We start from the raw sequence: 72089 nt of genomic DNA, 5'->3' as shown, positions 1-72089 counted from the left end.
AAGTTATACTTATTTTCTGCATCCTTAATCTTTGTAGTCATATATTAACTCAGTGCTGTCAAAATCCCTGCAGTAAAGCTGTGAGATACACCTGTAGCTACTTTGAGATCTTATTCAGAGGTGCCTTGGAATAAAATAACTGTTTTGGTTTTGAGATAAAGAGGATATTCTTTAGTGCGTCCACCAGTTAAAGCAATAAAACATCCCGTGAGACACTAGTATTTTGTCGGAACACAGTGAAGTGTTACATATTAATTACTTTCATGTATTGCTCCTAATTATCTGTAATGGCCAAAGGTAACCAAACTGAAAATAAACAAAGCATATGCAGAAACTGTCTTGACCAAATACATGCCACAGAATTTTGATATGGCTCCAGAGGGGCTTATTATGTGGTGAAAGTACTGAAATTTGCCTGGTGTTTAGGCATAAAACTTTTCAAACATGGCTGCACTCTGTTAGTTTGTTGACAGACTCATTCCACACAGTTGTCAGCCCCCTAGTACATATTATAGAGGGGTCATTAGTTCTGGGAAAATGGAGTATTTGTCATCACTGCAGCAGAAGTGTGTACATATCATAAATGGAGCCTGAAGGGATTTAGTTCCAGGTTATTAAGTGTTCATTTGAGATGGTGGATAATAACTGCTGTTTCTGATATTTTAGATTAGACTACCCTTACTGCTTGTAGGGCTTATTTTCAGTAACTGTTAGTCTTGTTAGTACAAATACATATTTAATGATTGAGGCAGCATCAACAAAACCAGTAAACTTGTGTACTGTCCAAATGCTGCAAAGTATCAATTCATTAGTTAGCACTTTTTTAACTAAGCTCTGATAAGAACTCTGCTGCAACAATATCCAGTAATTAATGAGACAGCATTGTTATTTGGAACTTTTTACATGTAAAAATGAACAGTTGTGTGGGTTTGTTCACTTATTAGAATACATATAAAAGCACCGATACAAATATTACAGAATAAATTTCTGTAAGAGAAGCTGCAGTGCAATCAACATCACCCTGAAAAAACTAAAATTAAGATATCAGGGAAAACACAGGTACTTTTTCAAAAGGTTTTTCTGAAATAACACTGTTGGCCACTCCAGTAATGCTGTGGTTTTTCTTGCCTAACAATAGTGATGCAATTGTTGACTAGAATAGCATGTTAGGGGGAGAAAAATAACATTAAACTATAGCAAAATCTCTTTGAAAACATAATTTTCTGTTACTTACTTGCAATTAGACTATACAGACTAAGCTTTTTCTATCAGTGTTTTGCAAATACGATTTCTCTGTGTTAGATACTAAATCTAATAAAATCAAGAACTTTTCACTATTAAGTCTATTGTTTGAACTGTTCCCTATGGTTGAACGGTCAAAATATATTGAGAAGTTGCAGTTCTGATCAAACAGCATGAACGTTCATGTTGGATATGCAGTGCAATCATAGTGGAAACCAAACACAAATGGGCTGTTCTTTAAAGAATTGGCCAACATAGCTAAACTAAGTATTATCTTTCAGGTTTGCTACTGTATGTTTTTTCCCCTTTGATTTTTTCAGATGATTATTTTATTACTGCAGTTTGAAATTATAACTCTCCCTGATGCTCCTGCTGTTTGCTATGGAAAAAATAGTGACCCTGATTGTGAGTAGACCCACTGAGGCTGGAAACTGGCACTGACTACCAGGTAAAGAGTAGGCCAGTAGTCTCTCACATTTCAATAGTCACTAGTAGGAAATTATTACTTCATTTAAGGAATGGCATTTGAGACCAGTACACTTAATTATGGAGGTAGCACATAGCAACTTATTGTTAAGTTTGGCTTCCCTGGTAAGATAACCCCTTTTCAACCTATTTTTCAGATTGTCATTTGGGGGGCTGGAATTTTCCCTGCTTTGCGTTCACCTTAGCTTGAAACATGTTTAAAGCTCTGGCCCCTAAATAACACCCAGATAAACACACACAGCTGAAAGAGATGGGGAATAGGAGAAATAAGTATATTTTTGTATTGTCAGTTCTGACTACTGAATTTTTTTGTGTGCAATTTTGTCTCAAATGCATAACACCATGGATAACTCCTGTCTTTCTCTGTAAGAAGTAAGTAGTACAGTAATGCTTAATTCATGAAGGGAAGCGTCCTCAGGAAGTATAAGATTTTCTAGAGCTACTCTTTGTTTCATCTTCATTTATCTGTAGATGCCCTTTTCAATCCACGAGTATTTTTTATGTGATTTACTATTCCTTATTCACACTGTGGCAGCGAAGCCCCAGTCAAGTGCTGTTTAATAGACAAGGTAGAGAACAGCATCCCTCAGGACACAGCCAGTTTGTAATTAGGAGGAACATTTGGGCTAGGAAATTGGTAATTATCCTCATATTCCTATCATTTAACTGTAGAACTGAACCACACATAGCTGTTTCATGGTTCCAGAAGCCAGATCTATGCTAAGTTTTATTGCGGTGTGGGTAGACTCAGTTCCAACACAGGCAGCTCTAGCAGGTCAGTTGACCAAGCTGTGCATAGTTATGCATGCTAGCACATCTGCATGGCTGTATAATTAAATTATCATTCCTAAGCTCAGTTGTTGTACCTGCTAAAGTCCACCTTTAGACCTACATGAAACGTATTAATGTGCTTTGATCCCATCTCTATTGTTCTGGTTGGGTTATACTCATCTACATTAGCAAGTGACTCAGCACATTACCAGCAGCTCAGTAGATCAAAGTGGCTTCTGCTGAGGTCCCTACATTAGACTAAGCATGGTTCAGGGGTTTACGTCAAACTCAATCTAATTTGGTTAGTTGGACCAAATCTCCTCACCATTCAGGTGTCAAAACTGTCTGAAGAGCTAGTGCTTGTCTCAGATCCTTAGAGGCTGGGGTCCTTTGGTGTGACTTGGAGCATGGCTTCTGGTCTGGTTTAGTTTCCTCTGAAAGAAATCTGGTTTGCATGCCTTAAATTTGCTCTGTGATCCAAACCAGTGTGTGGTAAGTGCAGACAATCAAGGGTTTCACTTAAAAAAGGCTCTCCTGTGCTGAATTTAACTGCTAATTCAAGTGTAGCAGCTGGCAGGTGTTGAGTTGCTGCTTAAACATGTCCAATCTGTAACTGATTGTGTGAGTGCTTCTGGATGGTGTCTGAATGAAGTCAGACTGCAGCTCAATGTAGTTTATATTCACTCTTTTGACTGCCTTGATTTGAGTAAGCCAGACTTCAGCAACTGGCCACAGCTCGGTGACAGTTTAAGCAAGCAATTCTTGCTGTCTCTCAAGCATTAGTCACTGGTTCCTGGATGAGGGGCAGCACTTAAGAGTAACCATGTGAATGAGTGTAGTATGTGCTCACGTTATCTGCCATGCACATAAATTTTGGCCGTGCTAAGTGGGTGTTCTGCAGCTGATATCAGTATCCCAGCTTAAGTGCATTACCTCATAGATATGATCCACACCTATTACATCATATATCATACAGTTAAAGTCCCATGACCAAAACCACAAGTCTCTGACCCATCCTGTACAATTTTAGTTGTTCTTCCGTGGCTTAGGCAGGTGCTGAACTGGCTTATATGCTGATGTAAGACATGGTAACTTCTTGCTAGTGGAGGCTCGGGGTGGTACTGGTTATGCAGACTAACTGATACTCAATTCAAATTCTTTTTCTATTAGGCAAATTAATAAACTCCAAGGAAAAAAGCATCTGGGTAATTAATTTTTCTTCTCAAATAGCTAGTCCAACTTTCTTGATATAGCTATTGTAATCTAAATTTTTGTTTAAATCTTTTTTTTTTTCCATTGGAAAGGGAGAGGAAGTAGGGACTAGGGATGAAAAAAACGCTGTGTTCAGCTGAAGGGACCTTCTCTCCCACCAGCTTATGCTCACTGGTTATCCTGTTTTACCAATGGAGGCTGTGTATATGAATGAGGCAGATGTTTTTTAATATAACAATTCAACTTGAAGTGACTTTTGCTTGCTTGCTTTTTTTCATGAAAGCCAGGTTTGACATTTTCAGGCATGTCTGAAATGCCTAAAATCAGGCTTAAATTTCACCAATTCAGTAACTAAAGCAAAAGGACAAAATGCTATCCTGTCACCTTACTGTCCGCCTTCAGCTTTGCAGTTTGCAAGCTGCATATCTGGCTACATCTGGCTCCTAGACTTTATTATTTCTAGTACTTGATTCCTTTCTCAGTCTGGTTGTAAGTGCAGTAGCAGTGAAAAGTGGATGAACATCCACATTTGGGAACAGAAAGCATCTGGTATTCAATAACGTGGAGGTGTGAGGATACTGCTGTCTGTAAAATATGTGTTAGAGTAGGTAAGCATGACTAATGCATCTGCACATGAGCAACTCACAAAGGGCTGGTTTTGACTGAGAGTGGGAGGATTTTAGTCTTTCACACTTGTGATATACAGACTCTGTGCTGCAGTGGATATATCAGAAACCCACTCACGACTGAAATGGGTGCCACGTACTTCCCAAGATAAACAATTCCTGCAATACTCCTCTGGCGTGTAGTCAATGTGATGCCGCCTGCTTGTAGTGGAAGTGATTTCACACATACCTCGACCTCAGAGCTCCTGATGGAAAAGCTACTGCTTGGGGACCTAAGCTGGTTTTCGGGTACTCTCTGGGGAGTGCTGAAAATTGCTGTGTGTGGATCACATCTACTTGTGTGGTCTTTTTCCTGTATCTTATAACTGCATAAACAGATATACTGTCATAAAAGTGCTCCTAATAATTAAAAGCATTGACATTAAATGTAAAAGAACCGTAAATGCTTGTTGGGCCAGCTTTTCTTGGATCTTCTCCTGTCACGCTGGCATAGAGTAGGGGTAAGCTGCACTGATGTTGGTGGCATTACAACACCATAAAGCAGTAGTTAAGCTAGCAAATCTAGTAGACCTTGTTTTCAGAAGTGGGGAATCTGGCATTTCTCCATTTCAGTAGGCCCTGTCTGTGTCCTTTAGCTACGCTACAGAACAGTGAACTACTCTGTTTTTTATGTAAGTAGCAGAAGGTTCAGGTCCTGTCTGATCTTCTTCAGCAGAGATAATGTTTATCTTCGGTGGCAGCAAAATAACTTTTTAGATAATAGTGGGAAATAAACGAACACAAGAAAGAGACCATTCTGCAAAGGCAAAAGCAACTACAACTTTATTATTTTTCAACATTGCTTTTCTAATAGAAAAAAAACACTGGAAAAAACAATTGCTTTTTGGGTTGGGTTATATGAAAAGAGACTGATTCTACATTCCCTTCAGTTTTGAATAACCAAAGAACAATTTAAAAGTTTTTAATTGTTTTAATCCTTTGTGGAATAGCAACATTTTTGTGATAACATGTTTTTTAATGTGGGAGAATGTCACTATGTAACATTCTGTAGCTATGTAACATTCTGTAAAACTGTGGGTTTTTTTAATGAAATGCTGTTTTGAAAGGATAAAAAAAGCATTTCTGTGAGGTCAAAATGGTTTAATTTTTGTTTTATTTTGAAATTTATCAAATGTATTCCTATCCACTTCTTCAGTGTAAACAAAGATGCAAAGTAACACTCCATCTGGCTCAATATTGTTAGAGAAAAATAGTTGTTTAAACTTATGACTTTTCTCTTGCATATCAAAGATATTAATTGAAGAGATAACAAGTAAATATTTTCATCCAAAACATATTTAGATACACAGACATATAGGTAAACAGAACACACTATTAATACCCTGTGTTTAGTTATTCCTCCCTTCACCTGACCTAGAAGAAGATGAAACACAACAAGTGTTTGGATTAGTGCACACCAGGTATGGCACGTGATACCTTGCAAAGCATTCCTGTGCTGTTATGATGAACTGATTCGCTGCCTTCTATTTCAAACTGTCCTTCATACTCACTTGCTCTGACATTTCTCAGACTGGTTCGTAATAACCTCAGTAGTCTTTTTCTTACCTATCCCATGAAAGTCAAAATCCTTTCCTTTGTTCATTTAATGATTAAGATCTGTAAATTTTCTTATATGTTGATCAGAAAAGCTCATTCTTTTTTTTCCTGATTCCATTAAAGAATATATTTCTCCTTCTGTCCAGCTGATCAGACTAATCCTTAACTCCCTTCACTGTGGCTCATCAAGACAGGCAGAACAGCTTGTATCTGCATTAAGCCCTGTAAATGGAGCTCTGTAAATGGAAATGTGCAATTTTGCATGCAGCTGTTTGAATGTATTATTCCTATTAATCAAGCCATCCTCTTTCCTAGAAATATGTTGTTGTCACTGGGAAATGCAGAGTTACATAAGAAAGTCCTGCTGCATCGCAGTAATAATATATCATGGAGAATTAAAGGTATCTGTTTCTCAACTATCCCTTTGCATATATTTTTTTTTGAGATTACCCACTGTGACTTTATTCTTGCACTAAATTTCAGTAGGACTTTATTAGTAGCGCTAGTAAGTAATCTGGAAAAGGGCCAGATTCTGATCTTTTGCTTCTTCAGCAGTGTAACTGCTGGTTTATATGTGCATGCAGAAGGTCAGAGTCAGGCCCAAAGATTTCTGTGTTTTCCCAGTAACTTTAAGCAACAGTTTTATCTGGTGAGGGAAGAGCCTCAATGGACAGCAGCGTCATCTGTTCTTTCTGTCTTTTCGCATGTGCCTGGACCTGCCTTGCTCGGCCTTCCAGCCGCAGAGTCCATTCGTGGCGGAGTCTGCAAAGAGAGGAGAAGTGCTTAACAAGTACTGAGCCAAATCCTTCAAATGTATCCAGGGCTCTTCAGTGGAGTCTCTCTTTCATCACCATAGCACTTGTCCCATATTTATTTACCATCTACACATCTCTGTAGCTTGCTAGATTGGGAAGGCAGGGGAGAAAGGGATAGTGCTGATGCTATCAGTGGTTGACATTGCTGGATTCCTAATGAGTCAAACAACTGCTGAAATACTGTCAGTGTGAAGAGCTCTGTTTTTTCCTCTGGGGTATTCTCAAAGCCACACAGAAGTACTGTCTAACCAGTAAGGTCATTCAATGTGTAGATTAAAAAATACAATTACACCCCCTGACCCCACAAGTTTACTGTAAAATGCTGTGGAGAAGAGCAAGCGGAATGTTAAATATGTCCATTTTGGTTTACTCTGAAGAAAAAAAAAAGAAAAATAAAGTAACCATTTTGTACCCTAAATCTCTGCAGACCTTGTATGTGTTTAATGAAAGGAATTGATGTCACATACGAGAGGAGTCACATAGCTTCAAGATGCAAGTATAGTACAGACAGAAGAGAAGATCATTAGGGACCACTGCAAGATATTTTTGGCTGGGTCATTTTCCAAAGAAAATGGTGTTATGAAACACCTGACCCAGCAATGCTATAGGATTAGATATCATATGGTAATGCCAAATGCATCATGGAATTTATGGGTTTTTATATTACATTTGGTGTGTTAAAAAGAAAGGCAGCCAATGATTTAATCTGAGAATAACTTAGCAGTAGCTGTTTCACATGGGTGCTTGTGCTGGTTTGGCTTCCGAGTTTGATTTCAGATTGTGTTTTAAAATTCTCTCATTTGGCCTACTCTGTCTTGGCTTCACTATTCTCTTGTGTGTATAGTTAAGCCTCAAAAAATTGGTGCAATTAGTTAGTAAAAATTTGCCATTGAAAGCACTGGTGTTCCTTGTCAACTAGTGTCCTGGGTGTCACAGAGGGAGCACTTGCCTACATCTAATTCTCCCAGGTGCCACTTACATGAGGTAGTGGACCTGTAGATTTTGTAATGACAGTGTCTATTACCTCCTGAAAGTATATTTTTTTTCAAATTAGAGAACACTTTGTGAACAACTTGGGCTTTGGTCAAGTGACCTTAAAGGAACTTGCTTGGGTCTGTTTCAGTTGTGACCAGTCAGTTAAGACATACTGAATATGTAAGTTAAGACATATTCAAAGTTCTTTTGCTGCATTTTTTTTCTATTCAGGGAAGAACTTATAAAAGCTTTTAGCATTTTTAACTTTGTGAAGTTACAAATCTTATCTACACCCCTAATTGCAATTGGTTTGCAATGTCTTCTTGTGGTAGTTTTTTGTGAAGCTAGAGTGACAAAGGTTTCCAGTGCAGCTGAACACTTTCCTGGGTTTTATTACACATTTTCTCTCCACCAACTTGGTGATTTGGGAATATTACTGACTAGCTGGAGTAGGATACTGGGAGCAGGATTCTACATCTGACTCTGCCGGGACACAAGGCCTGCCCAGGTCTTGATTTCCTCGTCTTTAAAATGACAATAAAGGGCACACCCTCCTTGGGCATGAGGGTTAGATTACCCGGAACTTTTTTGAAAGAAACAGCCCTTTACCAGCACATTCCAGCTTGCTGGAGTCAAACTAATTTATGTGAATGATCCAGTTTTGAGGAAAGTGTGCAAGAAAACCTTTGTCAACTTCAGGAGGAAAGCCCATCAGAAAAACACAAGAGGCACAAGTATTTCTTATCCTCTTTCTCCATCTGTTATTAGTCAGGGGATTCACTTAGTGTGTGGGAGACCCTGGTTCAAACTCCTGAGGTGCAACAGGGTGAGCAAGTATTTGAAGCAGTCTACCACACTTGTGCAGAGTATCTATACCACAGTCACAGCTCTTTCTAGGCGGTGCCTGTTGTTTTAAATTGTTTTGGGAAAAAAAAAAAAAATTGAATAGCCTTATTTTTTATCTGTTGTATATCAGGAATGCTTATGAAATGTGTTTCATGGGGCAGGAAAATCTTTTTGTACTCTTTCTACCTTTTGGCTTATATGATGCAAAGGGCTGTTGAACATGATAAAGGTGCTATGGTTTTGTTTATGCTACACATTAAATGAGTGGTTTGCCTATCTCTTTAATGTAATACTATTTTATTTTTCTGTGTAGCTGTACCAGTTCCAGGTAAAAATCCTGATATTTTCTGTCTGTCACAAGCCATAGTGCCAAAGTGCTTTATTTTTATGTGGCTACTCTCCAAGGCCTTTGAAGAATGCTCATGAGGTTCAGGAGAGAGGGGTGTCTGAGTTTCCATGCAGAAGAGCCATGGAAATATGAGACAAACAGCTGTGAGAGGAAAAGTGCCAAAGATCCAGAACACAATCTGTGCTATGAATAAAGCAGTACAATAACAGGTTACCTTATTTTAAAGCATGTGATGACATGCCTTGCTGTCTTGTGCAAAAGAAAAAAATACCACTTACTTGTTCAGGGCGCTTTTACTCAACCTAGACTCTTCACCTTCTCGTTGCTTAGTTTGCTCTTGGATGACTTTTTCCCAGAAGTTCTTCAGCCCCTCTGCATCATGACCACCCATCTTGTAGTGTCTAAAGTTGGTATGCTTGCTCATTTTCTGAAAAGCAATTTGGAGGTCAGAGCAGTCAGGGGCCTAACCTGAGGCAGATACTGTGTTGCTTAGCCTCTTTTAATTTCTTTCTCTTGAAGTGCTATTAAAGTATGTCACCTGAGAAGAATAGGTAACTGATGCTTACTCTGCCTTGAAGCAAAATATAAGGCATTGAAACAGGCCTTGGGTGATAGTTAAATCGTATACCTATATTTTTGTTTCTGAGTAATGACTACGCATGGCACAGTTCACTGAAATATTGTGGAGGCCTCAGTATGTGTGAGATTTTAAGTGGTTTTGGAAGAACTTGGGAAAAATACGCTTAGATATAATGCCATCGTCACTGAAGTTCAGATGAGATGTTGTGAAGGTGTTGTGTTCCCTTCCCCTGTGGTTGTAAAAGGGATCATAGATGGTTATCCAAGGGAAATACATTGCTCTTAAATGATTCCTTTTACTACTCCAAATGATATCAAGCACAAAATATGCAGGCAAATTATGAATCTAAAGTTGAAGCACACAGAGTGCAAAGCCCTGGGGAGCTTATTATGGCCTTGTTCTTTAATTTATCAAAATTCAGTCTTAAATACTGTTAAAAGTAGGGCTTGTTAAAATATAGAGATGAGTTCCAATAAATGAGAAGAAGGACAGAAATGAGGTGAATATCTCATTGCTAAATGCATAGTATTCAAACATATAGGGTTTTAAAATTCTCAGCATGTCTGAGGCGCTTGCTGATATTACCAGATATGCATTGGTTATCAGATCTAAATGGTACTTTGAAAAGTTAAGTTCTGTTGTTTATTCCCAAAGGAAATAATCAGAAAAAATTCATCATGTACTATATTTGTTGCTGGCCAAATACTGCTTTGCTATGACATTAAATAAGGTACCAACAACCTGTTATACTTCTGCCCCAACTGTGAAGCAGGATTTCCTGCGTCAGTTTCCTCCACTAAGCCCTTCCAGCAAGTGGAAGGATGCAAGAAAGAAAAAAAACCACCAAACCCGTGTGCCTGAGTTTTCTACGACTAGATCAGCACATAATTTCAGTTCCTATGAAATCCCTTTACTTCCTTGTGTTCATCTATATTCTTTTGCCAACTTTTGCCAACTGACAACTCTGGAATGCTGATGAATTAATGCCTCATAGACCCCGATATGTACTTGTGAGTCTGCTTCATAGACAATGTTATACTTTATGAGTTATCTTTGATAAATACTATGAAGACTATGCTAATGTAGGCCAATCTGAGGAAACCTTTCATTTGTGCAATGCTGTAAGCGGAAGATCAGAGAAAAAGAAAAGGACAGTCAGATGCAACACAGTGAAGGCAGACTTGTGTAAGGTCTTCCTATCAAATACTGTATTTTAAACTCCTGCAGCTTTAAAAGGGCACCTAAGTAAGATCTTGGCATCTTCCTAGATTAAATATTTTAGATTTGGCATCATTTTCACAAACCTGGTTTTTAGAAAGATCAGTAATAACAAATAATTTTGCCAAACTTGGTGCTAAGTCTGATTGGACTGAAAAACATGCTTAACAAAAAGAAAAATCTCTGCCACTTCCAGATGCAGTATTTTTTCACAGACAAGTCCAGTTGCTTAAAGACCATCACAGTCCATGTAATATAATCACTTAAGGGACAGAGTATCAGACATGCTTGAGTGGTTAGGATACTGGTCCTCTTCACAGCAAGGTCAGCAGGAGCTGCAATATTACCAAAACAATCAGATATTTTCCTCTGAGGCAAACAGCAGTTTTCTGCTGTTTCTCTTGCTGTGGATCGGGGATGCTGTAGCGGTAGCACAGCAGGATACAGCAGGAGTTGTTATGTCAGTGCGGGTACAGCAGTTCTACTACCACCTTTTGCTAAATGTGCTTTGTTTATCAATGATGTGGTCTAAATGGGAATACGGGTAATCTTTTGATAATCTTTTGTCTCACTCTGAGGTCCTAAAATAACAGTATTATTTAAGGCTTCATCTTGCAAAAAGGTATGCATGTCATGGACACACTGGAACATGCCCTGTCTGTACCTTAATTCTATAGGCTTTCAGCAGTGTTAGAATAAATGCTCTGGTAACAGCTTGTTACAGTGAGTGATGGAATATGATTATTTTATCATTCCTAGACCAGCAGGTCACCTGGGTCTTTGCACCATTTAAAGGCTCTTCTATCAGTTGCAGCTGCCCACTTGACACTCTTCAGATAATTATCCTGTTGCCTCAGAAGCCAAGTGCACGCTGCTGACAAACTGTCTGAGTAGGTTTGCCCTCGAAACCCTATTATACTTTGCCTCATGTAAGAGTCTGCCATAACACATTAACCTTTCATTAGAGATTAAGTTTTTGTGATTATTAAACTTCTAGTAGATGTCATTATTAAACTTTTAGTAGATGTTCTTCAAGTGGTACAAAGAGGGCCTCCAGTCTTTATTTGAGGTATAAATTGGTTAGATTTTTTGGGGGTGCATGAGGATTTTGGCTGCCTTAAATCTTGGCTGCTCCACTTAGAGGAACAAGCTGTGGCCAGACAGGTACCCCAAAGATGGAGGTACTTCTGCAAATGTTAGTCTGGTATGTCTATGGGACTTTTTGCAAGCCAAGAACATCTGACTTGATAATAGTTCCTAGGAATGTCAGTGACAGTGACTATTACATGTGGTCCTTGCTAAGACAGATTCTTGATGTAAGATACTTGAAGATGGTGCTGTCTGGCATTATTAGGCAGCATCTCTCATACTATGATGTGTGAAAGCATCCTTTCTTTGAGTCTGGCATTACAACATCCGTGTATAGAGATTAGAGTTCATGTATACTGTGTAATACCTTCTTTTTTTCTAATTGAAAGGTTCTACTCAGGAGCTTGGTTTAGATTTCTGAGTAATTATCTAGGTTTGTTTTCTTTGTGTCAAAAAAATTCTTTATTATTGCACTAGAAAACATCTTTTGTTGTTGTTGAGTGATTTTCTGCTTTCTTTTTAGATGTCCCAATAACATAAATTGGAGTTACACTGACAATTGGACTTAATTCTGGCAAACTTGTTCTTGATTCCTTCAATCACATACCCCAGGGTTCGGAAACTAGCAGGAGAGTTAGATTTTCTCTGTAAGTAAAAACCACACATTCTTAGAGTGACTCCACCAGTTCTGCCTGGGTGGAAAGTGAGCAAGGAAAAGAGGTTCTTTATCATCTTTATTTTCATTTTGGATAGCCAGGTATTATTCCAGAGAAATTAAAGGAAAGTCAAGGAGGAGTCTTTCTGGCTACTAACGGCAGGTTGTTTTAACATGTTTTCTCACTGATATGAAAGTAAAATAAGAAACAACACTTCCATAGGTTCAAAATGATTCATTCAGGAGACTTGAATCAGTGTAAGTATGGTTTGTGAACTGAAAATTTACATTGTGAAACTTTCTGCAGTACATTTCCTATGACGGACTACTAAAATATGCATAACACTGGTGAAAGGCAGAGTCCTTTACTAAATCTTCAACTAACGGATGGTTAAGGAGTGACTATTTTTATATGGGTTGTGCAGTCCTACCTGCCCATTTGAAGTATAGTCGGCTGCTTTTTTGGGGAGCCAAGCTGATAAAATAAAGTTTATATAAAGGTAAATCTAGATCTTGGCTAAAATAAAATTTATATAAAGGTAAAACTAGATCTTGGCTAAAGTAGCTTATGTATTTGGTAGCTCTGAAACTCAACTGTCAGAATTATGTGTATGTGTGTATGAAAGAGTTTTTTATGGCATTTGTCATTTATGGGAATTAATCTATGTGTTAACAAATTATTAATTTATAAAGAATGTCCATAAGAAGAAGCAATAGTAAATAAAATTAATGACGCTGTAAAGGAAAAATCTCCTGCATTTATAATAAAACCATAAATCACATGGCCATGCAGCAATCTGTAAGACAGCCAATCACTCATGAAACACAGATAGCATCTATATACAATACATTGGTTTAAACTCTTTAGGCTGCTGTCCCAGAGCATGTTTAAAGGGGGTTCAAAGTGTGAATGATGAATAGTTTTCCCTCAACAGATCTCTCCAGTGAAAGGGAGAAGAAATTTTGCTTCTAGCTGGAAGTTATTATATGCACAACTTTTATTCACTGACACAAAATTAATACAGAAACAGCCAGTGGTACAACCTTCTGTCTTTTAATCTGATCTGCAGACTGAATGTGCTTTGGAAAGGTGTTAAATTAGTATGTTTCCAAATGCTCTGGTCTTAGCCCTTTCCTGGTCTGCACATTTTGAATTACTGTGATCTCAGACAACTTCCACTGAGGTACAAAAAGGAGTATGAACAAATATCTAACACAAAGAATTTCTCCTCTACCCACTTTGTAATTGTATTTCTACTTTGGACTCTTGCCAGAAAAATTTTGGAGTTGGAAATGGCTCTTGATGTTTTGAACAAAAGTGCTATTTTTAGTAACCTTTATCTAAAACAAACAAGCAAAAGAAGAACATCTTGTCTGAAAATTCGGGAGGCATTTTTTACCCCTTTTCAGTCTTTCAATTTAATACATGTCTTGAGCTAGCCATTGTCTTCAAAATTCCGGATTTTATATATAGAGAAAATACTTATGCATACAATGAGATTCTCTGAAAATCTTTTACTTTTTAACGAGAAGTATTTTAATCCATTCAGTAAAGCTGTTAACCAAACATATTTTGAGAAAAATGGCAAAGTAATTTTTAATCTAAATGGTGCATAATTAAAAAAAATCAGTTGGTTTGTCTAATAAAAAGAAACCAACCTTATTTTTTTTTTTCTTATTGGAAAATATTTTAGCCAGCAAGATAAAATAATGTTTGAACTTTTCTAAATTTTATTTCAAAAATGTTTGCTGAAAGAACAAAGTCTTCAACAAGAATGATTGGGGTTTTATATCTTAAAAAAATGTTTCTTTTCTAAAAGGTGGAGATAGGGCTAATTTTAACACTTTTAATGAATTTGAGGATTCAGCCAATTTTAATGTTGAACACGAGCATGTTTCTGAAAGAATTTCCACAGTCACTTCAGAGTTTTTTGAAGACCATTGTAAACAATGGAAAGGTTATCTTTGACTTCAACTGGACTCAGTCCCTTGGGTCATATCATGACCATGAGCTATTTTATCTTTGTCAGGCCACTAATTAGTCTCCTATTCCTTTTGCCCTTCACTGGGTTTTGTCTGCCTAAGCATAGAACATTTTCCAGCATCATAGAATTATTACAGTACAGTATACAAGTTGAAAGCCTGTTTATGGTGTTTTTAAAAAGAAAAAAATAAGCTTTTTGTTCTAAAAAGTTTTAAATTATGTTCATAGAATGAATCATTAGGATGAATATCCCCTTACATCTTCATTTTGTGGTGGTTTTCCTGTCAGCTGAAGTATGTGTAATACAGAAGTTCTAGTAATACCAAAACGAGACATAGGAACAAATAACAGGTTAATAATTGAAGTTAAGATTAGAGTAAAACAAAGTAGAGGCAGGATATCTCTGATATATTATTAGTCAGACAGGATGAGATTATCTTCCAATAAAGTATAGCATAATACACAGAATTCAAGGTCATGGAGGGAAGAAGAAGAAAGCATAATTCAAATTCACATGATTTAACAGAAAGTAAAACAAATGTATATGCATGTATATCTAGGCGTGTTTAATAATCAAGATAGGAAAAGAAAATCTTATTTTGGCCAAAACACAAGAATATAAGTGCTTACTTTGATGGTATAGTAGCTTCCTCTTCTGTCAAAGTATGGATTTCTTGAGTGATTACTGAATTGTGTCAGTTTTACCTCTGGGTTCCCCTTTTCAAGAGGACTCCAACTGCCAGGAATAACTGATTAAATCTTTTCATCTGTCACTCATTTTTATTTGGGAGTGATGACATCTGCTGTTATGAATTAGTTTAATGGCAGGGGGGGGAAAAAACCCAAACCCACAGTCTCATTTTGTGAAGTCTGCAACACACCAAGCAGAATGACCAGAGAGTTACAGGGCACAAACTCTGAATGCCACATTTGATCTGTGCTATAATTTATGGCAGGTGCCACCGATGTCATAACTTGGCTCTGGAGAAACAGTTATTCTTTGACAAGTGCAGATCACTGGAACATAACTTCCATATCACTTGCAGGAATTCAGTACCCTCCCCTCCAAGAAAATGGATAGATCTGAACAGAACATGTTGAATAACACAGCTTGTCTCAGGACTGTGCTACTGAGTGACTGACAGATAAACAGATTTCTTTTTCACCCCTTTTGAAGTGTTGGTCTATAAGAGCACCTGGTAGGCTACATGACAGGATTCCAGCTAAGCTGTTAATACTCTGAATAGCGCAGGAATCTGAACTCAGCCAGCTGCGAGCTGGAATCATAGCGTATATAATTTGTTACAGAATTTAGCACTTCCACTTCTTGGACAGATTCTTCCTCCCTGCACTGGTACCACTGGGTAAACAGAAAAACACAGGGAAGTAAGGTGCTACTTACTCTGACAAAGGAAGAGAAGACTGAGAGGGACCTCCTGCTCTCATCTATTATTGGCAACCTGACTGCGTAACTCCTCTGACAATTTGGCAAGTTCCATCTTGAAATGATGGAAGGTATTTCCAGTGAAAAGTTGCTCCAGAACTCTTCTGTGCAAAGTACTGTAAGTTTTCTTCTAGTTTGCAACCTGAATTTATTCAAGAGACAAGCTACCCTTCCCTTGGCTCCATGGTATGTACGGCAGAAATCACCTCCCCTCTCCTTCCTTGTTTTGAAGATAAATCAGTCAAGGACTTTGGACTCTTCTCATACACATTCTCTAGATAAGTCTTATGGCCTTTCTCTGCAGTCTCACTGAATGCAGGCAATGAGAACTGTATGTCATATTCCAGCTGAGTACTAATACCTTATATGCTTCCTTATTTTGTTTGGATATAACCATCTGAATCTAGAATCACATTTATGTTTTCCAGAAATGTACCATGCTCATAAACACTCTCTAATCGATTAATGCACCCACCTAGTTCTCCTGTTATTTTTTCCAACTGATAAGCTCCAGCTTACAATAGAAATTTTAATTAGATCCTAAGTTCATGACCTGCCTTTTGTGCCACTTTCTCTATTTCAGTCCTTCAGGTCATCTGTTTCTTTTGTCTTTGAAATTCAGTCCCCTGTGCTGATCACAACCTTTGTGTCCTCTGGAAAATTTCTTTAACTCACTGCTCCATTTTGTGCCAAATGTCACCACTCAAAACAGTAGTAAGACTGCTTCTAAGACAGCTCTGGAGGAATTCTTTTTTTAACCTTCATGCAGGTAGGGAGCTTTCACTAAAAGATGTTATATGATTTTAGCCCCTCCTTATCCACTTAAATGTCTTGTATGAGTTGTTTTTGGTTTTTTTTTCCCCCACCTTATTGAATGTTTTTCCTGTGGCACTATGTTAAATATTTTACAGAGCTTCACAGTTTAGCTGGTCCACATGCATCTGCCCACATTTATCTTGGTCGAAGAGAAGCACTGAAGTAATGTGCCATGGCTGACCTTTGGCAAACCCACTTTGTATTTATTTCATTTTCCTTCAGGTCTTCAATTATTAAATCCTCTGAAGTTTGTCTGAAAGCCTTAAATGGTGTAAAGTCAGAACAATATCTCTATTTGAAAAGTGACAGCATATGGCTCCACCTATAACACAGTAGGTTGTATTCCAGTTCTCTGTCAATGCCTGAAGTTTGGATGAGATTCATATGTGGAGGTAATATCTTTTCTTAGATCAGCTAGTATAAACTGGGAAAAATGCACAAGGTCTGAAATAGAAGCAGCAAACTTCAAGGCTAAATATCAGTTAGGAACAATTGTTCTAAGTTTAAATAGATAAACCTCAGTGAGACCATCAGGGAGAAAAGTTGGTTCCTCTGTAGGAAATAGAAGAGGAGAGGTAATATAAGTTCACCTTATCTCTTACCATAAAGAGAAACAGGTTATCTGTCACTTGCTGGATGTGGTTAGCAGATGGGGAGAAAGGAAGAGAGAGGGAGATTGTAATCTGTCATTAAGTATCCTTACTGAGTTCATGGTTACTTTAGATTAACAGCAAAATTAATTTTTCCAATAATCATTCAATAAGACACTCAGCACCACTACTGTTAGTGGAAGGCAGCCATGAAATGTAACATAAGGTCGGTAATTCACTGCTCCAGGACAGACTGCTCTGTCTGATGGCTGATCCTGGACTCTAGGCAAATGCCCAAGTCACTGATGATGGTGTCAGACTCTTACAGTTTCTCTTCTTGGAGCTGCTCCACTTTATATAAATAATGCAATACTCTGGGCTTGAAAGACAGAGTCAACAGCATGCTTGTTTAATCTCCTGTATGACTCAGAGGGGTGTTTTGCGCTTTCCCACATATTGGATAGATTGCGTTACATTTTGGCTACCAGGTATTCTAAGGCATGTTTTTTTCATGCCAAGGGAGTTACTTGGAATTTATTTTGAAAAAATTTTGATTTCACTGCAGCCCTGACATAAAACAGATCTCAAAATCCTGCCCTTGTGTTTGAAACTGCCCAAGTTCAAAAAGTCTGAGAACTCACCCACAGTTCTGCTGTGTAATTTCAGTGGTGCCTAGTGGCAAGAAAGCGTAAGAAACTCTATGCAGAGGACTAGGCCACTACAAGGCATACAGAGGAATAATCAGAGCTCTTTGATCTTTGTAATTAAAGTGGATGAGACTTGGCATGCAAGACTCAGTCTGATACTACATAGAGATCAACAATATAGTCTAATCCAGCCTTCTGGTAGTACAGAGTCAATTGCATGAATATTATGTGACTTTAGAAGTTGCACAGATTTACTCTATAGACTTGCCAGACAAATCAATATTTTGAGTAAATGATTTTAACTTTAAAAAGCACGTAGATACCACTACACATTTGGAGGTTTATAGCCTGACCTGACAGTTTCACCTAAGAAGTTGACAAGTCTACAGTGTACCTCTCCTGGTATGGCTCTGACAGTTGCTTTTGCTCATTTGAAATGATTTAGAGCTGTTAATAGGTCTCACATAGTGTTGTCTTGCACTGACATAAGCTTTGGTATAACTGATCATGTTTCGGATGTTGTATTGTAGTAATTTACTTTGTTACCCTATCATCACCTTGTATTTTTTTGCTAGTTGGTACAGAAATCCCCATTTATATGGGGCTTTTTTTGCTTTATGTGAGCAATTGCATAATATGGCTGTGAACTGTGGTGTTTGTGACAGTGTATTTTGGGGTGTTTCTTTACTGTATTACTGTCAGGGTCTGGAGGACCTCAACAGGCCTTCACAGACCTGCCCAGTCTCACCTGGGACCCACACCCCTGCCCAGGCACCCCATCTCAGCTCAGACTCAGGAATCTGGTTCCTGCCTGAGCTTTGCTAGACAAATTCCCATCTCCAGCCCTGTCTTTCACCCTGTCCCCGGACAGACCTCAGACCTACATCATAGAGCAGAGTCATAGGTATCTTGTCTCTTGACCTGTATGCTGGATGTGCCTTAGACCTGTTTCATCCCCTCACCATTCTTGGGGCTGCTGATGGATGCTGTTACCAGCACCTGATGTAGGAACCTGCTTGGCCTGCCATTCTGAGATCCCACAGGAGGATGACTTCTTGGCGAAGGCATTGCCTGTGCTAGGGTCACACTTGGCTCCTGGTTCATTCCCCTGTCATGGGGCAGCCATACTTTTTTTTCTATCTGACCATTACTGTGGATGCAACTTCATGGGTGATAGCAATATAAGTGCATCAAAGATGGTAGAATACCACCATTAAAACCAGGAAAGAGTGTGTAAGAAAAGACTGCCTTGCCTACAGTTGGGGTCTCACTAATCTCTGCGCAATTTTGTAAAAAATGCTCAAAAATACTAGTGTTGGCAGTACTACATTCTACTTGTTGATGTGGAGTCTGTGCTACTAATACCTACAGACGGTCACTAAATCATCTCCCACACTGAGAAACCATGAACCGTCTCCCATGGCTGTCATTGGTGTTTGAGATGTCCTTAGATAAGTGGCTCAGAACAGTTTTGTTTCATCTGCATGACTGAAGGAATACCTTATTATTGTCAAGTACTTTAAGAAGGTGGAGGACAGCTGGACACAAAATACTCCCCCAGCAGTTAGTGGATTCTGATATTGCATGTGGTCAGTTGTGTAGATACCTTTATCTAAACTAGGTACCTAAAAGTAGATTCCTAAAGCCAAGCAAATTTCCTTTCAGTGTCTGAGTTCATGACAAGAACACGTGGATTATGTTGCAAATGTGCAAAGATTGTCAGTGAGGGGAGAACTTGAGGCTGGGGAAGGTAGCATCTGTGGAGATTAGCTCCATTGCTAATTTGATGCAAATAAGAAACAGAGCATGGAGATGACAGTTACCCTTCCTACTGTAGTCTGACAACAGTGACTCTTCTCAATCTGTTACCATTCAAACTGTGATTGGAAAAGAATAATTGTTGGGGTGATCCAGGGAGTACTTGAGTAATCATAAGTTTCTCTGCCTCAAGTTATTTCTAAGTTATTTGTAATTACACAAGTGATTTATAGTGAACTTTACACAGATAGGCTTCTCTAGCTATGGTGATGCTGTAAATAAGATGCTTATTTGCATTAGGTAACCAAGCCTTATCCTTCATTGAAAAGAAGAGAATTCATTTGTTACAGGCCATTGAAGATTTTAGTGGACACTTAACTGCAGTGGCCTCTGGGTAGTGCAGCAGGCTACAAAATGCCTATGTCTTTCCCCAGTCATGCTTGGTCATATGCACTTGACTACTTGAAGAAGAGGGTGCCCAGTCGCAGATTTCTGTTTGACTTCCATTTCCTTATGAGGACTACGTTTGTCTTTTGTGTATTGCACATTATTTTCACGCATGAGGGGAAGCAGGAATAGGACCAAAGAAAAGGATGAAGACTAAATTGCACTACAGCACCTGGTTTCTGTTTTTTACTAACACAAAGCTTCTCCCAGCTTGCAGGGCCTGCAGTACATGCTGTAAGCTCCCTCATAAAGGGGCTATGTTATGGATGCAAGATGCATGAAACAGGACAATGTGGGAGGTGCTGATGAGGTGTAGATGGTACTGCAGTCTTTCTATGGCCTGGGAAAGTGTTCTTACTGTCTCAGCATTGTCATTCTTGCTTTGCTACTCAGCAAATGCAGCCACCAACTACTTATTCAGGACATCTCTGTGGTGTTCATTTGCTGAATCTTGTCTTACTTTTCTTTATGTCCTTTTCTTTATGCCCAAGCTTTCACCTATGCTGTATGGATGTTTCTTCAGTTGTGTGGCTTTGGCCAGCAGGGTCAAGCTTCCTTAAGCTTGAAAATCAGGGTGATGAATGTTTTCTCTGCAACTAGACAGATAAATAGCCCACAGGATTTAAGGGTTTTTATTACCATCTTCCCTTCTGTGTCAGAGGACAATGCTGCTAGTGGTAGGGTCTATTTGGATGCTCTCTGTGTGCACCAGAAAGGGAGACATAGCACGGACAATTTCCGGGAGAAACATGCCAGAGAGAGTGCAAAAGTAGGGGACAAGGTGAAAACAGTGCAGTGTATTGGCCCTGTGAATGATATGTCTGAGCCCACGTAGATGGACATTACGCTGGACGATGTGACATTATTCCATCTGTATCGCTCCAGGTTGGCAAGCATATTTCTCCAACAAAGTCAGCTGTATCATGTCACTGGTCCTGCATAAGCTAACTGAAGAAATGTAAAATTATTGGACAAGAAAAACAATTGGAGAAGCCTGATATCTTGAGAACTAGCACATGTGGTAGTACTACCTTGATCTACAGCTTAAAGGAAGATTTGAAGGACTCACCAATGTGAAGCAAAAGTTAAGTACAGAAAATGTCCAGAATGGCAGACAGCATAGGGGCCCTATGCGAAGGATGTTGTTGGGTCCAGAGAGGAATAGAAAGCATGTAATACCAAAAAAGAAATATTTGTGAAAAGTCCAATGGAAATTTGGCACAAACAGACATCGGGGGACCAACACAAAATCTACCAGTGCAAAATTAACCTGCTAAAATATTTTGAATGAATCTGATTTTGCAATCTGAGTTTATAGTTGGTCAGTGCTTTGCACTGTGGAATTGTATTACCGGAACTGAAAAGCTGGCTTTGCTATTGCAAGGAAAAGTGGCTTAGAAATGCTTGCCTAAGAGGCTGTATCAGTGTACCCAATTTGTCAAAATACACTCTTAATAACTTAATAGCTCTCCAATGTAGAGAAGCAGTGGACAGATTATTATACCTGTAAAATCTGGGAAAATAGCCAGTGTAGATGAACTTATAGTTCAGCTGACGGTGAGAAAGGAATTGCATAAGCACTGCTATTTCCCAAGCTGATGTTTTATTCATATTAACATGTTCAGATCTACTAATTACACTTTAACTTGCTAAGGAAGTGGTGCAGTTGTTTCTTTGGTTTTTTAATTAATTAGTTCATCTACAAAAAAGAGTTTCTGTTAGTACTCCATTGAATTTTAAGCCAACTGCTTCATGATATTTGCAATCTTTTCATGTTCTGATAACATTTCAGGAAATCCCTTTATGGACATGAACATTTACATTTTAAATACTTTCTAATAAATGAGTGAGCTATTCCCAATTCTGTCTTACTTATTGTACTGAGCCATTCCTTTTAATTGTTCCTTTAATGATTTATCATATCCTATCTCATTGGCGCAGCAACATGTTCAGGATGCAAACCATCTTTTACATCACAGAATTTAGCATAATTAGTCCATAGTCCTAATGGGCTGCTTTGTCCTTGATATTCTATTGTAATACAAATAAACAATATTTCTGTTAATAAGTTTTATTTATTTTTAATAGTACTTAAATATTAATCTGCTTTTAAATCTTTGACTGTTGTCTAGAAATACCTGAGGGCTTAAATATACAGGCAGATCACCCATGATCTCTGATACCTTTTTCTATATGTTATTTTAGGCGGTGGAAAACGTGAAGAGCCTTGAGGTTGCTTAATGTGCAAAGGACAGTCTAAGTCAATCTCTACAATAACAAGTAGTGCATAACAAAAAAGCACCATTAGGGTAAAACAATTAGTGGTGAGACCCTGAAGTCCACAGACTGTGCAGGCTCACATCTCTATTACAGACTAGCTCTACTCTGGTCTGAAATTCTGTTAGCAGTTGGTTGATATGTACTGGGTGGGCTCTTGGAGCATATGCTTTGGTTTAGCCTTACCTGAAAGATCTTTTTTTTTTTTTTTTTTGTGATCTGAGAAGTGAACCAAAGCCTGGTAAGTGAGGGCAGTTGGGGAATTCACTTCGAAAGTGCCCTTTGGTTTCAAGCACCAGTACAAAAGTATAAACAACCTAAGTATATTTGAATTACTGTTTGTTACAGGCTAAGAAAGTGGATCCACAGAATTAACATGAATCAGATGATGTATAGTGACTTACTTCCTCTAGCAATATGTTTATCTATCCAAGCTGTTGAGGTCCTTTATTTCCTTTATTATTTTTTTTTTTTAAATACTAAACTGAGCTAATTCACATGGAAATATATCAGAAGATGAATTATGCAAGAATATAGTCTTCTGACTTACAGTTCATATTTCTTTTTGCAAGGGAAACCTAGGACCAAAACCCCATTATCTCAGACATTTGAAGTTAGACTAGGCAAAGCACTGCCAAGTGCACTGAAGAGTCAGAGTAAAATGGCAGGGAAGTGGATTAAATGACCTCATAGGTCTTTTCCATTTATCATTTTTATGGTTCTTTATCCCTATATATTTGCTTGCTTTTACTTTTTTTTTTTTTTGTGACTGATAGGCTAAAGTTAGGGAGACAAAATTCATTCTCAGTTTCATGTGTTTGAGGCCCACGTTGGGTGCACTAATAATAAAAGAATTGGAATATACAAAACAAGTGATGCACAATGCAATTGCTCACCACCCACTGACCGATGCCTAAGCAGCGATCCACCCCTCCCAGCCAGCTCCCCCCAATTTATATACTAGACATGACGTCACATGGTATGGAATACCCCTTTGGCCAGTTTGGGTCAGCTGCCCTGGCTGTGTCCCCTCCCAGCTTCTTGTGCCCCTCCAGCCTTCTTGCTGGCTGGGCATGAGAAGCTGAAAAATCCTTGACTTAGTATATACTTAGCAACAGCTAAAAACATCAGTGGGTTATCAACATTATTCCCATACTAAATCCAAAATATACCACTATACCAACTACTAGAAAGAAAATTAACTCTACCCCAGCCAAAACCAGGACAATGAGGCACAAAACTCAATAATGGAAGGGTCAGGGTTTTGGGTTTTTTTACCATGTTCAGCATTTCAAAATTGGACAGGTGTAATATGTTTGGGTTGTTTTTTTTTTTTTTTTTGTTCTTGAAGCTTGGTATGAGATTTGATGAAGGAAAGCTCTGACCTGAAATGATGAGTCTGGCAGCGGTAAGAGCAATCATAAACAAATGAAGACTCTGAAATGCCTGAGTCTGGGGAAAATGTGCCACTATCAAAAAGCAGCCCTCCTAGGCAAACCTCCTGTACTTTCTATAATGGTATTGTACAGCTTTACATTTACTGTGCCAGTTCCCATAATTTGCATAGTTTCTTTATGAGACCCAGCTAATACTTTTTCTTGAAAAGGAGACCCATCTTAGCTGACATTGTCTGGGTACCTGGGTCCTAAATATTTTAAACACAGACACTGGCAATATTGAATCTGGTGGCAACAAAGCTCATTTTCTGGCCAGCTATAAGTGACAAGAATCCCTTCTTCCTCTACGGTAAGGCCAAAAGGAGGCATATCTCAGTGGGGACTCTTAGTTTTGGCTACCATGCAAGCATCACAACATACTAAAAGCTTCTATCCCTCTCTAAATAAGCAGTAGATGTCTTGAGCTGAAAAGCAGTTTGCTGCCAGCAGATGGTTTGTTGACTTTTGTGCCATGCCTTTGTTTTGGCTCACCTCAAAATCTTAAAATGTTTCATTCTGGAGCTTCCTCTGAACATATTCAAGTGTTCTTAGGCTTCATTTTTATTGTATTGTTCCTCCTTTCTGATTTTATTTAACATTATCTATCAATGTCAGATGTGGTACTGACACCCCGTTATGCACGTTCAACACTTCCACACCCTGGATGCAGCTGCACAGGCTGAGGCAATGGCCACCACCATCCTGCCTCAGCTGCTCATCACCTCCCCCATCCTAGTGTTACAAATATTTTGATAAAAGTTAAAAATTTTATTTTATATATGAGCTGGGTTTGATTAAAGGGTAAAGATTGTAGAACATAGGGGTGTGAAGTTTGCAACATAGTTATAGAGACTTAGGAACATTACAAACTGTGCTAAGCATAATTATAAGAATACAAGTATTGTAGACAGTTAACCATAGAATTCTAACACAGATTGGTTAATTATAGTGGTTTGTTTTAAGAAATCGTTATGGACCTTAGCTCTGTTGCTTAGAAACCCTACTTTGATCAAAGTTCTGGTTAATGGATTATGTGAGCTCGACCAATGATTGTTTTAACATAAGAATATTAATAAGGTAGTATGATTAGAAGACCAATCATAGAAAAAGAATTAACATAGAATGTACTTTTGTGTAATCTAATATAATGGCAAGAATCGTACTGCACAGAATCACCTAAGAAGAGGTGAAGAAGCGGACAAGTGAGGAAGACTATGGAAGACCACCAGAGGGCTTCTGAGGACCACCAGAGACCTCCAACACGCTTGCGTAAAGGACATTTACATATGTATAACATTTTTTTGGAAATCTAGTGAATATGTATAACAGGTGTGTATTTAACCTGCACAGTTAGACTAGACAGTTGCACACGCTAGGTGGAGCAATCCCCCGTGTGCCCAGCGCTGCAATAAAGGAGTGTCTGCTTCTTAACTTCTCATTGCTATTAAGGAGTTTTATTCCGGATTTCGGCAACACTAGCAGCTACCTCCACTCCTGCTCTGCCAGCTGCAATGCTGAAAGGAGCCCCTGAGCTCTTCACCCAGTGCAGCCCGGAGGTTTAGAGAGTCTTAAGAGCAGGTCCCTGCTCACACAAATATTTTGATGGAAATGTTTTGGGGCAAGATCTCATGAGAAGCTCAGCTGGCGGGTTGAAGAGAGGAACGCTGAGGACTGTCACAGGGCCAGCTCACTGCAGCTAAAAACCACTTGTACCAGCCTGCATTATCTCAGACATGAAGGACAACATAAGTCTGTGTTTTCCTAATGCTCTTATTTGCTCTCTCTGGTCACACTGATGAACTACATGCCAGGTTTCTCTATTCAAATATTGTTTGGGTTTTGCCCCTGTTATAATTAACTTTAGAACAATACTTAACTCCAGGAATCTAGGAGGAAATGGTAAAAGTAACAAGTATTTTTAAATGAGCAAAACATCGACTGAAGGCAGCAGAAATAAAACAGTCACAAATACTCAAAAAGAACAAATGTCCATCATAGTGATGGATGTTTCTAGGTGGGGAAAAGGCTATGGCTGAGAGCATTTGCTACACTGGGTTTTGTGCAAATATGGCTAAGGCAGTGAGCACCCTGTTGCCAAAGCACCTTTAATATAAATTAAGTGATAGCCTACAGGCTGAGAAGAAAGATAAAATCAGTTCTATCATAGTTGGACATGCTTCCCAAAAGGTACAGATGATGTCTAACAACACATTTAAGTGTTACCATCCACTGATTCTCTTTCAAGGCACAGATTGCTACTAAGAAGTTATGTCTTCATGAGTATAGGACAGATGAGAAATAAAAATATTTTGTCAACTATAGAAATAAAAATCAATGCTGGCCTTAGACTTTGGGAACTCCAGGGTCCTGGGCCCTGGACAGTCAGCCTGATGAGCTTCCTTCAGTCTGCCAGCCGGTGAGTGAAAATTACTTCAACTTTGACAGTCTTATTCGTTTGCTCCTGGGTCCTAAACCCAATGTTTTGTTTTGGATACCCTATGGCCATTTTAAAGAATCTATTTTCTTAAACTTCCATTGTGGGAATAAAATTGCAGCAAAAGAGGAGAAATCTTTTTTAGAAGAGATTTTTTAGAAAAAACGTTTCCCACAAACAAGGCATTCTAAATTTTGGCCTTTTCTGCCTTCATCTCATTTTTAATCCTTTTCTACGCCTTTGGAGTATGCTGTGAGTGCAAGATTGTGGGCAGGGATGTGGACTTTAGGGTCTCCTGTTCCACAGTGTAAGAGCTCCTCAGGTGGCAATGAATGTCAGATTTTACAACTAATTTCCTTAGAGGTGGTCAAGCAATTTGCAAACTGTCCCAGAAGGGAAAGATTCCAAGTATTTTGGAAAGCACAGATAGAAAAAAAGAAAAAATATCAAAGGAAATTAAATTAATAGATATATTGGGGAAAAAAGAGGACACCCCCCCCCCCCATTCTAATAATTTAGTGCAATTTTGTTTGGTTAAGAAATATATTTCTGTTGAGATGTTACATCCAGGTTAGTTTAAAATTAGATCTGAATCTAGTTATGTTCTGCCCAGCCTACTTTAAATGCAGTAATTGTCCTTTATAATCAAGCTATTAGAATGACATTAAAATGTAATCCTCAGAAACAACATAGTCATTTATCAAAAGTTGCATTAGCCTGCTTGACATTTTAATTTACAAGCTTTTTATTGTTAGTTTGGTCTCTTGGTTACTAATTGCTTGAAGAACATGTCATTTTTCATGTCTTATATAAACAAATACAAGAAAAGGGGTCAAATTTTAATCTTGGTGATAACCAGCATAAATCAGAGATAACTGTGCTAAGTCAGGGAAGAGTTACCCCAGTATAAGACAGAGAGACATCTCCTCTCATATCTAAGCAGACACAAATGAGGGTTTTCTTCAAGCATTATGTAGGAAAGACATAATTTCTTTACTTGGATTAAAAAAAAATTACACTAGGTTTCTCTGACAGCAAAAGAGACTCTTTTTTTCTCTTTTGTTTCTTCAGTAGTAAAATCATATAGAGCATCATGCAATTTCTCAGCAGTTGTGTTTCTTCCAGTCAAGCTGTGTCTTGAAATGTTTCCTGTAAGGACTTGGATGTCAGTTTCTGAAGGCTATAAATAAGGACTTGAGCAGAAAAAAGAAGTAAAATCACCTTCTGCTCCCATTGGAAAAGCACTGGACTTGTGTTTTTTTATGAAATGGTATGTATGGCACACACTTATTTTATTGAAAAATAATAATTATGAGTTTTAGTGGAGAAAACTTGGCATTGATGTAGCGCTTATTGTCATTTTATTCCATTGTTAGGAGCGTGATTACCAGACTGCTTAATAATTTGCACGCTGTACATGAACAAATTCACCAAAATCCTCCTGTCAAATTGTCAGTGTTGAAAGTAAAATGTTGAACACATATAACCAGCTGACCTGGAAAGCACAGTACTATACATCAAATCAAAACTTGCCCTTTACATTCGAATCTCAAGCAATAAACCTAGAAAGAGTGATAAGCTAACACTGCAGAGGTGATATCAGAGATGTGACTTTTTTTTCAGAAATTTGGAGAAAGCAAGGGTGGCACAGCTATCAGTAGTGGAAGCATGAGGAATGCCCTGCTTATGTACAGAGCTTTTTACTTACAGACATTGCAGCATTTTATTTGGAATTTAAGTGTTAATGTTTTCATTTTATGGATAGGAAGAATGAGACTTTGTGCAGTAAAGTGATTTGTTCAAAGCAACTATAGCAGATCAAGGAATCCATTTATTAAAAAACTGCAGTGAACCTTCCCTATCCCATACTTACACTGGAGATTCAGACAGAAACTTTTGCTGAGTTATTCACTTCCTCCACATCTCCTTTTTCATCTTAATGTGCTTTCTTTGGCCACTCTTGGGCATGAACAAATGCTGGCATAAAATCTGTTGTTGTGATGTTTCTAATGCAGGAAAAATCAGGAAGTGTCAGAAATCTTTCATATTCTGCTTGTGCCACAGAAGCTCAGTAGCCCTGTAAATAAGGCTAATGTGGCTGTGTCACCAGTGAGTAACAACTTTTCTCTCTGTTTCTTCTATATTTTAATCTCATTCAGCCTACTATTTTCTGAATTGCCATAATCAGGCTTTGATAACCTATTTTAAAGGGAGAGGGAAAAAAAATACTCTCAGCATAGTATTTGACAGTCTTCACAGCTTTTAATGTGTATTTTAGGGAACGCCCATGTGTGTTATGAAAGCCACCTTATTTCTGCTCTATCATGGGAAGTCAGGGCATAAAAGAACTGACATATTATTACCACTCTATATCTCCTACAGACATACCATGATAAGTTACTGGCTTGCTCTGTATTTTTTTCTTAGCGTGTTCTCACATTCATACTCCGTCCTTTTTCTTGCTGTCCTTTATTTCCAGATAGCATTCAAGAACTTAATCCAAATAACCCAGTGAAAGACATTCACTTAATCTGTTAAAAATTCCTGATGAGACCTGACAATTCCAGACAAAATCTGCACATTTTGCATTTGTTTTGTAACAGCTTATTTATCTGTCTCATGTCCACAAGTCTACAGTTCATCTTGTCTACATTTTTTTTTGTTTTTCTTAGTTTTCTTTGTAAATATATCTCCACCAAGGCCCCTCCTAAGCAAGCAAGGGTTTCTTCAAGACCCAGCCCTAAATCTGTAGGACTAGCTGGACCCAACTTCATATTTTATTATGATTGAAATTCCTCGTTCAGTCCGAATTCAATGGCATGGTACTATCTGAACATGTCAATGAATTTGGTCTAAATGTTTGTTTTAAAAAATGGGAAACCATCTCTTGTGGATTTCCTGGACCAGTCCAAATCCTGTATCACCTCCCACCATAGGCAGGAGATACTCATCCTCCTTTTCTTCAGAAGAGGAGTTTCTAGGATTTGTAAGCAAAGGTAGAAAGCTGTACATGCTGGAAGTTATCTGAGTGGTGGGGATGGAAGAAAATGGGAACAAGGAGATGGGGGAAAACAAAACTATGAAAGTGGAAAAAGTGAAGTGAGTGCTTTATTTGTATACCCTCAGTAGCCCATGCATGGCTTGGAAAGTCTACGTTCCCTGGTCCTCGGTTTTGAGCTGGGTTTTCAGACTGACTATAAATGACTGAACAGGCAGTTTTAATTATAGTAAACCACGACAACAGAAATGAATCCTCATGGTTAACGGGTCATAAGACTACATCGCAGTCCTCAGGGACTGAGAGGGCGAGGACTGAAATGCTTGTAAATAGTGCAGGTGTTGAAAACCAATATGAGGTTATATAATTTCTTGACCAGAGAAATGCCAGCACATATCTTGCAGCATTGTTGTGTGTGACAGTAAATTTCTGGTGGCAATTTACAGGCAGGGAAAAAGGTCTTTGATCTCACTACAGTTGGCAACCTTTACATTTCATATTCACTCATCACCGTCTCAGGATGTACTAGTTTTCACACAGAAGTAATAAGACTAAGAAAAAGTGGCCAACTCTGCTGCTAGTTTTTAAGAAGAGACCCACAGAGTTTATGTGAATAAATATTAGCCCATTACATATGAAATATTACTGTTATTAGTTTCAATTTGTTAATTATTCTTGCATGACTAGGGATCTAAGTCCCACAATTCTGTATCTACTGTTTAACTGAGTGACCAAAGCATGACAGGAGAGCAGAAAAAATGATGAATAGCTAACGATAATGACTGTCAGTCAAAGATAATTGGTATAGAAATAGTGGCATTTCTATGATTGAGAAGTAATCCATTGTCATACATCCATGAAGACATAAGATGGGTGTCAAAAAACTGCTTACCACTGGCATAGGTTAATACCATTTCTCTGAACTGATTTTTGTAATACATTTTGTAATTTTTGTTCACTGTTGATGTCCATGTTTAAAGCTGGATTTGTTTTCTCGTCTCAAACTTGCTGTATTATGTAAGATGATCCTTGGGGCTCAATTTGGGCATAAGAAATAGCAAATTTTATGAGGTGTTTGAAAATACATGCAATAATTTCAGGGCAAGGTTTTCAGGAACAATTTTCTGTTTTGTTTTTGTTTTACTTTTCTGAAAGAACTTGTGTTTCTATAGTGCTACAGAAATATTACTTCTATAATTGCTCACTCAAGCCTCTGAAATGTTACAATATTGTAATTTCAAGTCAAATGATAAGACATTCCATTTAAACCGTACTGTTGCTGTGAGCTGTACTCAGGTTCCTCTGTAATTTATTGCCCTCCTTATTCTCAGCAAGCGTAAGCAAACATGAAATCGTTTTCTGTAATTATATAAAAAAGAAATATAAGCAATGTTTCAAAACCTTCTATGAGATGGCAAGGTCAACCATATGCCACTGAACAATTTCCTGAGCATCTGTTCATTTTGGCTATCACAGTGTCCAACAGTGCAGATATGGTATAAATAATAACGACAGTACCATTTACTGGGGTCTAAACCTGCAACTGTGTGTTTTGCAAAAGTTCTGTTGAAGGACATAGAGTTTTGAACATGGAAATTTTGTGAGGCTGGGCTGTGATTTTAGACTGATCATAAAAATAAGTATCCTGCTTGACCTTCACTGCAACAATGTGCAAGTACAGCCTGAAATCAGACATGTAGCTACACAAAGGGAAACACAAAGAGTTAGTATATCCCAGCACAGGGAATTAGCTGTCCTCTTCATAGCTGGACTTTGCAGAACACGGGGGTTTGAAACGTGATGGGCTGCAACACTTGGCACCTGTTAACTGGTGCACAATAAAAATCTGATAGGAGAACTCACTTCTAAGTGTGGCGTCTCAGCCTGTGACTTTCACAGGTTGCTTTTAATGTTAAGTTCATAAAGGACATCAGGAAACCAAAGACCTGTTAGTTCACAACCCCTTTTCACAGAACAAAGTGTCACACATTTTATCCTGTCGTGACATTATTTTTTTGTTGAAATTTCCGCTATTTCCTGGTATGTCAGGTAAGAGAGACATTATCTTCATAGCTTTTTTGGTGACCCCTCTAATGTAAGTTCTCATACAGAAACATATTGTTATAACATCATGAGAAGGGCCAGAGTCGGCCAGAAAGACTTGGTCCCTATTCAGGTCATTTGTGTCTTCCTTGGGTTTCCTGGCAGCTGTTCCTATGTCCCTCCAGGAGACAGAAACTCTACATACACTAACAGCACACAGACCTTGTGTATAGCTGCCAACACTGCTGTCCTAACCAGAGACTGTGCCTCTCATGCTGTCTCAGGCAGGTAAGACTCCGAGCAGGGGTATTTAGTGTCTCCCAAAGGCTGTAATTTTACCAAGATCAATTTACTGGTGTGTCTGTTCCAGCCTCACTGAACAAACCAGGTGCTTCAGGATACCTTTGCGGCTGAAAATTGTGGTAACATGCTGCAACAGCTCCTCTGGAGAACGCAGGAGCTGGCACACATCTGGGTTGTTGACAAGGCACAAGCAGATGTATTTGTGGTCCAAATCCAGATCTAAGCCTGTTGTTTTTCTAGCCCTGTGCAGGAGCACGACAAGCTGCACAGGCAAAATGGACTCAGTACTTGCTTGAGAGAGAAAAAGAATGGGGCCATTTGTTTCCAGCTGAGGAGACAAGCCTTTAATTATGACTGTTGTAGTGAAATTTGCCTTTTCTTACAGTTCCATAAAGAAGTGCAGAGAGAAAAAAAATAAGAATAAGAGAAATTAAAAACTCCTCTGTATTTCAGTATAACTAATACTTAAAGTAAGGTAATGAATAGAAAAAAGCTGTGTTTTGAAAGAATAAGAAAAGTCACCTGGGTAATTGAATTGTTAATGAGTACCAGTTGTAATGAATAGATTTCATCAGAAAAGCAGAAGTACAAATATTTGCTGTCTTTTGACTGATACTTCCCAATCTTGTGCATTTCTGCCCCATCCCTTTCTGTTGCCTAATAAAAACTAATGATCATTTCCATGATGGGATAATGCGTACAGTGAGATAATGATTTTAGTTTGATCTAATTTAATTGTGATTAAGGTAAGTAGCATTTTTTTGTCTCTGGTAGCTCTGATTCTCCTTTTGTGATGAGAGAGGTATCAGAATTAAACTGGAATCAACTGAACTGCTCTTCCCACATTTACATCTAATGAACACCTCATGGAGAATTAGTATTCTAGCTGCTTTCTCATTTTGGTTTATTTGTACTCGGGTTAGAAAAAATGTACATAAAATGTATCCCCTTAAGTGCTTAAACCTTACTAGAAAAAAAAAATTGGGGGTTAAAAAGGATTAACACTACTTTCTGCTATTATCTTAACTACATGTCAGTGTTTACTGTCTTACAACATGGTAAGACACGGATGGCCAGCTAGGGTTTTATGGGATGCCTTATGGGGTGTTTTTTTTAGCCTCGAGCAATGCCAATCAGTTATTAGGTCAATTAGATTGGGATATTGCTACATGTTTGTGTAGGTGGGGATGGGAAGCATAGAGACAGATATTGTTGGCAGAGTTAATTGAGTGCATCTATATACATTGGTTCTGAAAAGTTGGCTGAAAACAGAACTTGTCCCATGTATACATGGAACATATTTGTTCCAGATTAGGCTCGGTGGGAAAAAAATCCATTTCTGAACTCTTGATGACTTCTTTGTCTTTTCTTGAAAGAATGAAAGTATTATAATCATTTGCCCTAATGGAGGAAAAGACAAGAACTCTATAGGGAAACAGACAATCTTTGAAGAAAATGCTGGTTAAGACATTTTTGACCTCCTTCCATTACATCAGCTACATCATGACCAGCTAACATGTTTTTTAAGCACGATTTCTGTAGTCCACGTTAGGAGTAAAATGTCTACTGTTGTGCTGGATAGATCTGTACCTGAATCCCTTTTCCCTGCTGTAGGCAATTTCTAAGTTACTGGTGGTCTGTAAAAGAGCAGTTATGTGACCAAAATTCCCAACATAGGAAAGAGTTATGAAACTATTGCCTGAGCAACATATCCCACCTGGGTATGAACATACATTGTTTTTCATACACCTATCTCAGTGACTGTATACAGGCTGGCAAACATGGGGCTCTTTTGTGTGTAGAAGTGTACTGTGACATATGGTACCATATAAGGTTACCTTGAACTTCCTGTGTTAGGATAGGCAAAGACCTCTTATTATTCCTTTGATTCTCCCCTGAGGGGAAAAAAAAAAAAAAAAAATCCTGCTCTCGCGAGTAAAGAAATCAATCACTGACTACATTGAGAATTAATGAAATAACCAGGATCCAAGGATTTTGTGTGTGCTCTAGATAAATATTAATATGATGAATCCTACTGCAGTGATATATGTATCATAAGCAGCTTCCTAAGATTGACAGAAATATCAGTTTTTCATCCAATTGGTGCTAGTATTAAGGACATCATCAGGCTTAATAAATAAATGACAATAAACCATTATTGAACATATATTTTAGCATTTGGCTTTAATGATGTGCTAGGTCTGTTTGATGGGCATAGGTATAAATCTGCTCTGCAATAGTCCCAGACTCTTCCCTAGAGGAAAAAAACATAGGAAAAGTGGAAATGAGATTGAATTTTGTGATTCCTCCTGCCCCATTTTTAGTTTCAAATGAAACTCTTTAAAGTAGAAAGTAAACAACTTGATCAGTCAGTTACTTAGCAGAACTGAAAAGGTTCTGAGTGTGCACACCGGAATAAAGACATCTTTATTTTAAGGTGTTAATACTTCTCATGTGAATTTTCAGCTCTGCTGAAATAAAAAAGTATAACTGAGAAGAGAATCCAAGATAAAAATATTAAAGGAAAGAAGATCAATAATGTTATTTTTGTTTTTGAAAGGAAGATTTGATATCTCAGAATTTCTCTACTCTGTATTACGTGGTTAAACAACATGTTTTCTACATAATTTATATGTTGTAAATGCAGTCTCAAAATTATGACAAGCATTAGTACTGTATGCTTATCATTTGTAAGAAATGGAACATGCTCAATGTTTAAATTAGTTTTGAAACAAAAATTTATTTGCACATGGTAATAGTAACCAGAAAGGTGAAGTACACACCTAAAAACCCAGCAAGCAAACTTCTAAACTCATGATTCAAGAGAAGTTTCTCTTGGAAAAAAACCCAAAACCAAAAAACCCCACAAAACCAACACCACTCTCCCCCAGCAACTTTAAAAGTATCACTGTGAAAACAGTTTTATCTTTTCAGTAGCTGAAATAGGCAAACAATTAACAATAAGTTACAAAAATAGATAACAAAGTATATGAAGGTGTTTTTCTCTCACTGGAGGGATTGATCTTTCAATACTAAACAATATGCGAATTGTTGGATGTAATAAGGCCATTTCAAGATGCAGACAAGTGGCATTCTTTGCATCTTTCTTCCAGTTTCCATCCCTCTAGTGCTGTAGCCCTTTCGTTCGTGCAGGTGTGGGGAAGGTGAACATGCAGGTGCCCTGCAATCCTCCCACCACAGGCAGATAATCACAGTCAGGTCTGAAGCTGCCAGCTACCTGAACCTCCATGTTATGAACTGTTTTGTCAGTCAGGCTACCACTGTTTTTTTTTCTTTCTGTCGCTCCTTAGAGAAGCTGCCAAAGCAGTGGGAGCAGGGTTGGCGCACTAAGGAGGTAGGCTTTATGCTGGAGGCTCAGTCCTTCAGACCTGGGTCCAACCTGCATCCAGTCAGGCGGATTTTCTTTTGTGAGACCTGAACAAACAAAAACCTTACATTTAAATAGGTTTAAATTAAGCAGAAACAAGAATGATTTGCCTGGGTTGTTTCAAGTTCTTTATTGCTCTAAACTACTTCCTTTCAGCCTTCTCAGAAGCTACTTCAGCTGAACAGGCAGTGATGGAGGGTCCTTAAAGACAGCGTTCACAGTTTTGAAAGAGCAGCAAACAGCAGCACTCAGAACGTTTAAGAAATGACTGATGAGATTTTATGGTGCTTAGGAGAGAAAATATCTCAGTATTCATATGTAAATCTCAGATATTCACCAGAATGTTGCTTTTTAAGTACTGCCATATTTTTCTTTGCAAGTGCATATGTAGTAAGTAGCTGGAGGTAATGTTCCCTCTAGAGACTCAGAAATTTGTTTTAATGTGAAACAAAAATGTCAGAGTACTAAAGCTCTCAGGCTTTTTCTTCCTTTGCAAGGAAAGTCCTCAAGGGAACATGGATAGAAAAATTCATTCTAAAGAGATTAACAAAATCCAATTAACCTGGTAAAATCATTAAGTAAATTAGCAAATTTGGTAATCAGAATGTTGTCCTTTTTGTTTGCTTAATTCTAGCATTAATAGCTTAACATGGTAAATGTTTAACAAAGAAGAGCCCTCTTTTTTTGTCACACACAAACATAGATAAGTTCATGCATTTAGAAGACTTTTGTTTAAATTGAAGAGACTCTGAAAGAAGTTCATCATAGTTGCTCATGAATCAAAGTTGATCAACATCACCTCGTTTGGATATGGAAAGCTGGTGGTTTTGTATTTTATTATATTGTGTGTATATATACACTATGTACATACATAAATATAAATATAAATGTGTATTCATATCTCTGCATCTGTACATTTTTTTTTAATGTGTATATGTGTATGCATGCACACACACAGGTGCTCATCAGATCTTAAGTTTCTGGTAGGTGGATAAATTAGAGCCACTCACCACTGAAAGTAAGAAAAGTGTTCTCCATTTACTTTCCCCAAAAGGGTAAATTTCACACTTTAGACAAACCTACAAACTCCAGATATTATTTATCCAAACTTTAAAGCTTCACATTGAATTTAATGTGAAAAAAAACCCCAAACAACCCACTAACAAACCCCCAACCCTCTACTTCTTTCTGAAGCTAACACCATAAATAGTGACTATATAAGCAGTGCCCTGGATGTGCCTTAAATTTGGATCTAAAGCAGTCATTGTAGGGCAGAAGAGACTACACTTGTTTTTCAACAGTCTCTCCACTACTGTGATGGATCAATTGTCGTTGTTCCTAATGTAGAAAAGATTTGGCAACTGGTAAAACCTAAGGTAACTAGTGACAGGCTGGTGTCTAATGGCACTGATGCTGGCTAGCAGAGCCTGTCCTCACACTCCAGAGAAGCTTTCTGCCACCCAGACCCAACAATCCCAAACCCCATTTGTCCCCCTCCAATTTGCCCTAAGCCACATCCACCCTCTTTTCTGTGGGGAGACATAAGTGCCACTTCTGTAGCAGTTACGACTTTCCATCACATTGGTGGTCAGGGTCATGAGGACCTGGTTATGGTCGGGGGTGGGGGGGAAGTATCACTAGATGCCTAAGTGCATTTAACGCTTTGATGCAGCTGAAAGGGATCTCCACAAACAGTTAGCCATTGTTTTAGGCAGGTGAATTGATTCAGTGATACTCAGTGGCATGAATAACAGGAATGGACAGCTGCGTGCTGGTTTAAGGAGTCCCATCATACAGAGCATTCTGTGTCTCTTACCACAGCTGTCTCTCAGACCATGAGGAAAACAGTGAAGGACCCCATGGACACACTGGCAGAGCGGGCAGCTGTCCTTGTCCCACTCCCCATGTCTCACTGTGCCACAGAATCTGTGATGTTAGGAAATAACAGCAATAATAAAAAAACCCCCTAGGAAGTAGAATTACATGTCTTGGAAGTAAGCTTGCTACTACTTCTGGGAAAAAAATTCCACTCCACATTTTGCTCACTTGATACTTTTATCATGTTCACAATGTCTACCAGTGAAATACTTTGGACATATGCAGAAAGTCCCCAGGAAACAGGTTCCTCCATTTTGGCAGCAGTTCCTGTTCAGCTCACGGGCTACAGTCAGAAATAAGAAGTTATTGCAGGAAATTTGTTGAGCAAATAAGGCACTGACTTCAGCTGCAGACAGCTGGGCCACCAGTTTAAGCCTGATGCTTTTAAAATTTGCTTTGTTTGCGTATCTCGAAGACTCTACACAGTTATCCCCACTTGTTAGAGGATTCAAAAGGTCAAAGACTAAATTAAGCAGCATCCTCATAAGTTTTAATTACTCCTTCAGTAACAGATACATTTGCCTTCAGGCTTTCGTTTTTGTTCCTGTGCTTAACCAGAGAAGAAAGTTTGTAGAGACACTCAGTCAAGGCCCTGACTTTTCATATATTCTTTAAAAACATAGGAGGAGTTACTTTCTTTGATCCAGTTTTCTGGCTACCAAGTCTGGAAAATACATTCAAACCCTGGTGTCTGAACAGACAACTACAACTGTCAATTAGACTATATCTGGGCTAGACAGGTCTGGATTCTTAATAAAAGGGAGTGGGTAGGAAGGTAGCACCAAGAAGAAAACCGTCTTCACTAGTGTGTATTTTCAGAGATGTTTTGGAAGATGCTTCCAGGTAGCGAAGAGAGACAAGTGTCATATATATCTAGTGAGCAGGCACTGCACATACAGCTGCAGTTGAAGTGGGTAACACACATCTTACGTCAAGTGTAAAAGTATGAGTTCTTTATACTCTCCATGGGAGCTGGGGGAAATGTTAGGAAACATAAAAGGAAATAATGCGCTCTGAATCAGGGCAATAGCTTTCAGCATGGATCCCTTCATGTTCCCATGGCAAATAAAGTGCTCCAACTATTAACAGCACTGAGAGTAGGCTAAGGGAGGAATCTCTATTACTGCCATTTCCTTTTTTCCTCTAGAAATTTAGAGTTAACAATTTAGAATTTTAGAAATTCTCTTCTCCCCAGAGGAAGGGAAGAAGAGAATTTACAGCTGGCAATACCAGTGCTGCTGATGCATGTCCCAAGGCACAGACCAGGGGGTCTGAGATTGGCATTTGAGGCTCTGTGTATGAAACACAGGGAGCTGTTCTTTACACACTGTCTTCCTGAGCTTGAAACTGCCCTCACATCTCAAAATCGGGAGAACAAGGTAAAAAGTGTTTTTTCTGATCATGTACTATCCCATGTTTAACTGGCTGTACAACCTGAAGTTGTTGCATCACCTCTGAAAGGGGGAGTATTCGGCACAAGCTTCTGAACTTCCTTTTTTTAAAGGAACATCTGCTTCCTTTTTTTAAACAAAATCATCAGCCCCTTCTAGCTTTCTGCACAAATCAACAAAAGTAACGAAATTATGATGCGACACTTCCCATTTCTCCATAGGACCAACGTTTTTCAAGTACTTCGATGGATATTTTAGCAGGGATTTGTGATGTCTTCAGGAGAGCAGAAGATTGCATTTGTGTTCATGAAAGGGCTTGCTAACTGTGTTGGTGATGGCTGCCTGCATACTTACAAGGCTTCAGAGGTTCAAGGACTCCCTGCTATTTGCTAAAGAAACGACACTGTGGTGTAAAGGTCCTTTGCACAAAGTCTGCATGTTTTCATTAACATGTAGGGCTTTTGTTTGTCATTTGTTTTTAACTAATATAGCTATCAGTATATACCAATGCCTTTTGTGCATTTGATTGTGCATTTAAAAGATGGTAACAGAAAGTATCCTCTGGAAAATGGGCTATTATGTGACTTGCATACCCTTTTTCCCCCTCTAGAGACACCTTCACAGTGGACATGAAAATCAGTTATATCCTCATGTGATGAACAACTTACCATGTGTTAAACCAATGAAAAGTAAGACACCAGAAGAGTGTCTCCTTTTCTTCTTGGAACTGAAGTTATTAATTTCCTTAAAAGTGTTTAAAGACGTGCCATGATTTTCCTGATTTCGGGAATTGTTACAGTTTTCCCCTTCACACCCTTTAAACATAAATTAAAGAAGGACAGTGACATTCTTGGGAGAAACTAAACCACAGAATTAACATATGACACTATTTAGAAAAATTTACAGCATAAAATTATTTCTTATGAAAGTAATGAGCATCAAAGCTGTAATTTTAGAAAGTGATAGAGAAGCTGATGCATGTTTTATATCTTATGTTAGCTATTTCTCTTTCTACTTCACAGTTCAATCCAGTGTTATTACATAGGTTCAGGAGGTGGTAGAATGGTAAAATAAAAAACACTGGAATGTTTAAAATGTTAATTTTGTTATTTACATGAAGAGTAATAAGGGATCAGGGCACATACTGTGGGTCCTGAACAGGCAACAGATAGACCCTGTAACCAGAATCTGCTCACTTTGAAACTCCATATGGTTGTCCCGCATCCTTCATCATGCAACAGAGCCTGCCTCACTGAAGAAACCAAAGAGAGCAACATTGCAGAAAATCTTAAACCTACAAATATGAGGGTAATGTCACTCACAAGAGTAACCCCTTTCATGCATTAGGATATCTGAAAGCTGAGACTATAAGACAATAGTTATTGTAACACTAGTTATTTACAGGAGGGGGAGGGAACAGTCTTCAGTACTTTCTTTGTTTGATAGAACCACTGCCCATTAAAAAAAACCCAAGAAATAAAGTTTATGTCTTACCAGTTTCAAACTGGAGCACTTGTAAAGGTAGTGACATACTTAAAAGAAATCTGCAACACAAAGAAAAGATACGTGAATAATGAATTAACAAAAAACTTATTAAATAACAGCATGGAGTTAGTGAAACCTAATTATAACTATAATTTTTGAACATATAAGGGGAAGGGAAGTAAGCCATTGTCTAGGTACAACACAATTATTATTGGAGAAGCGACCCCCCCCCCCTAGTTTTAAGTAACTACTAGAAAAAGAAGTATGAAAGGTACAAAATAGAAGAATTTACCAAACAAAATTAATAGATTTTTTTTCTGTAAGCAGTAGCAAACATTTTTAAGACTACACTTCTATTTTTTATATATATATATAAAAATACATTTTCTTACCTAAAAAGCTTCATTTTTTTTCTCTCTAGTCTGCCTCTATTTCACTCCTTTCCTTGCACATGAAATTCCTCTGCTATAACTTTACACTGCTAGGTACACAGAATTAGTTTGACAGGAAAGTTTTGGTGAAATATAGAAATGAAAGGAAAGCCAATCCTCTGCTTATCAACCAAGAAAAAATTGGTGTATGTCACTCTCTGAGCTTTAACAGTGTACTCCCTGCAGCAAGTCATTTGCAGACGATCAACACCTTTCTACTCTCGCCTCCCATTTCCCTACTTGACCTCTCTTCATTAACCCAGCAATTTGCAATAGCATTGGGTGGTGGATTTATCACAGGACCTGCTCTTAAGCGGTCTCTGGGGGCAACAGAGCTAAAGGTAAATTGAATTTCCTATATGAAGGCCTCTTTTTCTTTTTTGTCTTGTCTTAAAATGTAATATCATTGCTATGACTCAGGTCTGGTTAATGACACAAATGTAGAGCTATGTGGTCAACTTACTATAATCCCTAGAATAAATCAGAAATTGATCTGGAAGGTAATATTTTAGACTTGATTCTATTTTAATAATTTCTATGTTCTGTATGGCTTTTTGGTTTAGAGTATTACACGCAGTATTTTCAAGATTGGTTTATTTTAGCTTGACAATATTAGGGTCTCAATATTGCTGTCCTGGGAGGTGAGAAAAAGAATTTTGAACCTAGTCTGTTGTGACCTAATCTAAACCAAAAAGACATTATCTGCCAGAATTTGCCTCGCTTTAACTAAACAAATGTCACTAAACCGGTGCAAGTTTGCGTGGAAACAGTCGCAATAGAACCTATTACCCTCTTGGACATTTGCATGCCTCAGAGAGCATGTCTTTCACGTATCATTTGCAGTAATGTAAAACCTTTGCCTTTTTGGAATAACTGGTTGGCCCCACCACAAAACTTTTTTCAAACAGCTGAGTTAGGCCTGAGCCTCTTGGCTTCACTTATTTTGCATTCTGTTTCTTGATAGTGCTTTTACTTTCTGGCTTCACTTTTCCAAAGATTGCTCTGCACTTACAAACAGACCAGTCACTGAATTTCTACTCAATGAAGACCAGGAGTGTCACACGACTGTGTGGTACCAGGAGTTTAGTTTAACAGTAGATCGACATACCAGGAAGAAGACACATGGGCTTTACCTACAGGAAATACTTTCCAGGTTTATTTACTGGACTCTGGAAATTCGATCAGAGATGGAGCCAGTGTAACAGTCTTGGTGCTTGTTTGGCATTGCCCTTGGAGTTCAGTCAGGAAAAAGAGTGCCTATTTAAGAGGCATAATGAGCAAGGAGTAGCTTTGCTCTATTGGACTGATCTCCCAAAGCAATTCATTGCTCCGCTAATGATTTACTCCCCAAACCTGATGCTATCTCTTCCCACCATACCTTCTGTATACACACATACAAAAGACTTTGAAACAATCCCCAGCATCCTGGGACAATTTAAGGAGAATAAGACTTGCAAATTGAAGCGGTGGTCACTTCTATCAACTTTGATTTAGGTTAATGATTGTAAATAATAATTAGTAGTTGATATTTAAACACCTTGTCATTGAAAGCTCCTCAGTGATTTACAGCACATGTAGGTCATTTAGATGAACAGTTCCACTCATTCCAAGGCAAATGAGCAGGATTTGTGGCTGAAATCTAGGGCCTTAAGCACGGCTTAAACTTTTGTATGCCTTGAATAATCCCACTGGAAGTGATTCAGTGTACTCTATCACATTTGTCTTGTGTGAATTACTGTTTCACCATTTAGCCTCTCAGGATGAAAATTCTGACACCACACATGATAGATAAATAATTTAAAACCCTAACATTTCCTTTTTTATTCCTTACAACATCTATCTATTTTTAAAATTATAATTAATTAAAAATTAGGATAAATATGCAGTTGCTGTAGTGAGCCCTGAGGAGTCTAGGATTACCACAGGAATACTAAGTGCAAAATGAGCTTGCTTAGTTACCAGCCATTACTAGGGATTTCAGAGTCCTTGCTACACTATTTGAATCAAAGCCCATTTATTTTGTCTACTATCCTGTCATTTCTTTAAAGTTTGGTTTTTGCTAAGGTTTATTAGTAGGAAATCTATCTTGACTGAACATTTTCTTAGAAATCTTCATGTAAAATCATCTTACTGAAGATTGTTTTGAAACACTAACCACTCTTTTAAACTTCTTTTCTTTTTAGTAAACAAAAGGTAGCAATAAACCTCAGAGATAAACTTTTTTTTTTATGCTTTCTTGTTAAAATAAAAATAAATATTTCCTAATTTCTCTTTTGATTTCTTTTAGATTTTTCTGCAAGTCAAATTTGAAAGGTAATGCTTTTGGGTAGGTGCCATAAAACTTAGCAGCTTTTTAAAATCCAACGGCTCTCGGGGTGGGAGTGTGTGTATATGTGCCAGGGTGGAGGGCATCGAAATAGCAAGGCAGTTAACACAAAGACTGTTCGAGTTTGTCATTGTTGGGTCTTATGTTGCCCTTTGCCTGAGTCTGTAAAACCTGTGTCATTTCTCAGAAGCACAGATTAAATCTCAAGAACATTAGACCATAATAGTAAACTCATAAAATTTTTTTTTCAGTTCTATCAATATAAATTACAGATTTCCTTAACTTGCTTACTTCTGACATGAGGTTTGGAGTTTCTCTCCTGTTGGTGTGTATTTATGCCAAGGGTATGATCAAATCCAATACTCCTGTGGCACAGTAATGATTGAAACCCCTTAGCTGCATTCTTACCATAACTTAGCATGAGTAAGGTGAGTAAAGCTGGTAAATTACACCTCTTCCAAAGACATCCTCCAGAAAGTGCTAATGTTCCCTTACCTACGTGTTGTTGTTTCATATCTCTGTGGTTCAGTTCCCCATTTATAAAACACAGATGAAAGTTTTCCCTTGCATCGGAAGAGCATTATGAGCCTATATTCATTCATAAACCCGATGAGTTACATAAAGATGTTCATAAACATATTGCTGAGAAAGTAGTGTCATAAATGGCTTCAGGATAATGGGCCTGCCTACCTAATGGTTAAAACAATTTTCAAAGCAGTTACTAAGATTATGGTTTTCATCTTTTTCTTACACATATTATACCAGGAAAATGCAGCTGTCTGAATCTTGTAAAGATGATGTATAACTCTCTTCTCCATAAGCTTATGGAAATTTTGCCCTGGGTCACTGTTGTCAAATATCAATTTCATAGTCTACATTTGGACAGAGATAATTTACAGACTCACCTGCACGTTTTGTGCAGCCCAGTGGCACCATTACATAGGCATTTCTGCATGTGTTTTTTGGACGAAATGAAGGCTCCTGGGATGCTTGAGGCATTCACGGTTAAAGGGCTGGAGAAGAGGGAATTTTAAGATGCTGGAGTTGTCTAAATGTAGATTCTTTGTGCAAGGTAAGTCCATGGTCAAGGTAAGCAAAAGAAAACAAACAAACAAAACAAAATTGGCAGGAAAACTGTATATGGAAATAATGCTAATACTTTAAATATATCCTTATGATTCTTCCTGTTGACAAAACTTTTAGGGGAATTGGAAGAATCTCCCTTCAGTGGGGTTAATTAGGGAAAGATTCTCTGTGCATACTTAGGAATCTCACTTTTTTCAGGTTTGGCTCATACTGCAGATGTCTGTTGGTGCTGCTCAGACATTGTGATTCTTTGAACCAATAATATTTTCTTTGTGATGAGAACAAACAAGTCATCTGATGAAAAGAACTAGTATATTCAATCTGTATGAGGGCTCACTTTATAAAACTGAGCATGGGTGGTAATATGTTTTCTTCTTGGAGTATCTCTGTTTTAAATGCAGGTAAACCCCATGTGTTTTGTTACAGTGTACCACACTATCAGTAGATGTGTCTTAATCTGTTGCTGACATTGTCCAGTCAAACAAATATAAATTGAAAATTACTAATTGGTGTTTAGAAAAATCCATTTCCCAGTCAAGTTCACAATGAGAATATAATGCCTTGCTTTTCAAGAGCTGCCTGTTTCAAGGAGAGGTCATGCATGGTACTAACACAAATAAAGTGAGAGTTAATTTCTTGTTAATGAGTTAAAGATGTCAAAAGGACAATAGCTTTAGGGGTCAATTATGTCTCTGCAGAAGCAGATGACAGTGGAGAAGAGCACATCAGTTTAGGTTTTTTCCTACCCAGTCATGTTTTATCACAGAAATGTCAGTGTGTTCCTCTTTTTAAAGTCCTTTGGGCTAACACGTGCTGTTTCTGAAATAAATCATCTGGTATTTGAAAGTGTAGATAAAAGGACTGTTTTGAGTTGTTTTAACACAGGTTATTTCTGTGATCTATGTTACAATTTGATCCCACAAATATTTGTATTGGTAATCTGAATGTGCAAAGAGCTGTGACACAAGGCTAAGAGCCAAGATACGGTGTTAACTCCAGACTGAAGTTGCACCAATCATCTTCAGGACAGGAATATTTCTCAAAGGAGTTTATTTGTTGCAAGATGCTGTTGAAGGATTCACAAAAGGTCCATGCACTGCCCCACACTCTGCAGCTCCATACCTGGAGTGACTCCTCCCGGTACCTCTGTGCATAGTCTTTGTCACCCTAAGCAGTGTCTTGTCTCACAAATTAACAGCCAGGCCAAGAGAAGGCAGGAGAGTATCCACATGTCTATTATAAGCCACTGCCTTCACCTGTATGTGTGAGGCTGACTGGGGGAATTGTGCAAATACATCTCTCCAGGGCTGTAGGATGTGACATGCTGGTCACCCACAAAAATCTTCTACACAGTCTGAATGAAAACAGTGTGGAGGAGAGCTCACTAACAGCCAGTGTGAAAATGTCACAGAGTGAATTTTTTTCTTCAAGTGTTTTGTGCAATGTTACAGTACAACTGTAAATGAGGTTTTCAGTATTTCCTTCAGGGATTAATTATACACTGCTGTAAGAGACAGAGGTAAGAACATTTGTCTGAATAGTCACTGTTTAAACCTCAGTGATGAACATGGTATCTCTACTGTTGGCTTGAAGGTTTATACCTATTTCCCTGGTATATCAACTTCACCTTGTTTATACTCATGGCCTTTGCTTGCTCTTTCTTGTCTTACCTGCTCCAGTGCCTCCAGCCCATGCACTGCATCCCTGCCCACATGTGTTCAGGAATTGTATTAGTGGGTATCAGTGCATCTGACAATGAAATACATCTCTTGGCCTTCTGTTTAAAGAATAAGCATAAAAGAAATTTCTTAAAATAAAATTTAAAATAAATTCAAAAGTACCCTGGCCCCAAATATCGCTAATGCACAGAAACTTTACAGCAGCTGAGATCCCATGAAAAACATTTCTTAACTCAATATCCTTACAGAGATTTTCAACTTGGAACAATAATCAAGGAACTCTGCTTATTAATGCTGAAATTACAGGTAATGTTCTGTATTTCCACAGCTGTTCAAGGGAAACCATTTTCTTTGGGGTTGGTCATGCAGCCTTTATTTCTTTTGCTCCTCTGACTCATACTGAGGGGACACAATCCTGTTCCAGGCCAGTGTTATCTGTCTTGAGGATTTTTCAGTGGCTGGACAAGGTGGCTCTAGATTTGGCTCTTTCTACCTTAAGATTTTCCAACACTGTCCCCAAGGACTTTGTATCTCCAGATACTCCCACACTACTCTCATGCCTTACCCAGGCATGCAAAGACACCACCTCCGCCAAGTGAAGAAAACTGCCCTGCAATTGGCTGCAAACCAGCCCTCACATTAACCAGGAGCTCAATCTCTCCCCCTCTATCGATCTCCACCTCACAATAATTATTATGTCTTAAGGCTGTCAGGACATGACAAGGGGCTAAGCTCTCTGTAGTGTAGCTGCAGCCAGTTTGTACAACTTCAGCTCACAGGCAGAGAGTTGTCCTTGTACCTGTTTCATTTAAGGAGAGATTAGTGTTCTGCTCCTACATCTCCGGGCTGAGCCTGATGTAAATTTCCATTTGGCCTTTGTGACCTAGAAGTTCTATTTCTGCAGGTCTTTTGGCTCTGCATCACTACCCTTTGCTGTAAATCAGTTCTAGATGACAACATCCTGAAGCGGCACTTCCCAAGTCAGATTGGTCCAGATATATAGTCTGCCAAAGTAAACTTTAAATTTAAATCCCCTCCTCCTCCTCTTCCGCATTAGTTGAGTCAGAGTAGCATCTGCATCCCTAAGAAACAGCAGAGTCAAATCCAGCCACCTGCATCACTGCAAATACACGTGCCATCTGTTTCTTATTAAGGGCTGTCAAATTCACATTATTCAGAACTGGGTCTTTGCTGCTAGAGAAGCTGTTCAGAAGTGGCACTGGAAAAATAATGAATGCCAAGAAGATAATCAGAGGAATGTGTTAGTTTTACTTCTCATATAATTTTTATAGTTTCTCGTAGATATGCTACAATCATGAGGAGAGAAATGGCAAGAGACAGCTTTACCATCCTGAGACATCTGCCCGTAGTACAAACCAGTTAATATGAACAAAGGTTGAACTGCAGAGGCAAAGGATTTACCAGGAAAACTATGTATGGTAAGGTGTGGTGGATGTTGCTATGCTTAACCATTCTGTTCTTTCCTGCAAGTGAGGAAAGTAGATTAATGTAATATTGCCATGGAGACATGGCCTTAGTGACACTGTCTTAATACCAAACAGGTTTGTAAATCATCATGCTGTTCCTACATGGTAGAAACATTCAGAAATGTAAAGGAGAGAGGACCCTGATAACCACCGAAATACTGAGGCAGGATGAGTTTGCCCTTGGCAAGGAGTTCAGCTAACTTACTGGTGCCTGATTTTCCTCCCAAATTTGGAAGGTCATAGTTCAAAGACCTGCTGGAAAGTGGGAGTCTGTCAGTGACCCCTGATGATGATCAGAAGAGAGGGACTGTGATTTGGTGAGGAGAGCAGAGTAGCTGCCTGCTAAAATTGAACTGGGTAAATGCCTTGGAGTCCTGGAGGGAGACAACTGTGCAGAGACTGACAGAAAGAGCAACATTGATTGCCTTCCACAGAAACTGTCTAACAGCCTCAACAACTGAAATGCATGAACAAGCTACAATTACTCTTCTCTGTCTTGCTCTTGTACTAATCAGGATTACGTTCAGTTTAGCCAGTTCCATTTCAATGTACATCAGAAAGTGGATGCAGGTATTGCAGGTCCTCCCTCAGAGACTGACGTCCAGAGATGGTGTAATTTGGGTTGTAATACTAGGAAGCTTCTAGTCATTCATTTGTGGTGTGCTTTACTAATTGCCTCCTAGAGTGAGCTCCGAGTCATGTTTAAAATGGCAATTAATGGGGATTAGACTCTTCTAAGAAGGCAGATTATGTCACAACATTACATTGTGTCACCATCCTTATTACTAAACTACCATGGGGAATAGTACATTCATTATTTGATTAAAAGTTGCTGTTTCCCCATTAATAAAAATCAGCTGTTATAGGTGAGCTGACAGTTTTTATGAAGAGGGAATAAAATGAAAGTGAGGAAAGTGACCTCTGAAATACCATAAATTGTTAATACTAATACTTTGTGATCTCAGCCTGGACCTCTCGAACAGCTTGAGCCTCTGTTTGGGCTTCTGTCATATCACCATCAGCAGGATTGTGGTTGGAAAGGAAGATGGGTGGGGTGGCTTTGTGCCAGTAAGGGATGTAAGGCTGCCATGCCCCATTTCAAAATGAAGCTATAAGACTTGTTGGAGATCCTGGACGTCCTCTTCCTTCAGCTTCCTAGTATATATATTATACGGATGCAAAGATTTTGTATCCACTTATAGGTTCAGGAAAGCTGGTTTGCTTTCACATGTTGCTTATATATATACATGCTTAGCTGCACACCAGTGAACTAGTTTTTTCACAACTGAGTTCAAATACTATAAAACAGCTGTGTCTTTTTCACAGAGATGCAGTTAGGAATTTGTTGGGGCTGAGCAGAATCTGTATCTCCTCCTTGCTGGGAACATGCCCTAATTGCTAGGCAGATTTTCTTTGTCCATTTGTTCTGTATCCCTTCTGTACAAGCTGGTATTCTGTCTCTGCTATGCTCTCCAGGAGATATGGTCTTCTTGGAACATGTGAGAAATATGCCAACCACACTGGTCCCGTCAGAGGCCTTGTTGGCTGCCTTGCCTATTTTCATGCCTGAGTGAGGCATGAGTGAAGTGCCCAACGGCTGAGGCTGGTACAGCTCTGGGCAGTTCTGTAGCAGAGCTGTGGGCATGTGGGAAAACATTTAGGCTAAAATGAGAGAGATTTTAGAAATAGCTTCTTCAGAGCTATGCAGCTGCTGTGTTTTGATCTCACATGTCTTTACCTGGTCTTTTTGCTTCAGCATGCTGTATCTCCTAGGCCTTTGGAAGAAAAAGATCAAATTAAATAAGAAAGTGGTCCAAGATGAATTTTAGCATTTGATGTTCTAAAAGAAAAACTAGTAGCACCTTAGCTAAATCATTCTTCCAGCTTAGCTATGTGATGTCTCATTCTTCACAGGGTATGAAAGTAGAGAAACGTTACATCAATATTACACTAGGAGGCACTCTTTTGCTCCTGAAAGCCACTCTGTTCAGGTAGAGTCAAGTCTTTTTCAGGTCACTTGTACTGTGAAGCTGAGGAGCTTTATTTCCATTTTCTTGAAAAAAATATTGCTCTTGAGCTAAAGGAAATTATAAAAGAAGAGATCAAGGTCATCATAATCATAAAAGTAATTTGTGGTGTTCATAATTACGTGTAAAGAAGGATTATTTGGTTGAATATAATAGTCTCTGACCTGACATGGCCACTTTCTTGAATAAGCCATTTTAATGTGAACATATGCTTTGTACAGAAGATGCTCAAAACTAAGAGCTTCTGTACAAGCATTTCCATAGACAGTCTTCAAACAATTCAGCCCGGATCAATTTTCATAAAGGATTGTTAAACTGCATGTGGTATACATGCTGGATTTTTCTTTTTTAGTTGCTTTGCTCCAAAACTCTGGAGGTGTTAGATTGCAAAGATTAGATTGAGGTGTTTCTCCCTCACCTAAGTGTGGGAATGAAACATGGCTTTAAAGAGAACTGAAGAACTTGTCCAGGACAGGTTTGCTATTTGCATGATTATGATAGAGAGTATTGTTTTCTGGAAAATGTTGAATGGAGTAAATCATAGTACTGGGACATGTAATTTATAAATGAGCCAAACCCATACACACTAAAAGTTTGCAATATTCTGGCCAGTTTGGGTGCATTTTGATTGTGTTTGGCAAATAGGCAATGTTTCCTGGCAGATAGGGGTCTGGACTGGTACACAGAGCTGGGATCATAACCAAGCTCCAGCACTGGCCAGTTATGTGCCCTAAAACACAACAGTTTCCTGCCTTATTTTCCCTATCAGTGAAAAAATGAGGTAATAAGTCTCATCTTAAGTGTTCTGGGACTTATTAACAAAAATAACTATCTAAATTTTAGGTATAGGTTACTATTCAGTGGCTTGGATGTTCTTTTTTAGCCATTTAGAGCAGCTATTAATGAAATGCTTTTGCATTCAAACAGATTGGGGAGGTAGCATGTTAAATAGCTTGGACATAGGCAGAATGGAGTCTGTCTAAAATAGCCAGGATAAATGATGTGCTGCACAGCTCTGCTCTCCATCAGCCATGCTGCTGGCACCCTTCTATCTCCTGTACAAGTACTTGAGCAGGGAGAGAATAAGATCAGGGAGCAGATCTAGCCGAAAACCACCCAACCAAAAATATGTGTATATCTGTTTATTTCAGCTGGATGGGTTCTCTGACTTGCTTCACTGCGCAGCCTCCCCAGCAGCTCTGTAAGCACAAAGAGGGAAATGGGGAGGCTAGAGGGGAGGGCAGAGCTCATGGCTAGGAGTGGGGCTATGAGCTTCTAGTGTTTGTCTGCTCACTTATTTGTTAAATTGCAGACCATGGACCACCCTGTGAGCTTCTGTTCAGGAATCTTCAGGAAAAGGCCGGTCTCCTGGCCCTCCAGGATTTCCATTCAGTGGAGTGAAAGCTGTCCTCCAGAATCCTGCAATACACAACAGATGTGGGGGCTGAGAGATGGGCATGGAGCAAGCAGGGTCTCCTGGGCTGTGCTGCAGAGCTCCTTTCCTGAGGTCAGCTGCTTCTCTTTACACTGTGCATCAGCTGGGCTACAGAGTCTCTCTATTCCCGCAGGTCCGTATGTCCCAAAGGGCTGTAATAAAGAGCCTTGGTGTTTCTGACTTGCTGGTTCTTGTTAATATGACTGCTTTGGGGCTGTTATGTTATATGACGAGGGCTGAATAAGGGTAGTACCATTTTGGTGCCATTTCAGTATGCAAATCTATGCATGTATAGCTCTAGTAACCACCGAGGAACCATTTGCAGAGCTCCTTTTGGGGTGGCAGCTGATACCATTCATGGGACCTTTCAGCAGGCCACAGAGTCCCACTGCTCTTGCTTTTGGTACAGCTGATGCTCAGCTTTGAAGCTGCTCTCCGTCAGTAAAAAGGCTGTCCCAGGATTTGGCCTTCAGTGTAACAATGCGTATTAATAACCTGCAAACAATACAAGGATTATACGAGCTGATTTCTGTTTGCTTTTCTTTTTTCAATAGACTACCTGATAATTTCCCATACCTTTCCTTTAAAACACAACCTAAAACATGATACACTGCTTAGATATTCTGACAACAGCATTTAATCTCAGTAAATTAAGTCAAACAGAGAACAATTTTTTTTTCCAGTTGTTTTCTGCTCTAACCTTTCTAATTACAATAATCTTAAATGCCACATGAAGTTTCACTCACATTGCTTGGACATTAAATGAACTGTTAGGTAGTGTAGGATTAGAGCAACATCAAAGCCCTCATAGATTTTCAGCATTATGCAAAGCCTCTCATTTTCCTTTTGACTTAGAGCACCATGAAGATTATAGGTTGTATTCAATAATTATACCAGCACTGTTCTTTCCTGTCCATGGGTAAGGCTGTGTCAGCATTTCTATTATAATCCCCTAGTTTCAAAGGACTTTATTGCTTGCCCATAAAAATTTGTTCTGGGATAGAATTTGGTATTAAACTCTCATCCTGGGATAAGGAGAAGAAAAACTATTTAAACACTTGGTGACTGCTCCCTGGTTTTAGAGATAGTATGTGCATTTTAAAGCAGTTGGAGTTAGTGCCTGAAAATTCTCTACCAGTTTTACAATTCAAAACCATCTCTATTTTCTACAGTGAATGTTGGCAGGTCGCTATTAGACTGGTTGGTGTATTTGTTCTTTCTCCTTCCTGAAGCAGAAAAGGGGCAAAGGGTCACAAATACAAAGCACTCAAATCTCAGAGTAAACTTTGCCAATGACCTCTGACACCAGGGCTACTGCACTGAATCCTCTGGGAAAGAAGAGTAGTGAGATTATAAAAAGGAATATGTGCAAGGAGTGAGGTGGGAATAACTACAAGCCTCTGGGAAAGGTTCAGTGCTTTTAAAGCAGCTGCAACCAAGATCTTGCACACTCTGCTCACTAATAAGAAAATGGTTGCAGAGGAGGATGAAGAGCTGAGGGAGTTTTTTCTTTGTGAGGAATGCTCTGGGGGTTCTTGCATTAGTAATATTTATCCTAAAAGTAGGATGAATTGCAGAAGTGTAGGATAGGTTGAGGATATCATATTTACTCATTAGCAAAAAGTAGATTGTGTTGGTAGAAGAGTAAGTTACGAGAGGTAAGTAGGGTATCCTGTGACAGCAATTTATAAACTGTCCCTGTACCAGACTAACTCTCCAGGTGGCTACAGGCAGCTACAGACAGCAGGTTGCCAACAGAGCAGTGCCCTGTAAATGGAAGGCATTGATGTAAAGAGCTGTGAGGTAGGTATATCACAGCTGTCTTCTCTGGAGGCTGACAGATAGAACATGTCTTTGGGCACTCTGGTTTGATTTTCCCTTCCTACTGCGGGCATTGTGCTGTCCTTGCTCTAATTATAGAATCAGAAAATCACAGAATCATAGAATTATAGAATGGTTTGGGTTGGAAGGGACCTTCAAAGATCATCTAGTCCAAATTCCTTGCCACAGGCAGGGACATAGAATCATAGAATCATTTAGGTTGGAAAAGACCTTTAAGATCATCAAGTCCAACCGTCAACCATGCCCACTAAGACATCTTCCACTAGACCAGGTTGCTCAAAGCCCCATCCAACCTGGCCTTGAACACTTCCAGGGATGGGGCATCCACAGCTTCTCTGGGCAACCTGTTCCAGTGTCTCACCACCCTCATCATAAAAAATTTCCTCCTCATGTCCAATCTAAATCTACCCCCTTTCAGTTTAAAACTGTTACCCCTTGTCCTGTCACTACAGGCCCTGGTAGAAAGTGTCCCTCCATCTTTCTCATAAACCCCCTTTTTATATTGAAAAGCTGCAATAAGGTCTCCCTGGAGCCTTCTCTTCTCCACGCTGAACAACCCCAAACCTCTCAGCCTTTCCTCATAGGAAAGATTTTCCTGCTCTCTGACTGTTTTTGCGGCCCTCCTCTGGACCTGCTCTAACAGGTCCTTCTCTTTCTTGTACTGGAGACCCCAGATCTGGATGCAGTACTCCAGGTGGGGTCTCATGAGAGTGGACCAGAGGGGCAGAATCACCTCCCTCGACCTGTTGCCCACACTCTTTTTGACGCAGCCCATGATACGGTTGGCTTTCTGGGCTGCGAGCACACATTGCTGGGTCATGTCCAATTTTCATTCACCAGTACCCCCAAGTCCTTCTCTGCAGGGCTGGTCTCAGTCCTTACATCCCTCAGTCTGTACTGATACTGGGGGCTGCCCTGACCCACACAGCCACTCTCAGGATGGGATTCTCAGCCTAAGGGGGATAAATTCAGACCTGTAATTTCAGAAGCCATTCAAAAAGCTATCTATATTTTGACATACTTTGTAATGGATGTGAACATTTGTCATCAGCCTTGAAACTTCAGGACTCTCTTACCAGTCCTGCTTGTAGGATGTAAGTCAGTTTGACCCAGATGGAGTTATCTTTACGCAAGTAGAGGGTGGCTGCAGCTTTTAGCATGGGGAAATGTCTTACCTGAGTATAGAAAGGCTCACACAACACCATGACTTAGAGTCCAGATATATCTCTAATGTTACTTCCACTGAGCAGTTGCTGCAGATCATGTGTGGTTAATGTGCATGTGGCTAAGCTAGCACCAGTAGTGATGTCTGGGAGAGGTTCCATGTGTAATGTGGAAAGGTGAAAGTATGAGTTCAAAACAGTAAAACCTGTAATCAATGTTAGACCTTCAGATGAATCTCTTCAAAACCATTTCAGTTTAAGACATGACCTCTTCTTCATCTTCTTTAACTTCCCTCCCCAGAGACATCTATCCTGCTTCTCCAGACTCAATGATCTCCCAGTTGTCTTAATAAATCTGGCATCCCAGTGGCATCTGACTCTTCATTTTCCTCAAGTAGTGATTGCCTTGACATGCGGTGTATTTTACCACAGCTATGGCACCTTTCATGGATTGTTTCAGGATGTTTTTATTTTTCAGACCTGTTTATTAGATGAAACTATCCATGGATTTCAGCTCCAGCTGGAGCACTGGCTACTGTGTACATGGATCACATTATCCGTGTGGAGCAATTGAACCTTGACTTTGTCACCTGACCCAGGTACCATGGTCTTTCCCTGACCTCTGGCTCTGGCCCACCTTTCTACTTCCCCTCCACTATTTCTGTCCTGTTTACACAGTGAGCTCTGTGGCTGGGATTATCTCTCATGTTGCTTGGGTATCATGGGACCAAAATCTCAGAGGTAGCCTGTAGGCTTTTCTATAGTGCAAAATAACTCATGTGTACTTAATGGTACGCTAAAACCAGAATATGGTAAGTGAATTCAGTATTGCATGGTGAGTTTATTTCAGTGCTGACAACTTCAAGCACCTCAGAACTGGCCAATAGATCACTCTCCCCTTCAGTGAATGCGGCCAGAAGCCCAAAGAGGCATAGGTGCACACACATGAGGTGGCTGCGCAGTGGGGAACACGTCACCTTTGAGTGTCATGCTGAAGACAAGTCTGCTGGGTGATCCTGCACTGGGCCACAGGACAGGCTTCACTGCAGAAACTCTGCTGTGATGGGGCTGGGGACCTTCAGCTGGGCAGAGCTGAACCATCTCCCTGATTTGTCCTTACCATCTTACCAGAAAGACATCTTGCTTTTGCCTGACTTGCTTTAGTTTTTCAAATTCAAAACCTGACTGCAGTGGCTGAGTTATGCTTATTTGCTCCTTAATTAGAGAGCTCCAGACAGGAGCTCCTTGGTTAGGGAAGGACACTGGTTGGGAAGGACTACTGAGGAAAGAACTGTATTTAAGCTGTCTCAGTTCTGGCTAAATTGCTAAGAAGTCTGTTAAGTTACTGACAGAATCATTCTTCACAGCTGTCAGCCCTTATCCATATGCTAGAAGGATCATTAATACAGCTGAAATGGAGTATCTGTCACCCTTGTGCTAACACACAGTGTACTTCCCATAAATACTATTTAAAAGGACTTGGGTCCAGATTGTTCAGTGTTTGCTTCAAAAACTTCAAAAAGTTCTGTACCATGCATTTGTAATGAGAAAGCGACATGCATTTTCTTGCTACTCAGTGTCAGGATGAAGCAAAGGAATGGTAAAATAATGAAAGCTAGGAAAATAAGCAAGTATCTGCCACATTATAATTACAAAACTAATAAAAACAGATTGACATAACTCAAAATCTCTTGCTTTTACAGTCAAAAGCAATGTGAAAATATGGACAGAAGAAAATCAAGAGAAATGAGCTATTTTATAAACATTTGAGTTATTACGTTTAACCTGTTTATCTGAATACGGCACTCCTCTGAAACTGCATATAGGTGAAAAATAGTCTGAAGAGCATCTAAGCATCCTCTCTAACCATAATAATTTTATAAAACCCAGCTGACTTTATCAGTTTTTAGCTGATGAGTTTTTCAGTCCTACAGTCAGGTTTCTCTACTCCTTTTTATAACATTATGGGTCATTTCTGAGTCTCACAGAAATCGCAGTTTACTTCCCCCGCCCCCCCCCCCCCTTTTAATTTCTCTTATGACCTTCAAGGTAAATTAAAGTTTTATATTTTTGTGTTTTCAAATTGCCGGAACCATTTTCATCTATAAGTCTGCTCCAGCTTCTGATTAAGATTGTTTCTTGACATTTAGATTTGAATTTTAATGTTATCACACTTCTTTATTTTTGCTGATTGACTCCAGATTATATTTATTTCTCTGGATGTGTATTCTTTTTTCGGTGGTAATTTACAAAGCTCCTAGGTAGATTACCGCTGCAAAAGTGGTGGCGTTTGTATCAAAACATGTTGCTAGCACTTAGATAAATAAAGATTACATGGCCCAAATTCCTGAATGTAATGCTGTGGAACCTAAGCCTGAAATAATTCATCTAGACACTAAAGGTGAAATTGCAAAGCTCAGAAGAAAAGTGGCTTAATTCTGGAAATATGTTTTCAGAACACCCCTTGCCCTGGGCTGGAATAGATGCAGTCTGTAAAAAAATGGTTCTTTTTTATAATTTTGAAGAGATGATTTTGGGGTGTTGTATCTTGATAGGGACCTATTCCAAAGCATTCTTAAATGACATAACCATATGAGATGTACAGTGAAGGACGCAGATGGGAGTCACTTCCTGGCATGTCTTTTCCTGGCTCTCCATGGATTTTCCTCGTTCTGACTTACTTTATGAGAAGAGAAGGAGGGTATCAACTATATGAGATGCAAAGAAAGGCTTATTCTGGGGTACCTCTTTCATTTTTAAAATATGCCAACTCTGATTCCCTATGTTTTGCTCCTTGTGCAATTACTTATACAATGAATGAAGGGATGTAAAATGTTTCCCTTAGCTCAGTTCAAGCTCTAATTTCAGCCAAAAGGTATAAAAATCAATGCTCTTTCACAATGGAGTTCAGATAGAGCTTCAGTAAGCACAAGGCACAGACATATGGTGGGAGAATTGGAGTATGTGAACTGGCATTTTCAAAGAAATCTAATTTTTTACTAAAACCCAATATTAAATTGTGTGTCTACCTGGTGATTGTTTATTAAAACACAGCTATATTGTAAGTATACTGCTATCTTGCATATTCCCAGCTGCTGTTACTTTAAAAAGTGTTACTTTAAAAAGCGTTACTTTAAAAATTGCTCAAGAAAAAGACTCAACTGAGGAATATGAGTTTAGCAGCTTTTTTTCAGCTGGCAGGCAAACTCTGCTCTCAAGTTTGGTGACATACCTGCTGATTTTTGAGTACCTGTTCCAAAGTAATCTTTTTTTCATGCTTTCATAGATTTCTCAGGCCTCCCAAGCATTATTTACATGTTTAAATTCCCCTAATAGATTTGGTTTGATCTTGGAACACACAAAAGTGAATTTAGAGAATAAGGAGAGAAAAAATAACATTTCAAATTTTTGTTTTGCTTTAAAAAGAACAGATGTTCTAAATATTTTAAACCCCCGAACGCTTCCACTGTTCTCTTCTCACCCCACTGACAATTCAAATCTTCTTTACTCTGAAACAATATGAATTACCAGAGAAGTAGTGAAATGGTCTTATAAAAAGGGACTAAAAGGTTAAGCAATTGAGGGAAGAGATTTTTAGCATGCTCAAAACAACCCATTTTACAGTACATTACCCCAAGCATTCTGGTGGCAACAAGGCAGTCACCCTAAAAAGGAAGTGATTTTATTACACCAGCCTATTGAAATGCTTTGATACTGTTGGAGGAAATGCCACAGTTCCTAATGAAGCATTAGAAAGGGAACTAGAAATGTTTTTGACTAATGGTGAATGTGGGAGAGGAAACCTACCATGTTACTGAAGGTACTGGTTGTTAAGGAATATATACTGGGTCTTAGAGGGAAAAAATGTTAGAAGAGGTGTGCTTGTCACTCATGATGGCAGACATCTGTGAAAATGCATCAGCCTGCTCTGTGAAACAGAGTTATCAGTCCAGCTCTAGACAAGCCAGGTTGGGTACCAGAAGCAGCCTCAAAACTCCAAGTTTTTTGTCTTTGTTGATACAGTATCTCAAGTTAGGTAATGTGGGTTAACTAATTAAGCAACTCTCGTTGGTGTCTCACAGAGCCTATTTCTCAGGATACACATTAATAGCTTCACACACTTTTAATATGGCAGCTAGGATCTGTCACTGCCACCAGGTTTGGCTCCACTGGTGATCCAGGATGTGGTGACATTGTTTGTGCATGTTCCCTCTTCCTTAGTCTGAGCTGGGCTTTGCTGTGTTAAAAACAAACAAAAAAAACCAACAAAAAAATTCTCAACTATTCATTAACAATTTTGAAAGAAAATAACTTCATTAGATTAAAATGAGTCTGTACAGAAACCTAAAATTTTGAGGAAATGCTTTTGCTGAGCACTAGCTGTGTAACTCAACTCTTTTTCCAGGCATCTACAGCTCAGTGAACCATGAAGATTTTCCTCTGAAGACTTCAGAGCACTTCAATCTCTGTTTATCAAATGAAGGGATGGATGCATAATATTAAAAGCAGCAATAGACATTTCACACATGAAACTTCTAACAATGACAGGTAATTAATTATAGCTCATTTAAGCCACAAAGTAAAATTGACTTAAGGTTTTGCATCACACCATCATGCTTTCCTACAAAACAATTTTCTTTTTCCCCAAAACATGTAATGAATGTGGGATCTTCAGCTAGATGGGTCTTCAGGATGAGTCCTCAACATCTTTATCCGTTTTTCCAGCCTCTCCATCCATTCATTTCTGAGCCTAAGGACAGAAACATGGATCAGCTTGTCCCCGTATTTTTACAGGGAACAGATTTATACTGTTCATGTTTCCCACCAGTGCCATCCTTTGGTGCTTTTTCCCAGTTTTCATGCAAACTGTTCTGCCCCTTTAGAGTGCTTTGCTGAATGGCACTTCAGGACTAGCTGTCAAATCCCGACGAGGGCTCACCTGAGCTTTGTGGTTCATCTTCACCTCCAGTATGCCCCCTCTTAAGTGCCTCTGTCTGCCGGAGTGACTTCTCATCTCCACTGGAGATTGCCTGCTGCCACCTGCTGGGTAGCACCATCCAACATGTCCCCAGTCCCCCTCCTCCCCAGAAGTGCATTTACAAAAGTCCTGCATAGAGGCTTCTGAGCGGTATTTGGCTTGGAAACACTGTGCATGTTGAAACTTCTGTTAGACCCATAGCAGACAGCTTTAGGTGATAGGTGGCACTTTGTTTTCTTTTTGGTAGTATCTATGTACCACAGAAAGACTGCCTCAAATAGAAAAGACAGGAATTTCACAGCTGAAGAGTTGAGATGTTGAAATTAGGTTAGCTACAAATGGATAAAACATGCTAGAGACTAATTCCAGTGTTCCTTCATCAGATTTATTAATGCAAGTCCATCCTTGCTCTTATTTTTTCAAGCTTCAATCCAAAGAGAGGTATGAGGGAGATTTTGGAAAAAATGCTTTCTCATTGAATGGTCCCAAACCAAAATAGCCATCTTTGCATGTGCCTTTAACTTATGGAGAATTCATGTGAGGTAAAACTGTACTGATGTTGCCACAGACTTGTCTTTCTCATTGTGGCTGATTAAGGTAAATATGACTGATTGAGGTAAATATGGCTATGCATGATGGTTGCCTTGATCAGTTAGTACTTGGACTTGGACCGTCTGCTTTATTACCAATTTACCTTATGCAAATTAAGCAATCTTAATTAATTCAAACTATATTCTTGTGAAAACAAGGCCACAGAGAAAGAAGGTGTGCCAGGTACACTTCTGTGCTACCTCTGCTGTGAACATAAGCCTTGATGTTCAAGACAAGCCTGCACTGCCAGATGTTGTCCTGATAACTTCAGAAGTTCCACACTTTGGACTCATTTATGGAACAAGAGTGAATTATTCTCTTATCCTGTGAAGCCATAACTTAGACACCTTAGCATGTCAATTTGGGAAGCTTTATTATTTTCTAAAAATGTAAGAAAAATATTTTCAGCTTTCATTGCTTGACTTAAATATAGATATCACTTTTCTTTAAAAAAGAAGTACAACACAAACTCAAATAATCTTTCTGGATGCAAACTACCCACTTTGTCAGAGCACTTCTTCGTTGACGTTCCTTTTCATTTTGCAGATACCGAGTTTGTTGTTCAATAGCCTTTTCCCAGAAGTTCCTCAGGTTGCTAGTTTCGCATCCCCGCACTTCATGACGTATGTATTGGCTATTCATTTTCTCTAAAGGAGAAATTTCAAACAACCATATGACAAGTTATTGCTTCCTCATCTGTTTTCATGGCTAAATACACTCTTGCTGGTTTGGATTTTCACAGCGTTAGGGTCACACGGTCTGGGGTTTTTTTTGGTAGGATCAGGATAACAGTGTGCATGACTCACTATTTAAGGTTTTAGTTCCTAGCTCTGACACTTGAGAATATGCTGTTTGCAATGATTGGAATTTTTACTTGTTCACTTCAAATATCTCTCACCTCCATCTGCCTGTGACCTTTAAGCTCACAATGCAGGACAGTTCTGTTTCATTCTCTAGCTTAATGATTAAGATATCTTTTACGGTACTCATAAATGGAAAGGAAATACGAAAATTGCCAGATCTAGTGGGTATTTTTCTCACTGTTTTCATGTCTATAAAATGATAAAGTGACCATTGTAGATTAAAATTAACAATGAAGAAAAAGAGCTCTAGTGATTTGCTGTTAATCATTATAACATTTATCTTAGCTTTGTTTGGGAATGGAGAAAATTTATATGTATAAAAGTACGTACATAATTTTATAAGATGCTGACTTGCAAAAGCCACCTTGCTTATTAAAAATATCTCTCTCTTCTGCAATGTTCAAAACAGAGCAAATTCATCGAATACATTTATATATCTCTGCCCATTCTCTACTTCCCCCTTCATTTAATGTCATCTTAAAAATAAATTTTGGAGTCAATCTTATCCTAGGAAAAGAATATCTGTCTCAGGATGACTCTTCATGGGCTAACAGTCAAGCCCCTGTATCTCACATTACAGCCAGAAAATCATATAATTACTTTCAAAACTTCATTAAATATGGAATGAGTATATCCATGCTGCCTTCCAAATTGCTGTGTGGTTTTGCATGAACATGCAATTATGGTGTTTTCCAGAACATTTAATTTTTTTAACAAGTATTTAGGGCTCTCTCATGCGTTGTTTGAATTCATGGCAATTATTTGTAATTTATTTTAATCAGAGCCATAGAAAACTAGTAAACAAGCCCCTCAAGGCTAGCTTGGAAAAGCTTGAAGAAACTGCTGCCATTCCCCTGCCAGGCACTGTAAGAAAAGCAAAATTGGGAACTGGTAATCTTTACATAATTTCATTTGGAGATTTGGCTGTTTTGTGAAAAACTGTGAGACACATTAAAAAGACTCAATGAGCAGAGAACAAAAGTAGCCCTTTTGAAGAGGTCCCTTTTCTGTTGGGATTTCCCTGTGAGTCTCCTGTGGTTCCCTGTAAAACCTCTATATATCAACTCATGGCCTCCAAACGACAGCAGGACAGTATTTGACCCTGACTATTGCAGAAGAAACTTACTGAGCATTTTTTGAGGTTCTGAGCAAATTATAGCTGGATGTGTAAATGTTGGCATCAGTTTGTAATGTGAATTGCAAGTACAGCTGAACACCTCCAGCTGTGCTAGGGGATAACCAATTCCAAGTCAAAAAGTTCTCTTGATACAAGTATGTGTTTTCATAAAATATAGGTATCCTATAAATATCCACATATATATCAATGCCAACCCAAATCTTTCTTCCCAGGTAGCAGTTACTACCCCTCTTAACTTTTTGTGTACCAGGAGTAATCTAGAAATGTATGAAAAGATATGGTAACAGCCATTTGGGTCAAACTAATGAACTTTCCACTCCAGGAAAAAATCTCTGAGAATAACAATATTTCTGAAGAGCAACAAACAAAATTCACAGATATCCCTGAGGCTCCAATATAAACTGCCAGCAAATAATGTCTCCTGGTTTCTTTAATCAGAAGTGATCCCAAAGCATAATAACTTAATCCTTCTGAATGATTATGGATTCCTGTTTACTGTACTGTGAATGTGTCTTTTCTGTATATATGAGGGTGAATATCTCTTTTAAATAAGGCAAACTTGTGGAACTCCTTGCCACAAGGTATAACTGAGCCCAAGTGTATGCTTTCAGAATACACATATCTTTTACTGGTTTTAAATGCTCTGCCTCCTGGGTTGATTGCATATATTCTTGGTGCTGGCTTGAATGTATTTTATAGATGTGTCTCTCCAACACTCCTCCCCACAGCAAAAAATCCCAAGGAAAAAGTTTTAAACCCACTAAAAGAGAAGTTCAGAATTAGTTTTCATTGTTATTCACCTTACATCTGGTGTTGGCCATATTTAGAAGAATGTTAGAACCCCGTTGAGACTACAAAGTGTGTAGAGTACTACACATTACAGGTTTGGGTGTTGGGTTTTTTTGGGGGGGTGAAGGCAGGAATTAGTGCTTTTCTCTGTCTATTATCTGAGAAATTTTCTTTGTGTGTGCTTGCTCAGGCCCACTTAGAGCATTGCCCAAGCCTGTCCTTTCCTAACCTTTTACTTTGTGTTAACGTATGGATATCTTGGTGTTGAGTTTTCTCTTACTCAGCCCTTAATACTCCTCTTTCTTTTCTTCCCCCCTAATACTGGAGGACACTCAAATATGTATCAAAGCAACTGAACTTAAAATTTCTGCATCACTATTTTACTGATCCTTGTACATCCTTGATAAACACCAGTGTGTCAGTGGTCCAGCATTTGCTTCCCTGAACTGTAGAATCATCCTAACCTAAACTACCTTTTACTTCAAACCCTCTGTTTTAGTCCGTTCACATGGTGATTGTAGGAACTGCACAATAACTCTGCTAAAATATAACCCACCTGGTTTCCTTTGCCTATATGCATCATGTGCATAGGTGTTTGAATTCACCTCTGTCCTGCCATCCATTTCAAAACTGTTGCCATAAACTTGTTGTATGGGCAACCAGGGGTATCAAACCTAGTCTATGAGTACTTCATTTGCCCTAAGATAAAATTTCTGTGCTAAAATCTTCTCAGTGATGGAAACTCTTTGTTTTCCCCTCCTGCTTCAGCTTTTTTCAGAGGACAGCCTGTATTGTGGCTTTGCACCAGGGTACAGTTTATTTTCATGCTTTGGAACCTCAAAGTCATTAGCAAAAGGGATCTTGTTTAATAGGGAAGGAGAAGAATGGAAAAGACTTCAAGGAAACAGCCTCCAAAGCAGCCTAAACAAATAATCTCTATGTATGATAGAACAGGTGGGCAGAAAGGTACTGTTAAAGCATATAGGGAGTTGTAATAGCACTTTTATAGATCTTGCCTTTAGGTCTGACTTAAACTACCCTGCAACAGCTAGGATTAAATGAAGCTTTATTTAAGCCTCTAGTGACAATCCTTCAAGAGGACAATAACGAGAGCCTCTTTCTGGTAATCATCTTTGACAGAGCCCTGGTTGCAAGCTGGTGAAAAAATGTAGCTGCTCTCAAATGAAAGGAATCTCTGGATAAACTCTAGGAAGGCTTCATCCTACACAAGATGAAGATGATTGTTTATTTTTAGATTTAATAGTTTCAGAGCAGGTTGATATCATTTAGACTCAATTTGCTAAAGGAGATCTTACAAAGGTAGGGAAGTTGTGACACTAGCACCGTTATCTGGAACTGAAAAATTATTTTGGAAGAACAAAAGAGGTATGTAAGATCAATTCGATGTGACATCTTGACTTTTCTGTAAGTAAAAAATCAATAGTTTGAGGCTGGAACTCACTGGTTCTATAAGAAACCATTACCACAAGAGAGAGAATTGGAAGTCACAAGTTTCTGAGCTAGAAAATGGTATGTAAAGAAAAGTGTGGGTTTTTTTCCTGTAGCAGAACACAAATTGTTATTTTAAATGATTTTTAAAATTTGCAAAGCATCTACATGAGTCAGGCAAGCTATTTTTTCCCCTTCTTGTTCTTCTTGCGTAGCACAATCAGTCAGAGTTTTCAGGGTGTTATGCATCTTCCTAGAAATAATACAATATTTTATTCTTCTATCTTTTCATGGACCTTGCTTGGTGACTGTGTTATATATATATGCATTGGATTAACAAAAAATTGCATGATGTATAGGAGAGTAGACTATCTATGCTAATGCTGATGTTTGACTTTAAACCAATAAGAAATCTGCTCTGATTTTAGAAAATGGGACTAGTAATTGCAGCCATGATTTCTCTCTTTTTCCTTGGATCTTAGATACGTCATTTATCTTCTGCTTCTGCAGTTGGCAGCAAATCTCAAAGGGCTGATTGAGGTTTGCTTCGAGATCCTGTCTGGGGAAGCATACCAGTTTCAAGACTAACTTAGGTCTTCAGACCCTGGGCAAAACCTGGGGCAGAAGACAGCACTTTAGTTTAATCCCCTGTATACTTCTGTTTGTGTGGCAGGTCACATACTGCAGTCTATCTCATGAGTGGCCTGAGCCTCTGTGCTGCTCGTGGGTGACATGGGGTGAGGTTTCTCACAGCTCTTTCTGACTGCCTCGCTGGTGCCCAGTTACAGAGCTGCACCTCTTGGAGCTGACCTGGAGCACCAGCCTGGGAATGGGGGAAGGCTGGTATGGTCTTCTGGTGCACGCAGGTCCCTAACACTGTGCTGGTCTCTTTATAAGGTTCACTGGTGTATCTCACCAGCAAAGATGTGTAGCTTTGTATGTATACTGTACTGTTCTCTTTCCATTTGCACTTCAGCGTTACAGAATATCAATTTATGCTTTTCTTTTGTAAACAGTATTGTCTGGAGTTTGCAATGAAATAAGGGAATTCTAGACAAGTGATTTGTTCTGCTAATAGTATTTCCTAGTTTGGCAGAATTTGAAGTACATGCTCTTACCAGGATTTGTGCTCAGTCAGGAGGTCATTCTCTGGGTATAAACTACAATCAAATTAATTGGACTTTTCCACACAATGGGAATTTTCTGTGTATGAAAATGACAACCATACTGATATGTGACTGAGCAATACTAGCAGGAGTTACCCGTGTGCAAGAGTTACAGGTGTGCATCTAGCAAATGAATTCTAACATGCAAGTTAAGCAATTTTAACACGCAAGTTAAAATGTTTGCACTCAGGCACCGTGCAACAGTCTCACTGTTCAACCATTCTCCTTGTTCCTAATTCCCAAAGTCCATTATAACTTTTCTGTGAAAAGCTGATGGCTCTGAGTCTATTTTTCTGATCTGGAGAATAGCTATTCTTGAAATGCTTGAATTGTTACAAAATTTGGAGCTTTTCTCATATGATACCTTTATGACAAAGAAACATATTAAGGCAAGGCTCGTGGCAGCTATGTGGTTTTTGCATCTCATACTGCTACAGTGGCAGTATCAAAGCCTTTGAACACCACACACTATGTTTTCTTCTGTCCTACTCATCTGTTGGCCCTCAGTTCTCTTTATTTGCTTTCACTCTTCCCTGGATACCAGACACCTGAATGATTGAGTTATCGGACTAGAGGGAACAGATTCTCTGCCTTGCCTTTCTGTACAAGAGGGCTCAGCAGTCCTCCAGCTGATGGTTAAAATTCTTAAAACCTTTTGGGCAAAACACTTGAGGAATCAACAGTTTCATTTCCCTCCAGGTCATCCGTTCATTTGTTACAGTCCTAGATCTGCTCCTGTGCCTATTTATTTATTTAGCAACTTGCTCTCTTCCACTCTGTGGTTCTCACTGACTCTTCTCCCTCAGCCCACAGCCAAGGGCTTCCACGAGAGGTCCCTTTGCTTTTTCCTTCTCTGCCTTCGCATCTGTTGAGCTTCTCTTCCTGCCCTCTTCACCTCCTATGCTAGCCCTCCAGCCTAACCTGCCTGACTCACACCTCCACTTTCAAACATCTTTCAGGCTGATTTCCCCAGGTCTGTTGTTCCCTCTGGCAAATCGCCCTCCACGTCTTGCTGGAGCTGCATTTCTCCTGCTGATCTCACCAAACTTTCCCTGGAGCATCTTGTCAGTGCCCCTCTGTTCCCCAGCTTCTCCCACTCCCTGCATCTGGCTCTCTGTGGTGACTGCCTGCGTTCCCACACATCCTGCCACTGGCACATAAAACACAGGACTGTGGTGGCAGTCACACAGAAGCAAGCATCAAGTGAACAGGCATTCATAAGCATCGTGCAATACAGAATGTCCAAATGCCTTTCTTGAGCTTGCCATAGATTTGTCCAACTCTTACTGGCTTTTAATTTTCAACATCTAAGGCATATTGAAAGAAGATGTAATTTGCTTGCATGATCAAATATTGCTTCTGATCACTCGATTTTCCCCACTGCCAGATATATTTGAAGCCTGATCCTCTGAACTGCTGAATTCCTAAGATCAAGTATATAGCATAAATTAATATTTATTAGTCAAGGATCTTGAACATGTTTTGATTTGCTGTTTGATTTCTGAGTACAAGAGGACTTGATGGTCCAGGGTCAAAGAATATAAATCCTGCACAGGGCTCATGTTCTTCATTAGATCATCCAGTTCTGACAAAACATGCAAGAGAAAATTATCCCAATTCATGTGAAGGTGTCTAACATGAAATTAAAAAGCCACTCGGCAGCAGATCGCTGTTAAAAAATCTTTGCGAGAGGAGTGTGTGTGTAACCTTGGCTACCGCTTAGCCCATCAGTTGAGAACGTACAGCCACATCTCCTGGTGTTTTATCCAGGGTTGTGGCATGGAAATTGCTCATAAATATTTTTTCTATATCAATGCCACTCAGCTTCCTTAGAATGCTGCTAAAGTGGGCACTCTTCCCTGGCATTTTCCTCACATTCTCATCTTTCCTAGAATATACTTTTGTGAGAATTAAAGTTAGAGAACGAACGCATTTCTTTTTGACATTATTACGAAAAGCTCACTACAAAACCCAAATACTTACTTACCTTTAGAGTTGGACTCTCCCTGCAAATAAATCCTCTGTGTGACACAAACAAATGAGGAATATTACCACTGCAGCCCTGGCTTCTCCAGTGTCACAGGGCAGTAATGAAATGCATCCCTCGGTACTTTTTATTTGAAGTGGGGGTAACATAAATCCTTCATCATATCAAGGCTATTTTGAACAGAACCATCAGCAAGATAAGATCATTTAATGAACTTTGCAGCCCCCTGCCTGAGATGACCATGAAACACAGGCCCCCTTGAGAGCGTGCATCCCTCCCACACTGGCAGATACCTCAGAGAGCATGACTTGGCAAAGTGCTGAGAATTTTCTTTAAAATGCATGCTAGTATTATCCATTTTAATATTCCTCCTGTGAAGCTTGAAAAATTCCACACTACTATCTTAGCTGTAATGGAGGCTGAAATGGTGTGACAAATCACACTTGGTTTTGCATTACAGGGTGACTTACAGAAGTATGCAGTACTTTGGAGCTGTTAATCTAAGGATGTGTGCTTGATTATGACCTATCACACAATCTGTTCTCTTCAAGGCAATCGTCATAGGAATCTGTCTGTTTGGTTAACATTAGCTGACAAAATGCATTAAACCAGCACTAGTTTTACCATTTGGAGTTGTTATAACTCTATTACAGATGAGCACTTATATCATTACATTTCATTTTCTGAGGAAAATATTTTGTAGGTTTGGTTAATGACAGATGCATGTGCTGATCTCAGTTTTCATTAAATCTGTCTACATTGCTAATATACCATATGTGACTGCTGGCTTAAGTAGTATTTATACCACTGCTGATTATTTTAACCTTCCTTTGTTGTAATTTTTCAGACCACAAGTACCAAAAGCAGCAGCCATTAAATGGATGCTTTCTGTAGTTCATATTTACTTTTTTTTCCCCTGCAGTCAGCTTTACAGCAGCAACCCTTGAGCAAAACCTACCAGCTGCAGCCTTCTCTGTAAAGCAAAATTTAAATTCTTTCCAAATAATGGTCAGTTTATTAAGATACTAACTTTCTTCAATGTGTTGTTCCACCTCATATCATATGAAACCACAGAAATCAACTCTTCCCTCTACACATATGATAATAACAAAGGTAATGTCTCAGAGCTTTTCATCCTAGATACATGCATGGCATTGAAAAAACCCGTATCATAGGTAAAGTTGATTGCTCTATTTTTGGAAAAACAGATCATTGCTCTATTTTGGAAAATCAGATCAAACTCTGGCTGGCTTTGGAAATCGCAAGCAAATACAATCTTCTGGGTAAATATTCAAATAATACAGTATTATCAAGACAGGTTGGTGCCCAGGCTTGATACAGCAGTGGTGCTAACCACTATGATGCTGCAGAGTAGCATAACTGCTTCCTTGCCATTTGACTCAGAGCTTGAGTAACTTCCCCTTCTCCCTAAACACATCTAGCTGAATTTACAATAAATCAGAGTTTTGTTTTTTAATGTTATAATATAGGCAATACCTTCCCTAAACATTTGCAAACATCTAATTTCAGGAGGGAACTTCAATGTCCAGGCTTCATCAGACCAGAACATGTATTTCTGGTCTGATGCTCTAGATGCATTGACATTTCTGCATTTGTGCAGATTAGATGCCCTGTGTAAAGCGTAGCCAAAATGTGATAGACATTGCACGCACTCTGATCATCTGCAGTAGCTTAGATACATCTTGCACGATACACACTGACTGTATTTACAATGAGCAATTCATCTGTGCATTCATAGTAGTCTCTTATGCAAGATAAATGGATATCCAGCATCCAGCAATCCTAGACAGAAGCAGTAACCTTCTAGGCTACCCATAGCTGAAGAAGCAGTCATGTGACAGGTGACTGGAAACACATAGTTCACTCTCAAAAGCAGAGCAGCTTGCAGTTACAAGTAAGCTTGTATGTAATGAAAATTATTTAGGCTATTTGTGCACCTCAGCCTTTTTTTACTTCATAAGCAAAGTTCAGAGCTGCTTACCATAACCTGCTTGAATGACAGCATTCATCTACAGTTTGCAAAAATTCTTGTAAACACCTGCTTAATGTCGTTAGATGGCAGCACAGAAGAATCTGTAAAATGACTGACAAAGTGCAAACCTTTGGAGGGCCTGAGGTGTTACTTATCTGCAGCAATCAAATTCTGCCTTGGTGTTCCGACTGTGTGCTGTGGTTCTTGTGAGGAAGAGTTGGAAATAAAAGTAGCATTCAGCTCTTACACTTACACAAGTAATGCTGGTACGTTTTGCCCATATTTTGTCAGTTTGCCCCCTTCACTCTGCGTGTGTTCTTAGACCTGATGCTAAAGAGGGGGAAGTGAAAGGAGAATACTTTATACAAAATCTACAAGAACTTGCTAATTAAGTAAACATCTCACTCCTCTTTTCTCTTTGATGCTAGAGAAACTAAAATCCAGAGAGGTAAGTTTTTAAAGCAGATATTGCACCACGTTGTTGCGGTGGCTTTCTTCTGTACTCACCATGCATCTGGTATTCATATCCTTCTCATTCTTCATTGACGCAATGGCACTCAGCAAGTTGTGAGGAGGGATTTCTGTCACTACTGGACCTTGTCCTCACTGGTCCAGGAGCAGCACAGGTCACAGCAGTTTTAGCAGCACTTTCCAAGCTTTACAGATTCCAGAATGAAGCAGATGACTCAGACGGTAGGTAAGGGCCTGATCAGTTTAGGTGTCTAGCTTCCCATGCAAGTGGGTTGTTAACTAGTTTTGATGCTTCTGTAAATATTTACAGTGTGAGGTTTTTAAAATCTGCCTTTGATAATCATCAGACTGGGTCTTTTAATGGGTCTAGTACTCCAGAATGAGACAGCAGGCAGGAAGTTCCTTGGTGGACTGTCCTGCAGCCGATGCCACACGTCTGTGTGGAGGGCCAGTGTTTCCCTGCTTTCCTGCGGCACATGCATTGATTTGAACCCTGCTATGCTGTGCTGGCACCTCTGGAAGTGCATCTGGAGAAGACAAGTCTGCTTAGAAGTTTCTAGCCCTGCCTGCTGGATATGACACTGACTGTTGGATTAAAGTATATGGGAAAAATTGTCATGACTGGACAACTGAACAGGTCAATTAATTTCACTGGGGTTTTCAAAACCACTTTTCCTCTCTTGTGCTGAGCCTTGGATTGAGCAGTGAGAAAGCAGCAGGGACTTTTTTAAATAACAGAAAAAAACCAGGGTTAAGTAGAAACTGGAATTCCACTTTACACACAAGAATAACTTTTACCTACACTAGATTTTTCCTCTGAGTGCATTCTGGATGATGCATACATCACATCATCCATGCCTATGACACACAATTGTTTTCTTTGTAATACCTCTTATAGGACAATCTCAAAGTCAGTAAAGCAGCAGATTGAAGAGCTGACATGTTTTATTAGCTGAATGAAACGTCTTATTGACACCACTTACATGACATCTGAAACATTTATAGAGGTCTTTTAGTGTTTATTGCAATCGTGGTATTGCCTTTGTGACATAGACCAGAAAAATTAGATATGTGAGCTCCACTAGTACCTTTTGGTAATTCTCTTGTTAGTTGCCTGCCTGCAGCTTTTTTGTGATTCTATTTTTCCAGGAATGTAAAGTTTTCAAGCAGTTTAAATTGCATCAGGCTGAAATTTACCCAGTGGAGCTGCTAGATACACAGATGCATTCCCATCGAAGTGTAATTAGCATGGGTCCTTACACTGCAAGGGGGAATTCTGCTACAAATGAGGGAAAAGGCTGCTGGTGTCACCTGCTCTCTCTCAGCATTTCCCTGTGTTTGAAACTACCTTAATGTCCACATCAAATGAACTTCTATAAGCACCTGTCCAGAAAGGCTTCTATGATGATGTGTGGAATTTGCCTGCAAATTTGGACTGAATGTTTTTCCATCTTACTATGGCACTGGAGGTAGGAACTCAATTGCTCTAGATGACCTCAGGCACCAGTTTAATGAGTGTAGGAAAGAGGTTTTTGATCCTCTGTTAAAATCAGCCAGTGCAGAACCTGCTCCAGTGCACATGCTATTTGAGCTGGGGCTGGAGCTGTTCTACCCCCATACAAACCATGGAAAAAGAAGTGTATCTCAGTGGGGTAATACAGTCTTTTGTGTCTTTTTATAGCATTATACTTCCTATATAACCAATTTTCAGGTGCTTCAGTTAGATAAAGTTAAATGGGATTAACTGGAGCTTTGGAGACTTCAAACTTCCTGCTAGAAAGTTAATGAAGGTCCACAGAGACTTTGCTACTGATATTAATTTCCATGGGATGATGTCAGATACTTTGGTGATAGAGAAGTAGAGAGTTAAGGCAGCATATTAATTTCATTAATTTCATTTTATCTTCTTTTAATATTTACGAGAACTTAAAGTGTCTGACTCTTCTGCACCTGTGACAGAGTCAAATACTACTTCACCCTTTTCTTTATGGAAGCTCAAGTCTTCCCCAAGATCATCTTTGGGTGAGTTTGAACAATTTTACTTGGGAAGAAGGTAAGGTAAGAAGAAGGATGATTAAGGCCCCTGTACATCCTTATTTGCTTTTAACAGTAAAATTCATGGTCATGACAAAATCTGTGGTTTGAGTCCCTATGTAAATACCTCAGGGATGGTGTAGATGTACTCCTGCTGTAGCCCAGCTGAGCCCCAGTTTTAACTCAACTACAACTCAGTGCCGAGAATAGACATACTTAGATGTACTCACTTTCCTTCTGCCAGTGTATCAGAGGGAAGGGATGTGGCTGTGTTACATCTCAGAGCACCTCTGTGCTGCCTTACAGTGCTTTACTATGGCCAATTAACTGAACTGAGAAGCAGACTGTTTTGCTGCTTCTTGGCTCCTGTTAATACTTTATCAGTTAGCATTAAAAAGACAGCTCAGACTTTATTTTGGCTGGCTTGAGACTTAGGAGAACATGAATGTGAGATCTGAGGGGCCATTCTGCCTCTTATGTGTGCTTCCTGGAAAGAAATCTGATTTTAACTCTTGCACTCAATGCAATAGTGAAAAGTAATGTCGGATGTGAAAGGTTGCCACCAACAAGTTTCCTGTAAACACTGAGATCCAAACCAACCATTAACTCTTAGAAGCTGCCATTATAAAAGTCTCTGACTGAAACAATTCTCAGTGAGCAAAGATTGCTAGTAAGATTACAAAGGTACCAGGTATGTGTTAAGTAAAATTTAAGTCATGGCAGATTAAGATCATGTATTTACAAGAGAGCAGGGAGTGGCTGAGCCCATTACATAGGAGCAGACATAGGCATCCCGAGCACTGCAAAAGCTCTGCTCCTTTAGTTGCAGGACCTGCTATGTGAATAGTTTGGAGACACAGATCTGTCAGCTGTGAAACAGCCAAAATTGAAGGAGGGATGAAAGCAAATAGAAATGTTTTTCTGTTCCTTTTCCTTTGCATTAGTGCATATAGCTAATGCAAATTAGTATTGATGATAAATAGTTTTAAGTGTGAGTGCTATGTCCAATTAGACCACTTAGACCACTTCCTAAGTATGGATTTAAATGCCTAATATTATGTCTGAGAGTTGAAACTTAAGTGTGAGTGCTATGTCTAATTAGACCACTTAGACCACTTCCTAAGTATGGATTTAAATGCCTAATATTATGTCTGAGAGTTGAAACTTTTGCCCACAGTTGTTGACAGAGGACCACAGTGAATTCAAATGGAATAAAAAAAGGAAATGATATGCTGCATTGGCTAAGAACATTTTTCTGAACAGGAGCAGAATAAATTCTTTCCTTGCCTGTTGTGTACACATGGATTGCTGATGAAATTTTAAAATGTTTAATGTGTCAAACATATCAGTCAAATTCACGTAAGGACCCATTATA

At 39.0% G+C, this 72089-nt stretch overlaps 2 protein-coding genes and 1 long non-coding RNA gene across 4 annotated transcripts; 1 reads left to right on the top strand and 2 right to left on the bottom strand.

Moving 5' to 3' along the window:
- Positions 1-5134: 5134 nt before the first annotated feature.
- On the bottom strand, positions 5135-16032 carry LOC115336430 (protein FAM240B-like). Of its 2 annotated transcripts, none has more exons than XM_030003300.1 (3): positions 15847-16032; positions 9197-9345; positions 5135-6695 (listed from the first exon to the last, which is right to left on the bottom strand). In XM_030003300.1, exons 2-3 carry the CDS (start codon positions 9340-9342, stop codon positions 6563-6565), a joined length of 279 nt encoding a protein of 92 aa, XP_029859160.1. In that variant the 5' UTR covers positions 9343-9345; positions 15847-16032; the 3' UTR covers positions 5135-6562. The 2 variants fall into 2 exon arrangements, with proteins under 2 accessions (XP_029859160.1, XP_029859159.1); XM_030003299.1 differs by lacking the exon at positions 15847-16032 and adding an exon at positions 15075-15180.
- A 27476-nt stretch (positions 16033-43508) lies between these two features.
- On the top strand, positions 43509-53643 carry LOC121232654. The gene is made up of 4 exons (XR_005931512.1): positions 43509-43608; positions 46594-46740; positions 50128-50383; positions 53557-53643. It is a non-coding gene; the product is annotated as an uncharacterized LOC121232654 (long non-coding RNA).
- Positions 53644-57908: 4265 nt separating this feature from the next.
- Positions 57909-59786, bottom strand: LOC115336431 (protein FAM240B). The gene is made up of 2 exons (XM_030003301.2): positions 59327-59786; positions 57909-58005 (listed from the first exon to the last, which is right to left on the bottom strand). Exons 1-2 carry the CDS (start codon positions 59464-59466, stop codon positions 57927-57929), a joined length of 219 nt encoding a protein of 72 aa, XP_029859161.1. The 5' UTR covers positions 59467-59786; the 3' UTR covers positions 57909-57926.
- Positions 59787-72089: the final 12303 nt, after the last annotated feature.

Source organism: Aquila chrysaetos, chromosome Z, assembly GCF_900496995.4.
Source record: "Aquila chrysaetos chrysaetos chromosome Z, bAquChr1.4, whole genome shotgun sequence".
NCBI classification, from domain to species: Eukaryota; Metazoa; Chordata; class Aves; order Accipitriformes; family Accipitridae; genus Aquila; species Aquila chrysaetos.
Note: the sequence above shows the minus strand (reverse complement) of the source record. Positions and strands in the feature narration are given on the sequence as shown.

Coding starts and splice junctions, on each gene's coding strand:
- LOC115336430 (XM_030003300.1), bottom strand. CDS start 9,342: ATGAGCAAGCATACCAACTTTAGACACTACAAGATGGGTGGTCATGAT. Junction 6,696..9,196: donor AGTAAAAGCGCCCTGAACAA/GTAAGTGGTATT, acceptor CTCTCTTTGCAG/ACTCCGCCACGAATGGACTC.
- LOC115336431 (XM_030003301.2), bottom strand. CDS start 59,466: ATGAATAGCCAATACATACGTCATGAAGTGCGGGGATGCGAAACTAGC. Junction 58,006..59,326: donor CGAAGAAGTGCTCTGACAAA/GTGGGTAGTTTG, acceptor TTCTGTCCTTAG/GCTCAGAAATGAATGGATGG.